Below are 72,089 nucleotides of genomic sequence, written 5' to 3'. Positions count from 1 at the left end.
TGTCCGACCCAGGACATAACCCTAACCCAGCCAGATGATAGCCTCTCACACTACAGGAATCAGGCCTCATTTTACAGGTGGCCTGCCCTGTCATAAAAATAAAACTTAATGCCATCTCAGGTAGGCCCAGACATTTTCCAGTGAAAGAGAGATCTGAGCAGATGAGGGTATCTGTCTTCAGTGCTGTAATGTACAGTACGAGAGCCCCATCCTTCAGTCAATGGAAAGTAATCCTCATCCACAGAGACCTCCTCACAAAACATTATCACACTCCACCAAGTTCAACTGGTTATGTATTCACAGTTATACAAGAGCTAGAGTCTATCAGGTGACGGGCATGTTTTGTGGATAAGGATTTCCTATCTGCAGGCAGGTGCTTGCAGTGAGTGCGTTCTGTGTAAGGGTATACAGTTGAAGTCGGACGTTTACATACACCTTAGCCAAATACATTTAGTCTCAGTTTTTCACAATTCCTGACATTTAATCCTAGTAAAACTTCCCTGTCTTAGGTCAGTTAGGATCACCACTTTATATTAAGAATGTGAAATGTCAGAATAATAGTAGAGAGAATGATTTATTTTAGTTTTTATTTATTTCATCACATTCCCAGTGGGTGAGAAGTTTACATACACTCAATTAGTATTTGGTAGCATTGCCAATAAATTGTTTATCTTGGGTCAAATGTTTCAGGTAGCCTTCCACAAGCTTCCCACAATAAGTTAGGTGAATTTTGGCCCATTTCTCCTGACAGAGCTGGTGTAACTGAGTCAGGTTTTATAGGCCTCCTTGCTCGCACAAGCTTTTTCAGTTCTGCCCACAACTTTCTATGGGATTAAGAGTACCGGTACCAAGTCAATGTGCAGGGGTACGAGGTAGTAATGAGACTATATACAAGGAGTACCGGTACCGAGTCAATGTGCAGGGGTACGAGGTAGTGATGAGACTATATATAAGGACTACTGGTATCGAGTCAATGTGCAGGGGTACGAGGTAGTTGAGATAATATGTACAGCGCCTTCAGAAAGTATCCACACCCTTTGACTTTTTCCACATTTAGTTTTGTTCCAAATTGGGATAAAAATTGATTTAGTCATTTGTGTGATTTATTAAGCAAATGTTTTACTCCTGAACTAATTGAAAAACATAACTCTACTTTGTCATTATGGAGTATTGTGTGTAGGCCAGAGACAAAAAAAAAAATCTACATTGAATTTAAAAAAATGTAGGAAATGACTGCATTTATCTTTTGAGCTTCTGGTCATGAAATCTATGTAGTCTACTCAATCACTTTTTACAGTTACTGTTTACAATCTTCCTGGTCTGTATACAGCATTCCTCACTGAGTTCCCTGAATTCCTATCGGAACTTATAGTCATGGCAGATATTAACATTTTTTGTGACGTTAATATTCACATGGAAAAGTCCACAGACCCACTCCAAAAGGCTTTCGGAGTCATCATCGACTAAGTGGGGTTTTGTCCAACATTTCTCCAGACCTACTCATTGCCACAGTCATACCCTGGATCTAGTTTTGTCCCATGTAATAATTATTGTGGATATAAATGTTTTTCCTCATATTCCTGGACTATCAGACCACCATCTTATTACGTCTGCAATCGCAACAAATAATCTACTCAGACCCCAACCAAGGATCATCTAAAGCTCTGCTATAAATTCTCGGACAACCCAGACTCCTAGATGCCCTTCCAGACTCCCTCCACCTACCCAAGGACGTCAGAGTACAAAAATTGGTTAACCACCTAACTGAGGATCTAAATGTAACCTTGTGGAATACCCTAGATGCAGTCTCACCCCTAAAAAAAAAAATCATTTGTCACAATAAATTTGCTCCCTGGTATACAGAAAATACCCGATCCCTGAAGCAAGCTTCCAGAAAAATGGAACTGAAATGGCGCTCCACCAAACTGGAAGTCTTCCGACTAGCTTTGAAATACAGTACCGTGCAACAGCCCTAGGACCATGCCTCAGGACTAACCAGCCTGATGACTCCTGGCTGTCCCCAGTCCACCTGGTCGTGCTGCTGCTCCAGTTTCAACTGTTCTGCCTGCGGCTATGGAACCCTGACCTGTTCATCGGATGTGCTACCTTGTCTCGGACATGCTGTTTTCGTCTCGTTCTCTCTGTACCGCACCTGCTGTCTCGACCTCTGAATGCTCGGCTAATTACAGAGGAGGAACTTCTTGATGTAATTAAGGCATTTAAGTCCAGGAAAACTCCACGTCTGGATGGCATGTTTAAACCACTACTATATATAAATGGTAGATTATCGGACACGCAACAAGAACGTCTGATTTAATTATTACTGAAACAGGATCCAAGTGGTATATATAAAGATCCAGTCCATTAAAAAAATTGGAGGCCTCTTACACTTCAGTGTTGTGATGCAAAAATTCTAGCTAGATGCTTGGCGCATAGAATTAAAAAGGTTGTGTCAGATATTATTCATCCTAATCAGACAGGTTTTTTACATGGATGATACATTGGAGATACTATAAGACAAGTACTGGAAACAATAGAACACTATGAAATATCAGGGAAACCAGGCCAGGTTCATAGCTGACCTTGAAAAGGCTTTTGATAAAGTATTACATTTTAGTCATTTAGCAGACGCTCTTATCCAGAGCGACTAACAGTAGTGAATGCATACATTTCATACATTTTTTTTACATTTATTTGTATTTATTTTTTCGTACTGGTCCCCGTGGGAATCAAACCCACAACCCTGGCATTGCAAACACCATGCTCTACCAACTGAGCCACACGGGACCACAAGTATGACTGGAGTTTATATAAATGCCTGGGCAGGGGCGAAAATCTGATATCAACTTTGGAGGGGACAATTACATTAAATTTTCTCAAGAGCAATTCCTGAGGGGGACACCAAAAGTAGTGCTGTAACACATAGCCTACATTGTAATATGGTAAATGTATATTGAGGAACCAAAGAAATAAGGTGTTTGCCGTACTCCTAACTACCGGTACCCAAAACTACACAACTAATCACAACAGCAATACCATTGCCTTTAACAAATCTTAGTTCAGTCACCAGTTTAAGTTGAGAGTGGAGGTATCCATGGCATTTTCCAATTATGTTCCTATTTTACAAGTCAAAAAAATTGAGAACCTTTCATGTTGCCAAACAAAGACTCAACAAACTTACCTGAGACTCCCTGTCTCTGCAAGTCTGTCCCTACCTCTGCTGTCTGTGTGCCATCTGTTGCCTGCTTTGCCTAATGACATCATTGTGAAACATTTCCATTAGAATTTTATTTATTTCTTATGAACATTTTATCAACTAGTCTTTGAGATATTAGGCTACTAGGGTTCTTACTATGCGTTTTGGTGTACTGAAAAATACTCTGATGTCCGTCTTTTATTTTTCTGCCATTTTTCTACCTGGCTGGCTGGCTGGCTACACACACACTGAAAAAGTCCCTGTGATAAGGTTAGCGATAAACTGAAGTCCAAACTGAACAGAACTACACTCTCTTCTACCATTGTCTTAAATATATTTAATGGTCTCGTTGCAAAAGCTAAAGCGTGTAGGTTATTTACAGTAGGAGATGGGCTTCTATCATCTTCTATCATTCTATTTGGGCTTCGATCTAAAAGGTAGCTAGCAAATGTGAAATGGATTAAAAGGACAAGAGTTGACAGCTGTATTAGTTCACCATTTACACAACATATGCTGCAACCTTTTGTAATTTTAATAGTTTGTTTCATATTGGCTGGCTTCCAACAATAGCTGAATTTGCAAAGCTAGCGAGCACCAATTCAGTTTCAGTGGTGTTTGCTATAATCTTTGCTACCCGGGTTAAATAAAGGTGAAATAAAATAAATAAATAAAAGTTCCCTTGCGACAATTTAGCTTTTGCAACGAGACCATTAAATATATTTAAGACAATGGTAGAAGAGAGTGTAGTTCTGTTCAGTTTGGACTTCAGTTTATCGCTAACCTTATCACAGGGACTTTGAAGCACTAACTTACATCATCTGCATGCTGATCTTGGAATAAATTGACGATAGCAAAGATTCCATCTTTGACGACGCCATATAAATGGAATAGGTACTAGCTAGCTTAATAGTTAATATTTGCACGCTAGCTCTGCATATTCAGCTAGTGTTGACTGGATGTCTGACTGGATGACTTTTGGAATCCCAAATGTTGATATGAATTGAGTTAACGCTTAACTGCTGATTTTGAAGTTATGGTACGCAAGGGAAAAGCTGCCGGATATCTAGTTGCTTGACACAACAGTTAATAAGTAGCTATGACCTGACTTGGACTGTGGTAAAGGCCCAACACAATCGATAATAAGATGCTCAAAAGGTTTTCCTACGGCTGGTATTGGATACAAAGGTGCTGGCTTTACAACCTGGTTTGGCTTGCTTGTGCGCTGACACGTATCACAAGTTTTAATAAACTGAGATACATCCCGCTTTAAACGTGGCCAGAAAAAATAACGGAGTATGCGATCATCATTTTTACAAACACCCATATCACCATGTGACGTCTGCAACACTTTATTTCGCAAAGTAGTAGGTACAACTATTTGAAAGACTGGTTCTCCTAGACCCTGATCATAGTGTGGAACCCATTTCCTAACCAACAGCCCATCAAGAAGAAAATAACACTGAGCACTATTCCTCACCACTGAATCAGGAACAACTTTATCAAACAGATCAGCCAAGGTAGTATCGGCCTTTTGCTCAGCCATCAATGAATCTCTAGAACTAGTCAACTGTTCTGTCTGGAGTTTGACTGGCAACTCAAGACTCTGGCTTACTCTCAACCTTATTACGAGAGGCAGCGCAGGTAACAGCACAAACTGGAAATACCTCAGGAGACACACAGTTGCAATCTGAAGATACCCTTGCTGGGGGCACTGAAGGTTGCTTCGTAAAGATGTTTAGTTTTCCATCTGCCCACACCTTATTACCTGCCAAGTCATTTCCCAAAATCATGTGGACTCCCTCTACTGGCAACTGGGGTCTAACCCCAACATCACCCTCTACCAGACCACATTTTAGGGTAACTTCATGTAAAGGAGAAGAGAATGGAACTAAACCCATACCACGTACCATTACACATCTGCCAGTATCAGACTCTTTAGAGAACGGCAAAACAGATTCCAGCATAAAATAATCTAAAGCGCCAGTGTCTCTTAAGATCTTGATTGAAACATTTTGGTTGCCATCTTTCAGGGAAACTACACCATCTGAAATAAAGACTGAAAAATCAGTTGGAAGACAGAATCAAACTCAACTAGTGGCTGAAAAAGCTCAGCCTAGTGGTCAGAGGCTGAAACAGGAGCTGCCATCATCACAGCAGGTTCAACTTGACCTGACTTTTTTGATTTAAGTAGAGGACAATCTTTCTTCCAATGTCCTTCAACTAAACAGTAGCGACAGGTATTAGCATTAACCGATGCTTTAAGACCTCCAGACCCAAACTTCTGCTGAGGCCTATGGAAAGAAGCTCCAGAAAAAGTTGACCTACTATTCCTAGAAGTAAAGTTATTTTTATGGTACATGTCACTGTTTGACTCAAAATGGTTTTTATGTGCTAGCCTGTACTCATCTGCAAGGACTGCTGCATCACTTGGAGACTTATTAACTTTACTTTCATTCATGTATGTAGCAACCTGGTCAGACAATTTTTGAACTGTTCTAACACAATCAAATTAGACAGACCCTCAAAAGTACTAACTTCCGAAGCTGTACACCAAAGATTAAATGCAGAAGTCAAATCACGAACAAACTCAGAATAGGTTTGTGAATCTAACTTTTTCCTGTAACGAAAACGTTGACGATATGCCTCTGGCACAAGCTCGTAGACCTTCAGAACTGCTGATTTAACTTTAGCATACACTTTACTATCAGCTACACTCAGTGCTGCAAAAGCCTCACGTGCTTTACCTGTAAGTACACATTGCAACAACATAGTCATGTCCAAATCTGACCAAGCTCTAGCTTCCGCAATACGCTCAAATAAAGCAAAGTATGTGTTTGGATCTGACTCATCAAATTTTGGCAACAAACGAAGATTCTGTGAAACATCAAACTGTGGTAGTCCTTTTGGTCTATTAGCATGTTGCAATCGCTCTAGCTCCCGCTGCTGCTCAAAAGCTAATGAAGGGCTAGACTGAACTTCTACCTTCACTACTAGCAGACTGACCCTGAAAAAACAACCATTTCCATAAGACCCTGCTTTAATTTAACTTTAACAGTCTAATTTATCAACAATCTCAATCTGATCATGTTCAGCAATTTCAATTAACTGCTCCTTAGTACACAACTCTAAAGCTACCTCTGAAGGAGCTTGAACAAAACTACTCAGAATGGAAGACATTCTCCTCAACCAATACAACTATTACAAATGCTCTAAAAAAAAACTCACCTGCTGTCAGTCTGGGTTCAAGGACAGGAGCCACACCCCACTATCCTCCAAAAACAACTACCTAACTGGCCCTGGTCTTCGTGCAGTCACATGTGGTGGGGTTTTATGCACACAAAACCAGTGGAGTGGAAAAGACAACCAGAAACTGGCGGCCCCCCCATAACCACGGAGGTGCTCCCGAGCTGATGTAGGGGAAAAGGAAAAGGGAAGCTCTACCCACGTTCACTGCCACCTAAAACAAAAACACCATGAGCCTCCTATTGACACTCGCTGATAAGCCTGAACAGGAGAGTACTCCAACTTGAACAAAAACCCAGAAAAACCCAGAGTGAATTGCTAACCAAATTTAGCTACCAAGCTAACTGAACCAAAAGAACACATGGCTCTCAACGCTCTCCAACAATATTGGCCCAACCAAACATCCCCTCAAACAAAAATATTTTGGCAATCTGAACTAAACTAACCCAACTTTAAAACAATAGTCAAATAAGCCAAATTACAAATAAACAAACATATCAATAAAGCAAAGACAATCTAGACAAAACCTTAACCAACTATGACAAAATGTTAAAGTAAACTAAAATACTAAAGTAAGACTAAAGTACAATCAACTTTAACTTACGGACAAGCCCCCACTTGTCACAGGCTGGCTCATAGCCTGTGGCAAAAATGAGGGGACATCAACAGGTATAGGCCAATCAAAAAGGAGGTTATTTATTGTAAACAAAACTATTAACTCTAAACAAAGAAAAAGGAATGAGGTGTGGAAATGTCATAATGTAGGGTGTATGTAAAGTGCATTCATGCGTGAATATGTGCGTGTGAACATGACTGAGTGGAAACTATGTAAAACTACAAAGGAACAAACAAAACAGGATCATAACTGGAGGAGCAGGGAGAGCGAGAGAGAGGAGTGGAGCAGTTTTATACCCTGAGCCCAGGTGGCTCCAATCACGCCAGCTCCAATCACTAATGACCCTCCTCTGCCTGAAGGAGGAACCGCCCCTGCACTGCAGAGGAGCCGTGACGTCTTATAAAATGGGTTAAAGTTATGTATAGTAACCCTAGGTGTGAAATAGTAAATAATGGCTACATCTCAGAAAGTACTAAACTGTCAAGAGGAGTAAAACAAGGTTGTCCACTATCGGCATATCTATTTATTGTTGCCATCGAAATGTTACCTGTTAAATTAGATCCAACAATAATATTAATGGATTAGAAATCTGTCACGCTTGTGTGTAGTGGGTGAGGAGGAATCAAGTGCAGGAAGCAGCGATTCAGGGTATTGGCTTTAATAGGCACAATGGCTAAACGACAAGCCAACCCAAACAGCGCACAGAGCGCACTACAAAACAAAGTGCCCCAAAAACAAGGGACAAAACACAGCTTGCGCAAAACACACGCACCACTGAAAATGTACAACAAACAGCGTGTCACTACGCACAGCATACAATGAAATACAATCACGTACAAAAAACCATACATTCTACGCTAACCTAAATAACCCCCCCACTAATGACTAACCCAAAACAGGTGCGTGCCTACCTAGACCTAACCAAACGAAAGTGAAACAAAACAAGGATCGATGGCAGCTAGTAGTTCGGCGACGACGACCGCCGAGCCCCGCCCGGCCGAGGAGGGGCGCCACCATCCGTCACAGTCGTGACAGTACTCCCCCCCTGACGCGCGGCTCCCGCAGCGCGCCGTCGCCGAACTCGAGGACGCCCCGGAGGTCGAGGCGCAGGGCGATCCGGATGGAGGCTGTGGAACTCCCGGGTGAGCGCTGGGTCCAGTATGTCCTCCACCGGTACCCAGCACCTCTCCTCCGGGCCGTACCCCTCCCAGTCCACGAGGTACTGCAGGCCCCTCGCCCGGCGTCTGGAGTCCAAGATGGATCGAACTGTGTACGCCGGGGCCCCCCCGATGTCCAGGGGGGGTGGAGGGACCTCCCGTACCTCATTTTCCTGCAGCGGACCAGCTACCACCGGCCTGAGGAGAGACACATGAAACGAGGGGTTAATACGATAATAAGAAGGAAGTTGTAATCTGTAACACACCTCGTTTATTCTCCTCAGGACTTTAAATGGCCCCACAAACCGCGGACCCAGCTTCCGGCAGGGCAGGCGGAGGGGCAGGTTCCGGGTCGAGAGCCAGACTCTCTCCCCTGGGGTGAACACGGGGGCCTCGCTGCGGTGCCGGTCAGCGCTCGCTTTCTGTCGCTCCCTGGCTCGTCCCAGGGATTCCTGCACAGCGTTCCAGGTCTCCCTTGAGCGCTGCACCCATTCCTCCACCGCAGGGGCCTCCGTCTGGCTCTGATGCCATGGCCCCAGGACCGGCTGATAACCCAACACACATTTGAATGGTGACATGTTGGTGGAGGAGTGGCGCAAAGAGTTCTGAGCCATTTCGGCCCATGGCACGAACCTTGCCCACTCCCCTGGCCGGTCCTGGCAATAGGACCGCAGGAACCTGCCCACTTCCTGGTTTACCCTTTCCACCTGCCCATTACTTTCGGGGTGAAACCCCGAGGTCAGACTGACCGAAACCCCCAGCCGCTCCATAAACGCCCGCCACACTCGGGACGTGAACTGGGGGCCTCGATCTGAGACGATATCCTCGGGCACCCCGTAGTGCCGGAAGACGTGGGTGAATAAGGCTTCCGCGGTCTGCAGGGCCGTAGGAAGACCGGGTAACGGAATCAGACGGCAGGACTTAGAAAACCGGTCCACAACGACCAGGATTGTAGTGTTGCCCTGAGACGGCGGGAGATCGGTCAAGAAATCCACCGCCAGGTGGGACCATGGTCGTTGCGGAACCGGGAGGGGTTGTAATTTCCCTCTAGGCAGGTGCCTGGGAGCCTTACTCTGAGCGCACACCGAACAGGAGGAGACATAGTGCCTCACGTCCTTCACCAAGGTGGGCCACCAGTATCTCCCACTAAGACCACGCACCGTCCGCTCAACCCCTGGGTGACCCGCGGAGGGAAGCGTGTGAGCCCACCGAATCAGCCGATCGCGAACACCGAGCGGAACGTACTTACGACCCACTGGACACTGCGGAGGAGTAGGCTCCGTCCGTAACGCCCGCTCGATGTCCGCGTCCACCTCCCAGACCACCGGTGCCACCAGACAGGAGGCTGGAAGGATAGGCGTGGGCTCGGTGGACCGTTCCTCGGCGTCATGGAGACGAGACAGTGCGTCGGCCTTAGTGTTCCGGGAACCTGGGATATACGAGATGTTAAACCGAAATCTCGTAAAGAACATCGCCCACCTGGCTTGACGCGGGTTCAGTCTCCTCGCCGCCCGGATGTACTCCAGATTGCGGTGGTCAGTCCAGATGAGAAAAGGGTGGCGCGCCCCCTCAAGCCAATGTCTCCACACCTTCAGGGCTCTGACCACAGCCAACAGCTCCCTGTCCCCCACATCATAGTTACGCTCCGCCGGACTCAACTTCCTAGAGAAGAAGGCGCAGGGGCGGAGCTTGGGGGGGGCGCCCGAGCGCTGGGACAACACGGCTCCTACCCCAGCCTCGGACGCGTCCACCTCCACTATGAAGGGCAAAGAGGGGTCCGGGTGCGCCAGCACCGGGGCGTCGGTGAACAAAACCTTCAGACGACTAAAGGCCCTGTCCGCCTCCGCGGACCACTGCAACCGCACCGGGCCCCCCTTCAACAGTGAGGTAATGGGAGCCGCCACCTGCCCAAAGCCCCGGATAAACCTCCGGTAGTAATTGGCAAATCCCAAAAACCGCTGCACCTCCTTCACCGTGGTGGGAGTCGGCCAATTACGCACGGCTGAGACGCGGTCACATTCCATCACTACCCCTGATGAGGAAATGCGATACCCCAAGAAAGAGACGGCTGGTTTGGAAAACTCACATTTCTCAGCCTTGACGTATAGGTCATGCTCCACCAGTCGCCCAAGCACTTTACGCACCAGAGACACATGCTCGGCGCGTGTAGCGGAGTAGACCAGAATGTCATCGATGTACACCACTACACCCTGACCGAGCAGGTCCCGGAGAATCTCGTCCACAAAAGATTGAAAGACTGCGGGAGCATTCTTTAACCCATACGGCATGACGAGGTACTCATAATGGCCAGATGTGGTACTAAATGCAGTTTTCCACTCGTCCCCTCCTCTGATACGCACCAGATTATATGCGCTCCTGAGATCCAATTTCGTGAAGAAGCGCGCCCCGTGAAATGACTCCATCGCCGAGGCGATGAGAGGTAGTGGGTAACTGAAACCCACTGTGATGGCATTTAGACCTCTATAGTCAATGCACGGGCGCAAACCTCCCTCCTTCTTCTTCACGAAAAAGAAGCTCGAGGAGACGGGTGAGTGAGATGGCCGAATGTATCCCTGCCTCAAGGATTCAGTGACGTATGTCTCCATAGCCGCTGTCTCCTCCTGAGACAGGGGATAAACGTGACTACGAGGGAGGGCAGCGCCCACCTGGAGGTTTATCGCACAGTCTCCTCGTCGATGAGGTGGTAATTGGGTCGCCTTCGTTTTACTGAAGGCGATAGCCAAATCGGCATATTCTGAGGGAATGTGCACGGTGGAGACTTGGTCTGGACTCTCCACCGTAGTCGCACCGATGGAAACTCCTATGCACCTGCCCGAGCACTCATTTGACCACCCCTTAAGAGCCCTCTGTCCCCACGAAATCTTAGGGTTGTGAGTGGCTAGCCAGGGAATCCCTAGAACCACTGGAAACGCTGGGGAATCGATGAGGAAAAGACTAATTTGCTCCTCATGACCCCCCCGCATTACCATGACCAGAGGTACAGTGACCTCCCTGACCAGCCCCGACCCTAGTGGTCGACTGTCTAGGGCGTGTATGGGGAAGGGTTGGTCCAACTGGACCAAGGGAATCCCTAACCTAGCCGCGACCCCACGGTCCATAAAACTCCCTGCTGCGCCTGAATCGACTAGCGCCTTAAACCGGGAGTGAGGGGAGAAACAAGGGAAAGACACTGACACATACATGTGACGTACAGGGGGCTCTGGGTGAGGCTGGTGCTGACTCACCTGAGGTGTCAAAGGAGCGCTCTGCCTGCCGTCTGGACTCCTAGGGGAGTCTCCCCAGCACCGGTCCACAGTGTGCCCTCTGCGACCACATGAGGTGCAGGAGCGACCCCCCCCTCCAGTCTTCCTGGCTGCTGCCCCCCCTATCTCCATAGGCGTGGGAGCAGGAGGGCTGGAGGGTGGAATGAGCAGGGCCCGGGTCGGACGTCCGCGGGCGGCCAGCAGATTGTCCAGTCGGATGGACAGATCCACCAGTTGGTCCAGTGTGTGAGTCGTGTCCCGACAGGCTAATTCCCGGCGGACGTCCTCCCTCAAACTACAACGGTAGTGGTCTATAAGGGCCCTCTCATTCCACCCTGCTCCCGCGGCCAGGGTCCGGAACTCGAGAGCGAAATCCTGCGCGCTCCTCGTCTCCTGCCTCAGGTGAAACAGCCGCTCACCCGCCGCTCTCCCCTCCGGGGGATGATCGAATACTGCCCGAAAGCGGCGGGTGAACTCTGGGTAGTTGTCCCTGGCTGAGTCCGGACTGTCCCACACGGCGTTTGCCCATTCCAGGGCCTTACCCGTGAGACAGGAGACGAGGACGCTGACGCTCTCCTCCCCCGAGGGAGGGGGACGAACGGTCGCCAGGTATAACTCCAGCTGGAGTAAGAAGCCCTTACACCCAGCGGCCGTTCCATCGTACTCCCTGGGGGGGGCGAGCTTCACCCCACTGGTACTGGGAGCTGTGGGTGCTGGGGGGGGCGCAGGCTGTTGGACTGCCGCGTTCGAGGGGCCGAGAGCGCGTCGGTCCCAGCTCTCCAGGCGCGCCAACACCTGATCCATGGCGTTACCCAGCCGGTGGAGCAGGGTAGAGTGTTGATCCACGGTTTCCTCCATGGACATGGCTGGCGCTGAAGCTCCTGCTGACTCCATTACGTTTTGGGTACGTGATTTCTGTCACGCTTGTGTGTAGTGGGTGAGGAGGAATCAAGTGCAGGAAGCAGCGATTCAGGGTATTGGCTTTAATAGGCACAATGGCTAAACGACAAGCCAACCCAAACAGCGCACAGAGCGCACTACAAAACAAAGTGCCCCAAAAACAAGGGACAAAACACAGCTTGCGCAAAACACACGCACCACTGAAAATGTACAACAAACAGCGTGTCACTACGCACAGCATACAATGAAATACAATCACGTACAAAAAACCATACATTCTACGCTAACCTAAATAACCCCCCCACTAATGACTAACCCAAAACAGGTGCGTGCCTACCTAGACCTAACCAAACGAAAGTGAAACAAAACAAGGATCGATGGCAGCTAGTAGTTCGGCGACGACGACCGCCGAGCCCCGCCCGGCCGAGGAGGGGCGCCACCATCCGTCACAGTCGTGACAAAATCCATGGTTTAAAAACAAAGGTGTCATTATACGCTGATGATTCATGTTTTCTTTTAAAACCACAGTTAGAATCCCTCCACGGCCTCATAGATGATCTAGATATTTTTTCTAACCTCTCTGGATTAAAACCAAATTATGATTATTACGTATTGGATCACAAAAAATGGCAACTTTTACATTACCGTGTAGTTTACCAATAAAATGGTCTGATGGGGATGTGGATATACTCGGTATACATATCCCAAAAGAAAGAAATGATCTTACTCCAATACATTTTTATAGAAAGTTACCATGGAAAGGAAAATACCTGTCTATTTGTGGAAAAATCACCCTGATTAACTCTTTAGTCATATCACAGTTTATCTATTTGCTTATGTCTCACGTACTGACCAGTAGAAGGGGTTATTTGTTATTGTAGGTTGGTCAGGACGTGGCAGGGGTGTGTTTGTTTTGTGTTGTCGGGGTTTTTGGGTAGTGTTCTATGTTTTGTATTTCTATGTTTTATTTTCTAGTTATTCTATATCTATGTTTAGTTTATTGTTTTGACCTTCAATTGGAGGCAGCTGTTCCTCGTTGCCTCTAATTGAAGGTCCTATTTAGTAGGGGTGTTTTTCTATGGGTTTTGTGGGTAGTTTCTTGTTTAGCTGTGTGCCTGACAGGACTGTTTTCGGTGGTCTTGTTTGCGCATTTATTTAATAAAGAAGAAAATTAGCATTCACATCCCCGCTGCATTTTGGTCCAATCACTACGACGCCTGTGACATTATGGTTTTGCCTACACCTAGTGCCCTGCTTTTTAAATTATATGAACAAAAAATATTCAATTTTATTTGGAATGGAAAGCCAGAACAAATTAAAAGGGCCTATTTATATAATGAATATGATTTCAGAGGGCAGAAATGATTAAATATTAAAGCATTAGACCTCTCACTAAAGGCATCAGTCATACAAAAGTTATACTTACCTGTAAATCCAAAATGGTTCTCTAGTAAATTAGTAAGAACGTCTCACCCCATGTTCAAAAATGGCCTTTTTCCCTTTATTCAGACTACAACTGCTCACTTTCGGTTATTTGAAAATGAAATCATCTCCAAAATATTGTTATTTTTTTAAACAAGCCTTAGAAAGTTGGTTGCAATTTCAGTTTAATCCACCTGAAAAGAGAGAACAAATAATACAACAAATATTGTGGTTAAACTCAAATATACTAATTGATTAAAAATAACTGGTGGAGTTATGTCACACATGCAGCTAACACAGACATATGGAAATGTCTGCTCCACCCAAAATTACAACCAACTAATTGCAGCATTACCACATAAAATGGAAGGGGGAAAAAGTAAGGAACTTGTCTGTCAACCCTGAATTAACCTGTTGGGGATAGGGGGCAGTATTTGCACGGCCGGATAAAAAATGTACCCGATTTAATCTGGTTACTACTTCTGCCCAGTAACTAGAATATGCATATAATTGTTTGATTTGGATAGAAAACACCCTAAAGTTTCTAAAACTGTTTGAATGGTGTCTGTGAGTATATAACAGAACTCATTTGGCAGGCCAAAACCTGAGAAGATTCCAAACAGGAAGCGCTCTCTCTGACCATTTCATGGCCTTCTTGATCATCTCTAACCAAAACAGGGGATCTCTGGCATAACGTAACATTTTCTAACGCTCCCATAGGCTCTCAGAAGGCGCCAGAACGATGAATGGTGGCTTTGCAGGCCATGGCTGAAAAACAGCGCATTTGGATAATGGTCGATCAGAGGACAATGAGACTGGAGGCGCGTGCCACACCATGTTTACTTTCTCTCTCTTTGAACGAAAACAACAACTCCCGGTCGGAATATTATCGCTATTTTACGAGAAAAATAGCATAAAAATTTATTTTAAACAGCGTTTGACATGCTTCGAAGTACGGTAATGGAATATTTTGAATTTTTTTGTCACAAAACGCGTCGGGCGCGTCACCCTTCTTTACCCTTCAGATAGTGTCTTGAACATACGAACAAAACGCCGCTATTTGGATATAACTATGGATTATTTGGAACCAAACCAACATTTGTTATTGAAGTAGAAGTCCTGGGAGTGCATTCTGATGAAGAACAGCAAAGGTAATCAAACTTTTGTAATAGTAAATCGGAGTTTGGTGAGTACCACACTTGGTTGGTGTCAAAATAGCTAGCCTGTGATGGCCGGGCTATCTACTCAGAATATTGCAAAATGTGCTTTCACCGAAAAGCTATTTTAAAATCGGACATAGCGAGTGCATAAAGGAGTTCGGTATCTATAATTCTTTAAATAATTGTTATGTTTTTTGTGAACGTTTATCGTGAGTAATTTAGTAAATTCACCGGAAGTGTTCGGTGGGAATGCTAGTCACATGCTAGTCACATGCTAATGTAAAAAGCTGGTTTTTGATATAAATATGAACTTGATTGAACAAAACATGCATTTATTGTATAACATAATGTCCTAGGATTGTCATCTGATGAAGATCATCAAAGGTTAGTGCTGCATTTAGCTGTGGTTTGGGTTTATGTGACATTATATGCTAGCTTGAAAAATGGGTGTCTGATTATTTCTGGCTGGGTACTCTGCTGACATAATCTAATGTTTTGCTTTCGTTGTAAAGCCTTTTTGAAATCGGACAGTGTGGTTAGATTAACGAGAGTCTTGTCTTTAAAATGGTGTAAAATAGTCATATGTTTGAGAAATTGAAGTAATAGCATTTCTAAGGTATTTGAATATCACGCCACGGGATTACACTGGCTGTTGAGTAGGTGGGACGCAAGCGTCCCACTGGCCCAGAGTGGTTTTAAAGACCAAAAATGGTAAAAGAAAATTGTGATAAATAAAAATATATACCAGTTCCATTTAAGGACCAAAAAAATGTACAGCTGTGCCATATAAATTACTAAATAGTTGGGAAGAGATTTTCGATGTACCAATTCCATGGCACATTGTTTATGAATTGATACGCAAAACAATGCCAGATTCAAGACTTCTAATTTTTCAAATTCAATTATTATACAAAATTCTTGCAACCAATAGAATGTTATATATATGGGGGATACAATCTTCCCAGCTCTGCAGATTTTGCTGCAAGGAGGCAGAGCCATTAGATCATTTGTTTGGGGACTGTCCATATGTAGCTCGTTTTTGGTCACAGATCCAGGAATGGATGAAGAATTGCACAATTTACCTAGAACTAACGCGGCAGATAGCAACACTGGGTGATTTGAAAAGTCACAGTCAATTGATCAATATTATAATAATTATTTCAGCAAAAATGTTTATCTTTAATTTACAATCTGTATAAACTATGTGAATAGAAACGTTCAGTATGTTTGTGAAGCATCACAGCACAGTTAAAAAATATATGGCAAAAAGAAATCCAAAATGGATGGTGTTAAGAGATAGATGGGAGGGGTTGAATGGAGCTGCAGGGTGGGGCTAACAACAATAAGAGAACAAATGTAAAACATACGGTGTCTGTATAATCTATATAGGTTCAGAACTTTTGTGAAATAGCACAGTTACAAATAGAAATTAAACTGGATGGACATCAGAAATAGAAGAAGGCCAGGACTAAAAACAAACAGAAGATAACTATTGTAAAACAGATTGTGTCTGTAAAATGTGTATAGTATGTATAAACTGAAGCCTAAGTGTTATTGTTTATTAGTTTACTCCAATTGGGGGAGGGGTGGTAGGGTTTGCGGGGAATAATAAAGGTATATAAAAAAAGAAAGAAAAAAGACATTTGGTGGTTGTCATTGGGCCAGAATTTATGCCTCCACTGCTGTCCTCGCACATCTCGGTATCGGCCAATCATCTCTGCCTCGGAAAAATATCAGTTGGGAGTAGAAGCTGTTCAGGTGCCTTTTGGTCCCAGACTTGGCATGCTGGTATCGCTTGCCAGGAGGTACCAGAGTGAACAGTCTATGGCTTGGGTGGCTGGGGTGGCTGGGGTCTTTGACTATTTTTAGGGCCTTCCTCTGACACTGCCTGGTATAGAGGCCCTGGATGGCAGAGAGCTCGGCCCCAGTGATGTACTAGGCCATGCGCACCACCCTCTGTAGGGCCTTGTGATCGAGCGGGGTGCAATTGACATACTAAGCGGTGATGCAGCCAGTCAAGATGCTCTCAATGGTGCAGCTGTAGAACTTTTTGAGGATGTGAGGGGCCATGCCAAATATTTTCAGCCTCCTGAGGAGGAAGAGGCGTAGTCGTGTGTGTGTTTTGTGTGCAAGGTGTGTGTGCGTGCCTGTGAGCATTGGCGTGTTCTTACGATGTGTTCACCATCCCTCCTCCTCATCCTATCAATTCCACCTCAGAGATCAAAGGTTCCCTAATCGCTATGGTGATATGAAAGGATGGGCATCCATTCAGCACTTAGCCATATAAATGAGATAGGGTTGGTTTGCTTCAACGTTCCGCTTCATCATCATTTTTAAGCCTTTTGTCAAGAACATACTTGGTTTTTACATTAGGAATGGTTTGGGTGGGTTGTATTTGTGTGTATGGATGAGGCATTAACTTGAACTCTATTTTACAGTTCCTCAAACATTGATAACAGCATGTTAACCTTGTGGATATGGATTTACAAGTTATTAATCAGGGTGAGATAGATTCCAGGTGAGCGAGAAAGCAGACAACAGTTACTCCTTGACAGGCATCAATAAGAGGAAGACAGACAGTTTATTACCCGTTTTACCCTCCTTTCAGAGGGACAGTTTATTACCCATTTTACCCTCCTTTCAGAGGGACAGTTTAATCCCTGATACCCTCCTTTCAGAGGGACAGTTTATTACCCGTTTTACCCTCCTTTCAGAGGGACAGTTTATTACCCGTTTTACCTTCCTTTCAGAGGGACAGTTTATTACCCGTTTTACCCTCCTTTCAGAGGGACAGTTTAATCCCTGATACCCTCCTTTCAGAGGGACAGTTTAATCCCTGATACCCTCCTTTCAGAGGGACAGTTTAATCCCTGATACCCTCCTTTCAGAGGGACAGTTTAATCCCTGATACCCTCCTTTCAGAGGGACAATTTAATACCTGTGATACCCTACTTTAATTGCTTAACTGACTATCAGATAGCTGCAGTATTTTTTTATTTTTTATTTTTATTTCATCTTTATTTAACCAGGTAGGCCAGTTGAGAACAAGTTCTCATTTACAACTGCGACCTGGCCAAGATAAAGCAAAGCAGTGCGACAAAAACAACAACACAGAGTTACAGTAGGAGTTATTATTCATTAGAAACCGGGTAGTTTGGGTCCTGGATGCCTATTGGCTTAAAGCCTTGGTCTATCAGACTATATACCACAGGTATGACGCAAACTACAGTGGCTTGCGAAAGTCTTCACCCCCGTTGGAATTTTTCCTATTTTGTTGCCTTACAATCTGGAATTAAAATAGATTTTTTGGGGGGGGTTCATATCATTTGATTTACAAACACGCCTACCACTTTGAAGATGCAAAATATTTTTTTCTTGTGAAACAAACAAGAAATTAGACATAAAAAACTGAAAACTTGAGCACACATAACTATTCACCCCTCCAAAGCCAATACTTTGTAGAGCCACCTTTTGCAGCAAGTACAGCTATAAGTCTCTTGGGGTATGTCTCTATAAGCTTAGCACATCTAGCCACTGGGATTTTTGCCCATTCTTCAAGGCAAACTGCTCCAGCTCCTTCAAGTTGGATAGGTTCCGCTGGTGTACAGCAATCTTTAAGTTATACCACAGATTCTCAATTGGATTGAGGTCTGGCATTTGACTAGGCCATTCCAAGACATTTAAATGTTTCCCCTTAAACCACTTGAGTGTTGCTTTAGCAGTATGCTTAGGGTCATTGTCCTGCTTGAAGGTGAACCTCTGTCCTAGTCTCAAATTTCTGGAAGACTGAAACAGGTTTCCCTCAAGGATTTCCCTGTATTTAGCGCCATCCATCATTTCCTCAATTCTGACCAGATTCCCAGTCCCTGCCGATGAAAAATATCCCCACAGCATGATGCTGCCACCATCACCATAGACGAGCACATCGCGCACCGCTCCCGAGCATACTACTCGCCAATGTCCAGTCTCTTGACAACAAGGTAGATGAAATCCGAGCAAGGGTAGCATTCCAGAGAGACATCCGAGACTGTAACGTTCTCTGCTTCACGGAAACATGGCTCACTCGAGACACGCTATCTGAGTCGGTACAGCCACCTGGTTTCTTCACGCATCGCGCCGACAGAAACAAGCATCTCTCTGGTAAGAAGAAGGGTGGGGGTGTATGCCTTACGATTAACGAGACGTGGTGTGATCATAACAACATACAGGAACTCAAGTCATTTTGTTCACATGACTTAGAATTCCTCACTATCAAATGCCGACCGCATTATCTACCAAGAGAATTCTCTTCGATCATAATCACAGTCGTGTATATCCCCCCAAGCAGACACATCGACGGCCCTGAAAGAACTTCATTGGACTCTATGTAAACTGGAAAACACATATCCCCGGCTGCATTTATTGTAGCCGGGGATTTTAACAAGGCTAATCTGAAAACAAGGCTCTCCAAATTCTATCTGCATATCGGTTGTGCTACCAGGGCGGGCAAAACCCTAGACCACTGTTATTCTAACTTCCGCGACACATATAAGGCCCTCCCCCGCCCTCCCTTTGGAAAAGCTGACCACGACTCCATTTTGTTGCTCCCAGCCTATAGACAGAAGCTAAAACAGGAAGCTCCCACCCTCAGGTCTGTTCAACGCTGATCCGACCAATCGGATTCCACGCTTCAAGACTGCTTCGATCACGTGGACTGGGATATGTTCCGCAATGCTGCAAACAACAACATTGATGAATACGCTGACTTGGTGTGCAAGTTCATTAACAAGTGCATCGGTGATGTCGTACCAACAGCGTCTATTAAAACATTCCCCAACCAGAAACCGTGGAATGATGGCAGCATTCGCGTAAAACTGAATATACGAACCACTGCTTTTAATCAGGGCAAAGTGACCGGAAACATGACCGAATACAAACAGAGTAGCTATTCCCTCCGCAAGGCAATCAAACAAGCTAAGCGTCAGTACAGAGACAAAGTGGAGTCGCAATTCAACGGCTCAGACACGAGAGGTATGTGGCAGGGTCTACAGTCAATCACGGACAACAAAAGAAAACTCAGCCCCGTCGCCGATCACGATGCCTTGCTCCCAGACAGACTAAACAACTTTTTTGCTCGCTTTGAGGACAATACAGTGCCACTAACACGGCCCGCTACCAAAACCTGCGGGCTCTCCTTCACTGCAGCCAACGTGAGTAAAACATTTAAACTTGTTAACCCTCGCAAGGCTGCCGGCCCAGACGGCATCCCCGGCAGCGTCCTCAGAGCATGCGCAGACCAGCTGGCTGGTGTGTTTACAGACATATTCAATCAATCCTTATCCCAGTCTGCTGTCCCCACATGCTTCAAGAGGGCCACCATTGTTCCTGATCCCAAGAAAGCTAAGGTAACTGAGCAAAATGACTACTGCCTTGTAGCACTCACTTCCGTCATCATGAAGTGCTTTGAGAGACTAGTCAAGGACCATATCACCTCCACCCTACTTGACACCCTAGACCTACTCCAATTTGCTTACCGACCCAATAGGTCCACAGACGACGCAATCGCCATCACACTGCACACTGCCCTAACCCATCTGGACAAGAGGAATACCTATGTAAGAATGCTGTTCATCGATTACAGCTCAGTATTTAACACCATAGTACCCTCCAAACTCGTCATTAAGCTCGAGACCCTGGGTCTCGACCCCGCCCTGTGCAACTGCGTCCTGGACTTCCTGACGGGCCGCCTCCCAGGTGGTGAGGGTAGGAAACAACATCTCCACCCCGCTGATCCTCAACACTGGGTCCCCACCAGGGTGCGTTCTCAGCCCTCTCCTGTACTCTCTGTTCACCCACTACGGAGTGGCCATGCGCGCATCCAACTCAATCATCAAGTTTGCAGACGACACTACAGTGGTAGGCTTGATTACCAACAACGACGAGACGGCCTACAGGGAGGAGGTGAGGGCCCTCGGAGTGTGGTGTCAGGAAAATAACCACCAAGACTCTTCCTAGAGCTGGCCACCCGGCCAAACTGAGCAATCGGGGAGAGGGCCTTGATCAGGGAGGTGACCAAGAGCCTGATGGTCTCTCTGACAGAGTTCTAAAGTTCCTCTGTGGAGATGGGAGAACATTCCAGTACTCCACCAATCAGGCCTTTATGGTAGGGTGGCCAGACGGAAGCCAATCCTCAGTGAAAGGCACATGACAGCCTGCTTGGAGTTTGCCAAAAGGCACCTAAAGGACTCTCAGACCATGAGAAACAAGATTCTTGGGTCTGATGAAACCAAGATTGAACTCTTTGGACTGAATGCCAAGTGTCACATCTGGAGGAAACCTGACACCATCCCTACGGTGAAGCACGGTGGTGGCAGCATCATGCTGTGGGGATGTTTTTCAGTGGCAGGGACTGGGAGACTGGTCAGGATTGAGAGAAAGATGAACGGAGCAAAGTACAGAGAGGTCCTTGACAAAAACCTTCTCCAGACCTCTCAGGACCTCAGACTGGGGAGAAGGTTCACCTTCCAACAGGACATCGACCCCAAGCACACAGCCAAGACAACAGAGGAGTGGCTTCGGGACAAGTCTTTGACAAGCCCAGCCAGAGCCCTTGCAAATAGCTTTGCATCAACGCTCCCCATCCAACCTGATAGAGCTTGAGAGGATCTGCAGAGAAGAATGGGAGACCTCCCTAAATACAGGTGTGCCAAGCTTGTAGAGTCATACCCAAGAAGACTCAAGGCTGTCAAAGGTGCTTCAACAAAGTACTGAGTAAAGGGTCTGAATACTTATGTAAATGTGATATTTCAGTTTTTTCCAAAAACCTGTTTGTTTGCTTTGTCATTATGGGGCATTGTGTGTAGATTGATGAGGGAAAAAACGATCTAATCAATATTAAAATAAGGCTGTAATGTAACAAAATGTGGAAAAATGGGTCTGAATACTTTCCAAATGCACCGTAAACTGGTTAGCCTAGCTAGCCTGTAGACTCGAATGGAGGATGCTAATAAACATTTTCAAAGCTGCAGGAGCTGTGTTTATTTTGCTCTATTTCGGGACAATGTGGACCAACCGGACTTTCAACGTTGCAACTGTGTGCTTGCAGAGGACCACAGGGGCAAAGTGGCTACTCCTAACAAACAAGTATTGAACTTACACAAGCTACTGTGGAATCCACGCCCGCCTACCTTTTCTTTCTACTCTACCCCAGTAGCCGGATGCCACTCTGGCCTGGTGGAAGTGTCACCGCCGTGTTGGCTCTCCACAGCAGGCTAGCCGGTGCTCTGCAGCCGACTGGCCGGTGCTCTGCAGGGATCCCTCCCCGAAGTGGTTTCCCCCTTCCTTGGATAACGGAGTTAGTAGGTTGCTTCTGGATGACTTGGTGGATGTTCCTGTTCTCAATCCTGTAAACCAGCCATGGAGATTTGCCACTCGCCGTGGAAGTCGAAAGCAGCGACCTCTGGCAATGGGGGCCTCCTTAGCAATGGTAAGCCCGGAATGGACACAGACTAAAAACAGCTTTGCAGCCCTGGATCCAGAGGTTCCAACGCCTTCTACACTGAGTGCTTCCAATTCGAGATCAGATCGGGAGTTACATGCGCCTTCGATCTTTGTTCTGTCTTCCTCTCCGGTGGCTTCAACCTCGGGTTCATATCCTCTGAGCTCCCTCTCATCGGACCATGAGGCTGTCTGAGACTCATTCAGCATCCACGATAGATACTACAGCTGGCTCGTGTCCATTGGGTCTGACCGCCCTTAGGTCCTCAAAAAGTTTGCAAAACCACTCGAGGCGAAAGAACGGCCGGACCTCCTCAGCCATTGCACCAGCTGTCGTTATCGGCAGCTCTATGGTAAGAAAGATCTCGGTTCACGGGGCAAAAACCCTGTGCTATCCTGGAGCATGAGTACAGAACATTACAAAGCTGCTTCAGACCATTCTATGATAGCTGCTGGGAGCTAATGCTGTCATAGTCCACGTGGGGTCAAACGCCATTAGGAGGGCTAGCTTGGAACAGCTGAAAATGAACTTTAAAGAACAGATTCTAGCTTTGAAAGATTCCAAAAAGCAGCCAATTATTTCAGGTCCGGTACCATCATTTGGCCGTGGGTGTGAAAGATTCAGCAGGCTACTGGCATTGCACACCTGCCTAGAATATTACTGTAGCTCTGTTGGAATAACTTTTACAGATAACTTTGACACCTTCTGGAAACAGAAGAAGCTCTACAGGAATGACGGAGCCCATCCAAATAATCTTGGCTACTGAAGTCTGTCCATGCGTTTCAAGGCTGCGTTGAGACAATGACTTATCAATGACCCAAGCCCAGGTCAGATAATCCCTGCTACCATTGTGTCGCTGAGCTGTCGTAATACTGCAGAACATGTACATTATCCCAGGGGTGTTGGCAGTTACAATGTACAGTTGAAGTCGGAAGTTTACATACACTTAGGTTGGAATCATTAAAAGTCATTTTTCAACCACTCCACAAATTTCTTGTTAACAAACTGTAGTTTTGGCAAGTCGGTTAGGATATCTACTTCATGCATAACACAAGTAATTTTTCCAACAATTGTTTACAGTGAGATTATTTCACTTGTGATACAGTGAGATTAATTCACTGTATCACAATTCCAGTGGGTCAGAAGTTTTAGCCAAGACCTCAGAAACAAAATTGTAGACTTCCTTAAGGCTGGTTCATCCTTGAGAGCAATTTCCAAATGCCTGAAGGTACCACGTTCATCTGTACAAACAATAGTATGCAAGTATAAACAGCATGGAACCACGCAGCCGTCATACCGCTCAGGAAGGAGACGCGTTCTGTACTTCGTTGCGAAAAGAGCAAATCAATCGCAGAACAACAGCAAAGGACCTTGTGAAGATGCTGGAGGAAACAGGTACCAAAGCATCTGTAACCACAGTAAAACAAGTCCTATATCAACATAACCTGAAAGGACGCTCAGCAAGGAAGAAGCCACTGCTCCAAAACCGCCATAAAAAAGCCAGACTACGATTTGCAACTGCACATGGGGACAAAGATCGTACTTTTTGGAGACATGTCCTCAGGTCTGATACAACAAAAATAGAACTGTTTGGCCATAATAACCATCGTTATGTTCAGAGGAAAAAGGGGGAGGCTTGCAAGCCGAAGAACACCATCCCAACCATGAAGGACGGGGGTGGCAGCATCATGCTGTGAGGGTGCTTTACTGCAGGAGGGACTGGGCCACTTCACAAAATAGATGGCATCACAAGGATGGAAAATTATGTGAATATATTGAAGCAACATCTCAAGACATCAGTCAGGAAGTTAAAGCTTGGTCACAAATGGGTCTTCCAAATGAACAATGAACCCAAGCATAGTTCCAAAGTTGTGGCAAAATGACTTAAGGACAACAAAGTCAAGGTATTGGAGTGGCCATCACAAAGCCCGGACCTCAATCCTATAGAACATTTGTGGGCAGAACTGAAAAGCGTGTGCAAGCAAGGAGGCCTACAAACCTGACTCAGTTACACCAGCTCTGCCATGAGGATTGGGACAGAATTCACCCAACTTATTGTGGGAAGCTTGTGGAAGCGGAATGTTTGACCCCAGATAAATAATTTATAGGCAATGCTACCAAATACGAATTCAGTGTATGTAAACTTCTGACCCGTTGAGAATGTGATGAAATAAATAAATAATTCTCTCTACTATTATTCTGACATTTCACATTCTTAAAATAAAGTGGTGATCCTAGCTGACCTAAGACAGGGAATTTTTACTAGAATTAAATGTCAGGAATTGTGAAAAACTGAGTTTAAATGTATTTGGCTAAGGTGTATGTAAACTTCCAACTTCAACTGTAACTGCCTTAATATTGCTGGACCCAAGGAAGAGTAGTTGTTGCCTTGGCAATAAATACAAATACAAATAACAACATAATTGGAACAGTAAACAAGTACAATGTATTGTAAAAGTATTCATCCCCCTTGGCGTTTTTCCAATTTTGTTGCATTACAACCTGTAATTAAAATTGATTTTTATTTGGATTTCATGTATTGGACATACACAAAATAGTCCAAATTGGTGAAGTGAAATTAAAAAAATAACGGAAAAGTGGTGCGTGCAAATGTATTCACCCCTTTGCTATGAAGCCCCTAAATAAGATCTGGTGCAACCAATTACCTGCAGAAGTCGCATAATTAGTTAAATAAAGTCCACCTGTGTGCGTTCTAAGTGTCACATGTATACACCGGTTCTGAAAGGCCCCAGAGTCTGCAACACCACTAACTGGTCCTGTGTGGCTCAGTTGGTAGACCATGGTGTTTGCAACGCCAGGGTTGTGGGTTCGATTCCCACGGGGGACCAGTATGGAGAAAAAAAAAATGTATGAAATGTATGCATTCACTACTGTAATTTGCTCTGGATAAGAGCGTCTACTAAAATGCAAATGTAATTAAGGGGCACCACCAAGCAAGTGGCACCATGGAGAACAAGGAGCTCTCCAAACAGGTCAGTGACATTGTTGTGGGGAAGTACAGATCAGGGTTGGGTTATAAAAAAGATCAGAAACTTTGAACATCCCATGGAGTACCATTAAATCCATTATGAAAGAATATGGCACTACAACAAACCTACCAAGAGAGGGCTGCCCACCAAAACTCATGGACCAGGCAAGGAGAGCATTAATCAGAGAGGCAACAAAGAGACAAATGATAACCCTGACGGAGCTGCAAAGCTCCACAGTGGAGATTGGAGTATCTGTCTATATGACCACTTTAAGCTGTACACTCCACAGAGCTGGGCTTTATGGAAGAGTGGCCAGAAAAAAAGCCATTGCTTAAAGAAACAAATAGGCAAACACATTTGGTGTTCCCCAAAAGGCATGTGGGAGACTCCCCAAACATATGGAATAAGGTACTCTGGTCAGATGAGACTAAAATGTAGCTTTTTGGCCATCAAGAAAAACATTTTGTCTGGCGCAAACCCAACACCTCTCATCACCCCAAGAACACCATCCCCACAGAGAAGCATGGTCAAATCAAATTTATTTGTCACATACACATGGGTAGCAGGTGTTAATGCAAGTGTAGCGAAATGCTTGTGCTTCTAGTTCCGACCATGCAGTAATATCTAACAAGTAATCTACCAATTCCACAACAACTACCTTGTACACACAAGTGTAAAGGAATGAATACGAATATGTACATAAAAATATATAAATGAGTGATGGCCGAACGGCATAGGCAAGATGTAATAGATGGTATGGAGTACAGTATATACATATGAGATGAGTATTGTAGGGTATGAAAACATATAAAGCAGCATTGTTTAAGGTGGCTAGTAATACATTACATCAGGATGGCAAGATGCAGTAGATGGTATAGAGTACAGTATATACATATGAGATGAGTAATGTAGGTTATGAAAACATTATATAAAGTGGCATTGTTTAAAGTGGCTAATGGTACATCTAATTACATCAAGATGGCAAGATGCAGTAGATGGTATGGCGTACAGTATATACATATGAGATGAATAATGTAGGTTATGTAAACATTATCTAATATAAATAATATAAAGTGGCAAGTGATAAATTGATTACATCAATTTTCCCATTATAAAAGTGGCTTGAGTTGAGTCAGTATGTTGGCAGCAGCCACTCCATGTTAGCGATGGCTGTTTAACAGTCTGATGGCCTTGAGATAGAAGCTGTTTTTCAGTCTCTCGGTTCCAGCTTTGATGCACCTGTACTGACCTCGCCTTTTGGATGTTAGCGAGGTGAACAGGCAGTGGCTCGGGTGGTTGCTGTCCTTGATGATCTTTTTGGCCTTCCTGTGACATTGGGTGCTGTAGGTGTCCTGGAGGGCAGGTAGTTTGCACCCGGTGATGCGTTGTGCAGACCTCACTACCCTCTGGAGAGCCTTCCGGTTATGGGCGGAGCAGCTGCCGTACCAGGCGGTGATACTGCCCGACAGGATGCTCTCGATTGTGCATCTGTAAAAGTTTGTGAGTGTTTTTGGTGACAAGACAAATTTCTTCAGCCTCCTGAGGTTGAAGAGGCGCTGCTGTGCTGCTGCGCCTTCTTCAGCACGCTGTCTGTGTGGGTGGACCATTTCAGTTTGTCCGTGATGTGTACGCCGAGGAACTTAAGTCTCCACCCTCTCCACTCCTCCCGTCAATGTAGATAGGGGGCTGCTCCCTCTGCTGTTTCCTGAAGTCCACGATCATCTCTTTTGTTTTGTTGACAGTGAGGAGTAAATGTGGTTATAAAAATAACCTTATGGAATAAATGTGTAAATGTGATATTTCAGTATTTTATTTTTAATAAATTTGTCCCCCCCACACACATTTCTAAAAAACTGTTTTTGCTTTGTCATTATGGGGTATTGTGTGTAGATTGTTGAGACGGGAAAAAAAAGAAAAAGAGAATAAGTCTGTAATGTAACAAAATGTGGAAAAAGTGAAGGTGTCTGAATACTTTCCGAATTCCCTGTACATGCACATCCATACACACATACAACCACTGGATTTGAACAGGAGTTCCTGATGGAGTTCCTCTGGATTGGTTTCAAAAAAGTTTTCATTCCACAGTTAAAAAGGGCAACCCTTCTATCCCTAACTCAGTGCCCCTCTCAGTGTAGCATAACCCTCCCCTCAGGGGACAGGGTCACCTCCAGGCTCCAAGCCAGGCTGCCTGAATCACACACAGATGTGGCTATGAAGTCACAGATCACACCACGCACACTTCTCCACATTACACCACCCCCTAACACATGTTAAACCAGCCCTCTTGTCAACCAGCGTCACTAGTTGTTTTTGCAAGTGTGTAAAAATGATTGCCTTTCTCTATGACTATCACTAGTTGTTTCTGCAAATAAGTGTCACCTTTGGTTGGTTCCTGTGAATGAGTGCCAACTTGATTGGTTCCTGTGAATGAGTGCCAACTTTGATTGGTTCCTGTGAATGATTTCCACCTTTGATTGGTTCCTGTGGATGAGTGGCACCTTTGATTGGTTCCTGTGAATGGTTGCAACCTTTGATTGGTTCCTTTGAATTAGTGCCATTTTTGTATTGTTTTTTTGTGAATGAGATTCACCTTTAATTGGTTCTTGTGAATGAGTGCCACCTTTGATTGGTTCTTGTGAATGAGTGTCACCTTCGATTGGTTCCTGTGAAACATCAGTACTGTCATTTTTAGTATTTTGGTTGGTTTTCAATAAAACAATTCTCAAAGCAGGCTCAAGTGCCATAAATGGTCTTCTGTATGTGGACTACTGTATGTGGACTAATGTATGTGGACTACTGTATGTAGACTACTCTATGTGGACTACTGTATGTGGACTACTCTATGTAGACTATTGTATATGGACTACTGGTGTAGACCTTACCGTGAAATGCTTACTTAAACAACAATTCAGTTTTCAGAAAATAAGAGTTAAGAAACTATTTACTAAATAAACTAGCATTATGGCTAATGAATCCAGGTAACATCTCCAGCCCTCTCCAATAGGGCATTATTTAAGCAATAAGGCCAAGGGGGTGTGGTAGCTGACCAATATACCACTGCTAAGGGCTGCTCTTAGGCACAACGTGAAATTGAGTGTTATGTTATACAGCGTCTTCGGAGAGTATTCAGACCCTTTTACTTATTCCTTTTCACCTTACAGCCTTACTCTAAAATGGATTAAATAAATATGAATACTCAGCAATCTACACACAATACCCCATAATGACAAAGCAAAAACATGTTTTTAGAAATGTTTGCAAATTTATTACAAATTAAAAACAGAAATACCTTATTGTCACGGCTGTCTGTAAGAGGGAACCAAGGTGCAGCAGAGGATGTGCTCATCATTAGAATTTTAATTCTAAACAAACAAGAGAACACTACAAAATGAACAAAACGACAGCAAACAGTCCTGTTAGGCAAATACTCAAACAGAAACAATTACCCACAAAACCCAAAGGAAAAACATGCTCCTTATGTGTGACTCCCAATCAGCAGCAACGAGCTTCAGCTGTGCCTGATTGGGAGCCACACACACACGGCCCAAAACAAAGAAATACCAAAACATAGAAAAAGGAACATAGAACGCCCACCCAATGTAACACCCTGGCCTAACCAAAATAAAGAACAAAAAACCCCTCTCTATGGCCAGGGCGTTACAGTACCCCCCCCCCCCAAAGGTGCGGACTCCGGCCGCAAAACCTGACTCTGAAGGGGAGGGTCCGGGTGGGCCTTCTTACGGCGGCGGCTCAGGTGCGGGACGTGGCCTCTGCTCCACCCTTGACGTCGCCCTCTTAGGTGGCGCACCTGGCCGCGCCGAAGGTCTGGAGGGCGACGCTGACTGCGCCCGGCTGGCGGGCGGCGATGGTTGCGCCCGGCTGGCGGCCGGCGATGGTTGCGCCCGGCTGGCGGGCGGCGATGGTTGCGCCCGGCTGGCGGGCGGCGATGGTTGCGCCCGGCTGGCGGGCGGCGATGGTTGCGCCCGGCTGGCGGGCGGCCCTTGTTGCGCCCGGCGGGCGGCCGGCGATGATTGCGCCCGGCTGGCGGGCGACCCTGGCTGCGCCCGGCTGGCGGGCGACCCTGGCTGCGCCCGGCTGGCGGGCGGCGATGGTTGCGCCCGGCTGGCGGGCGACCCTGGCTGCTCCGACGGCACTGACCCAGGATTCACCAGGCTGGGGAGACATGACAGAGGCCTGGCCCTAGGCGTAGGCACAGGACTCACCGGGCTGGCGGGCGTCCCTGGCCACTCTGGCAGTTCAGGACAGTTGAGACCCACTGGAGGCCTAGTCCTGGGAGGTGGCACAGGACGGACCAGGATGGGGAGACCCACTGGAGGCCTAGTCCTGGGAGGTGGCACAGGACGGACCAGGATGGGGAGACCCACTGGAGGCCTGGTCCTGGGAGGTGGCACAGGATGGACCAGGATGGGGAGACCCACTGGAGGCCTGGTCCGAGGAGGAGGCACAGGATAAACCGGGCTGTGGGGGAGCACTGGAGTTCTGGTACGGACACTCTTTACCCACACTCCAGGCTGAAAGCCCACTTTGGCCCGGCACAGGCGGAGAGCAGGCATTGGGCGAACTGGACCCTCCCAGCGCTCTGGAGACACAGTGCGCAACGCCGGCGCAGGATAACCTGGACCGAGGAGGCGCACTGGAGACCAGACGCGCTGAGCTGGCACCATCCGCCCTGGCTCGATGCCTACACTCGCATGGCACTTGCGGGGGGCTGGTATGTAGCGCACCGGGCTTTGAACGCGCACTGGGGACACCGTGCGCTCTACAGCATAACACGGTGTCCTACCAGTACCACGCTGCTTCCGGTAAGCACGGGGAGTTGGCTTAGGTCTACCACCTGACTCTGCCAATCTCCCCGTGTGCCCCCCCCCCAAAAAAATTGTGGGGCTGCCTCCCGTGTCCGTTGAGCTCCCTCGCCTCGTACCAGCGCCTCTCAGCTCTCGCCGCCTCGATCTCCCACTGCGGGCGGCGATACTCCCCAGCTTGAGCCCATGGTCCTTTCCCATCCAGGATTTCCTCCCAAGTCCATGACTCCAGATAGCTTTTCTCCTGGTGCCTCTCCTTGTGCTGCTCCTTCCTCTGCTGCTTGGTCCGTTGTTGGTGGGTAATTCTGTCACGGCTGTCTGTAAGAGGGAACCAAGGTGCAGCAGAGGATGTGCTCATCATTAGAATTTTAATTCTAAACAAACAAGAGAACACTACAAAATGAACAAAACGACAGCAAACAGTCCTGTTAGGCAAATACTCAAACAGAAACAATTACCCACAAAACCCAAAGGAAAAACATGCTCCTTATGTGTGACTCCCAATCAGCAGCAACGAGCTTCAGCTGTGCCTGATTGGGAGCCACACACACACGGCCCAAAACAAAGAAATACCAAAACATAGAAAAAGGAACATAGAACGCCCACCCAATGTAACACCCTGGCCTAACCAAAATAAAGAACAAAAAACCCCTCTCTATGGCCAGGGCGTTACACTTATTTACATGAGTATTCAGACCCTTTGCTATGAGACTCGAAATTGAGCTCAGGTGCATCCTGTTTCCATTGATCATCCTTGAGATGTTTCTACAACTTGATTGGAGTCCACCTGTGCTAAATTCAGTTGATTGGATATGACTTGGAAAGGCACACACCTGTCTATATAAGGTCCCACAGTTGACAGTGCCTGTCAGAGTAAAAACCAAGCCATGAGGTCGAAGTAATTGTCCGTAGAGCACCGAGACAGGATTGTGTCGAGAAACAGATCTGGGGAAGGGTACCAAAAAATGTCTGCAGGATTGAAGGTCCCCAAGAACACAGTGGCCTCCATTATTCTTAAATAGAAGAAGTTTGGAACCACCAAGACTCTTTCTAGAGTTGGCCACCCGGCCAAACTGAGCAATCTGTGGAGAATGGCTTTGATCAGGGAGGTGATCAATAACCCGATTGTCACTCTGACAGAGCTCTGGAGTTCCTTTGTGGAGATGGGAGAACATTCCAGCACTCCACCAATCAGGCCTTTATGGTAGAGTGGCCAGACAGATGCCACTCCTTAGTAAAAGATGCATGACAGCCCGCTTGGCGTTTGCCTAAAGGCACCTAAAGACTCTCAGACCATGAGAAACAAGATTCTCTGGTCTGATGAAACCAAGATTGAACTCTTTGGCCTGAATGCCAAGCGTCACATCTGGAGGAAACCTGGCACCATCCTTTCGGTGAAGTATGGTGGTGGCAGAATCATGCTGTTGGAATGTTTTTCAGTGGCAGGGACTGGGAGACTAGTCAGGATCGAGGCAAAGATGAACAGAGCAAAGTACAGAGAGATCCTTGATGAAAACCTTCTCCAGAGCTCTCAGGACCTCAGACTGGGGCGAAGGTTCACCTTCCAACACGACAACGACCCTAAGCACACAGCCAAGACAACGCAGGAGTGGCTTTGGTACAAGTCTCTGAATGTCCTTGTGTGGCCCAGCCAGAAACCGGACTTGAACCCGATCGAACATCTCTGGAGAGACAGCAACGCTCCCCATCCAACCTGACAGAGCTTGAGAGAATCTGCAGAGTAGAATGGGAGAAGCTGTGCCAAGCTTGAAGCATCATACCCGAGAAGACTCAAGGCTGTAATCGCTGTCAAAGGTGCTTCAACAAAGTACTGATTGAATGCAAATGTTATATTTAAGTTTTTTTATTATTTAGCAAAAATGTCACATTTCTCGTTTTGCATTGTCATTATTGGATATTGTGTGTAGATTAATGAGTGGGAAAAAGCTATTTAATCAATTTTAGAATAAGGCTGTAACCTAACAAATTGTAGAAAAGGTCAAGGCGTCTGAATTCTTTCCGAAGGCACTGTATGTTAATAACAGCCTTATGACTTTTGTTTTGTCATATGCCGTGGTATATCAAGAACAGCGTAGTACTACTTCAGCTAGAACCGTAAACAAGTATTTTTGCGTCATACCCATGGTTGCCTATAGTCTGACATACACACGGCTGGAATGCTGTTTCAGGTAATCAGCATCCAGGATCCAAACCACTCAGTTTGTAAACAGAGATGGATGCCTGTGGAGAGACATTGCTCTTTCATCTCCTCTGAACTCTCTGACACAAATGTGGTTGGACAAGTTACTCCGTCTTTTAAAATAATGCATAGTTGAGATGTCATCCATGGGGTGCTGTCTGAGTTAGGCTGGATTTAAATGGTTTTGTTGTTGTGTGCTGCGGCCTTATGGTTTTGGCCTTCACACATCTGTGTGGACCACAATGCGTGGAATAGGCAGAACGTACTGTTGGAGAAAACAAAAGGCTGTATTATGTCATGGTTGTCCTGGACTGGGACCCCACCTCTCTTTCTCTTTCTGCTCTCTTTGAATGTCTCTCTCTCTCTCTCTGCTCTCTCTCTCTGCTATCTTTGAATTTCTCTCTCTCTATTTGAATTTATCTGTCTCTGTCCTATGTCTTTCTCTCTCTTTTTCTTTTTCTCCTTCTCCCTCACCTTCTCTTTGGCCTGTATTTCTTTGCCTTAGCCTGCTGATAGTGTGGGTTTAATGTTACTGAAGTAACTAAGGGAATCCATCGGTGGTTATAGGCTGAGGCCCCAGCTAATTCTCAGCTGGATGGATTTGTTTTCCTCCAGTGTTGTGGCATCCGCCTGTTTCCCCCAGTAACCTGACGAGTGACAGGAGAGGCCTAAAGCTTGCTGCCTCCAGCAACTCTCAGCTCCACCACATCCCCATGGTATGGGGTGCACAGTGTGTGTGTGTGTTTGTATGTCAAGTGCGTGCATGCTTGTTAGTGTGTGAGAGTTGAGTGTATGTGTATGCATGTGTGCTTGTGTGTGTGTGTGTGCAGACGTGTCATGTCCATAGGGGGCACAAGGGCACGTGCCCCCTCAGATTTGTCCTGTTTTATATTTATTCAGATGTTAAATTAAATACTAAACTTAATTTTTAAGCCCAAACTTTATCATCATTATTTATAAAAAAATATCTGTCATTGGTATTTTGCGGATGGGGCACACTGACGGGACTTGGCAAAGAGTGCCCCTCCCTACATTCTCCCTAGTAAGTAATTCCTTCCAAGGTGCATAACGGAACAAAGGCAGGACATTAGATACTCTAGTGCATGCAGACAGTATCGTCAGTGGAGGAGGAGAGAGAGTGTCGAGTGACACACACAGCATATTCCAATATTCAAATTTTTGGTGACTTTAATATTCACATGGAAAAGTCCACAGACCCACTCCAAAAGGCTTTCGGAGCCACCATCGACTCAGTGGGTTTTGCCCAACATGTCTCTGGACCTACTCACTGCCACAGATATACTCTGGACCTAGTTTTGTCCCATGGAATAAATGTTGTGGATCTTAATGTTTTTCCTCATAATCCTGGACTATCGGACCACCATTTTATTACGTTCGCAATTGCAACAAATAATCTGCTCAGACCCCAACCAAGAAGCATTAAAAGTCGTGCTATAAATTCTCAGACAACCCAAAGATTCCTTGATGCCCTTCCAGACTCCCTCTGCCTACCCAAGGACGTCAGAGGACAAAAATCAGTTAACCACCTAACCGAGGAACTCAATTTAACCTTGCGCAATACCCTAGAGGCAGTTGCACCCCTAAAAACTAAAAACATTTGTCATAAGCAACTAGCTCCCTGGTATACAGAAAATACACGAGCTCTGAAGCAAGCTTCCAGAAAATTGGAACGGAAATTCTTCCGACTAGCTTGGAAAGACAGTACCGTGCAGTATCGAAGAGCCCTCACTGCTGCTCTATCATCCTATTTTTCCAACTTAATTGAGGAAAATAAGAACAATCCAAAAATTTTTTTTGATACTGTCGCAAAGTTAACTAAAAAGCAGTATTCCCCAGGAGAGGATGGCTCTCACTTCAGCAGTGATGAATTCATGAACGTCTTTGAGGAAAAGATCATGATCATTAGAAAGCAAATTATGGACTCCTCTTTAAATCTGCGTATTCCTCCAAAGCTCCGTTGTCCTGAGTCTGCACAACCCTGCCAGGACCTAGGATCAAGGGAGACACTAAAGTGTTTCAGTACTATATCTCTTGACACAATGATGAAAATAATCATGGCCTCTAAACCTTCAAGCTGCATACTGGACCCTATTCCAACTAAACTACTGAAAGAGCTGCTTTCTGTGCTTGGCCCTCCTATGTTGAACATAATAAACGGCTCTCTATCCACCGGATGTGTACCAAACTCACTAAAAGTGGCAGTAATAAAGCCTCTCTTGAAAAAGCCAAATCTTGACCCAGAAATTATAAAAAACTATCGGCCTATATCGAATCTTCCATTCCTTTCAAACATTTTAGGTAAAGCTGTTGCGCAGCAACTCACTGCCTTCCTGAAGACAAACAATGTACACGAAACGCTTCAGTCTGGTTTTAGACCCCATCATAGCACTGAGACTGCACTTGTGAAGCTGGTAAATGACCTTTAATTGACGTCAGACCGAGGTTCTGCGTCTGTCCTCGTGCTCCTAGATCTTAGTGCTGCTTTTGATACCATCGATCACCACATTCTTTTGGAGAGATTGGAAACCCAAATTGGTCTACATGGACAAGTTCTGGCCTGGTTTAGGTCTTATCTGTCGGAAAGATATCAGTTTGTCTCTGTGAATGGTTTGTCCTCTGACAAATCAACTGTAAATTTCGGTGTTCCTCAAGGTTCCGTTTTAGGACCACTATTGTTTTCACTATATATTTTACCTCTTGGGGATGTCATTCGAAAACATAATGTTAAATTTCACTGCTATGCAGATGACACACAGCTGTACATTTCAATGAAACATGGTGAAGCCCCAAAATTGTCCTCGCTAGAAGCCTGTGTCTTAGACATAAGGAAGTGGATGGCTGCAAACTTTCTACTCTTAAACTCAGACAAAACAGAGATGCTTGTTCTAGGTCCCAAGAAACAAAGAGATCTTCTGTTGAATCTGACAATTAATCTGGATGGTTGTACAGTCGTCTCAAATAAAACTGTGAAGGACCTCGGCGTTACTCTGGACCCTGATCTCTCTTTTGAAGAACATATCAAGACTGTTTCAAGGACAGCTTTTTTCCATCTACGTAACATTGCAAAAATCAGAAACTTTCTGTCCAAAAATGACGCAGAAAAATTAATCCATGCCTTTGTTACTTCTAGGTTGGACAACTGCAATGCTCTACTTTCCGCACTAAATAAACTTCAGTTAGTGCTAAATACGGCTGCTAGAATCCTGACTAGAACCCAAAAATGTGATCATATTACTCAAGTGCTAGCCTACCTACACTGGCTTCCTGTTAAGGCAAGGGCTGATTTCAAGGTTTTACTGCTAACCTACAAAGCATTATATGGGCTTGCTCCTACCTATCTTTCCGATTTGGTCCTGCCGTACATACCTACACGTACGCTACGGTCACAAGACGCGGGCTTCCTAATTGTTCCTAGAATTTCTAAGCAAACAGCTGGAGGCAGGGCTTTCTCCTATAGAGCTCCATTTTTATGGAATAGTCTGCCTGCCCATGTGAGAGACGCAGACGCAGACTCAGTCTCAACCTTTAAGTCTTTACTGAAGACATATCTCTTCAGTAGGTCCTATGATTAAGTGTAGTCTGGCCCAGGGGTGTGAAGGTGAACGGAAAGACTGGAGCAACGAACCACCCTTGCTGTCTCTGCCTGGCCGGTTTCCCCTCTTTCCACTGGGATTCTCTGCCTCTACCCCTATTACGGGGGCTGAGTCACTGGCTTACTGGTGTTCTTCCATGCCGTCCCTGGGAGGGGTGCGTCACTTGAGTGGGTTGAGTCACTGACGTGGTCTTCCGCCCCCCCTTGGGCTGTGCCGTGGTGGAGATCTTTGTGGGCTATACTCGGCCTTGTCTCGGGATGGTATGTTGGTGGTTGGAGATATCCCTCAAGTGGTGTGGAGGCTGTGCTTTGGCAAAGTGGGTGGGGTTATATCCTACCTGTTTGGCCCTGTCTGTTTCATCAGATGGGGCCACAGTGTCTCCTGACCCCTCCTGTCTCAGCCTCCAGTATTTATGCTGCAGTAGTTTATGTGTCGGGGGGCTTGGGTCAGTCTGTCACATCTGGAGTATTTCTCTTGTCTTTTCCGGTGTCCTGTGTGAATTGAAATATGCTCTCTCTAATTCTCTCTTTCTCTTTCTTTCTTTCTCTCTCTCGGAGGACCTGAGCCCTAGGACCATGCCTCAGGACTACCTGGCTTGATGACTCCTTGCTGTCCCCAGTTCACCTGGCCGTGCTGCTGCTCCAGTTCCAACTGTTCTGCCTGCAGCTATGGAACCCTGACCTGTTCACCGGACGTGCTACCTGTCCCAGACCTGTTGTCCCAGACCTGCTGGAACCCTGACCTATTCACCGGACGTGCTACCTGTCCTAGACCTGCTGTTTTCAACTCTCTAGAGACAGCAGGAGCGGTAGAGATACTCTCAAAGATCGGCTATGAAAAAGCCAACTGACACTTATTCTTGTGATACTGACTTGTTGCACCCTCGACAACTACTATGATTATTATTATTTGACAATGCTGGTCATTTATGAACATTTGAACATCTATGTCATGTGCTGTTATAATCTCCACCCGGCACAGCCAGAAGAGGACTGGCCACCCCTCATAGCCTGGTTCCTCTCTTGGTTTCTTCCTAGGTTTTGGCCTTTCTAGGGAGTTTTTCCTAGCCACCGTGCTTCTACACCTGCATTGCTTGCTGTTTGGGGTTTTAGGCTGGGTTTCTGTACAGCACTTTGTGATATCAGCTGATGTAAGAAGGGCTATATAAATAAATTTGATTTGATTTGATTTTAGCTGCCGGTGATGGGCAGAACTCGCAGCAGGTATGTTTTTAAATTAAGTTCATAAAGCTATTTACCCTATTGATTCTTTCTTAATGAATAAATACAACTAAAATGTTTTTGTTGTTTCTCTGTAACACTAACACCTAGACATTTTAAGAAGTTGGCTTTAGCTAGCCAACTAGATCTATTCGCAATCTCCTAACCTCATAACTAGCTACCAAGCTACTTCAGGCTATCAATCAAGGTAGATTAGCTAGCTTGTTGAATTATCTTAGCTGGCATACCTCCTGGCAAGGTTGGTAGACTTTAGAAAACACTAAAATGGCTTTAATTATTGGGTTATGATACTATATACCAGTGTGGCATTTGTACTAAACTCCTAAGGCTTAAAGGTTCTTAAAGAATCAATTAAAATCACAATTGAACAGGTAAAGAGGTACGCTTAGATAACCTATGCAGAAAAATACACATTTTTTTACATAGAATTAGGCATTATGATTATGGCTAAAGATTGCAGGAAAAATCTGTTTCAGGTGTTTGAAAAATGCTATATTCTCCATCCCCCTCCATCATCACGTACTTTGTGCCCCTTCTACAGTACTTTGACGTGTGTGTGTGTGTGTGTGTGTGTGCGCGCGCGTGCAGTCGTCTACTCTGCTGTTTAAAGCCAACAATAAATTAATCTCGTCTGCTGCTCTCCTTCTGTCATCACTTCACTCTCCCTTTCTCGGTTCCTCCTCCCTCTCTCCTGGTCCTCCATTTAGGCCTTTCACTAAACACTGCAAACCTCTGGACCTAAGATTGTAACTCATTCCTGTACATACCTGGTCCATTTGATGTCTGCCCTCTCACTCTCTGCACCACCTGAACATCAGATCTGGATGCCCTGAAAGACTGTAATCAGGCCAAACCAGAGCCATATATTTAGAGAGTTAGGCCAACTTTGAGAATTTGAAAATTGTTCTAATTCTAGAAATTCTGTTACATAGCATTGTTTAAATATTCCCAATGTAATGTTAATGGAGAGCTAACATGGCTGCCATAGAACATTGTAGTGTCATGTAAATGCATCATAATGCAGAAACTGCATTGGCCCAACTCTCTAAATGCATGGCTTTTGGCCAAACTATAAGTGGAGGGGATTAGGAAGCTACCTCCAAGACAAGGGCATTGTCCACTTCCAAACCAGTAAGGGTCATAGATGAAAGTTTTGCAGGTTGGCATTTATTGTCATGAATCTTGCCCTGAAGGCAGCTCTGCAGAGTAGTCACTAGCTGGCACAGCCACACAGTCATTCAATCTGATTTTAAACCTAACCTTAAAGTGGCTATCAGCATTTCAAAAACTAGCAAAGCATTTTGGTAAAAAGTTGAGGGATAGGGCTGAAGAAATGTAACACTCTCAAATTCATAGACAGAGCTATAGATACATTAGGTGGGGTTTTGAGGCTTAACAGTCTTTGCTTACATTGACATTGTTTACAAACATTCCAGTAAAACAAGCTTATATTTTGGGTTCTGATAGGGTATGACAGTTGAACTGAGCTCATGAGGAATTTATAGTCTTCTTCAAGAATCAATGGATAAATATCATTCATAAGTCCAAAAATGGATGCAGCAACTGCAGATTTAGCCTTTGACACTATCCTTAATCACACTGCTAACCCTAATGCCTAACACTAACCTTAAATTTAGACCTAAAAGCAAATTTTAGTTTACATTCAATTTGGTCTTTGCAGTTGGCCCAAATAATAGAAATCGCTCAGTTCTGTCTCCAGGTCAAGATTCATGACAAGAAACATCATCCTGCAAAAGTTGCTGGGAAAGTAGCGCTGTTTCTGCCCCAGTCATGACTGTACTATACATGCTGTAATCTACAAAGGGAGAAGCCAAATTCTGAACCACACCCTTCTCAAGTACGTACTTTGATGTTGTTTACCCCGTTCTTTCCCCCATTTGACCATATCTCAGCTATTACCGATGTTATCACTAATTATTAGCAATTGATTTATCATAAGCAGTTGATATGCTATGACAATAAGTCAGAGTCAGTAGAAAGGCCTCTTTAGTGTCCTAAGTTTTCATAACTGTGACCTTAATTGCCGACCGTCTGTAAGCTGTTAGTGTCTTAACGACCATTCCACAAGTGCATGTTCATTAATTGTTTATGGTTCATTGAACAAGCATGGGAATCCGTGTTTAAACCCTTTACAATGAAGATCTGTGAAGTTATTTGGATTTTTATGTATTATCTTTGAAAGATAGGGTCCTGAAAAAGGGACGTTTCTTTTTTTGCTGAGTTTACAACCCAGGGGTCCTAGTACCCCTTGTTGGGAACCATTGCTATAGCCTGTCTTACAGGGGTGTTTCTGCCTCAATGAGCAAGCTTCAATTATTACTGTTGACACACAGAGCCTGTCAGTAACTGAGTAACTGGTGAGAGATTGATCAGGATTGTAGACATAGAATAGCTCATGTCAGTCAGGCCGAGGAAGAAATGGAATCTGCCCTTTATCACCAGGAAACAGACTAAGGGAAGGTGTGCCCCTGTCAGACTGGTGCATTGGCACACTTTGAATCACCATTGCAGGTGTCATATTCGTGTATGTAAGTGGCAGGGAAGTCAGGCGCAGGAGAAACCAAATTGGTTAATCTGGAGTCTTTAATTAAAAAAACAAACTCCACAACCAAAGTACTAAATAACCTGGGTAACATATACCCGTCGCACATGATATAAAACAAACGTAACATAACAAAAACAATCACCGACAAGGACATGAGGAGAAACAGAGGGTTAAATACACAACATGTAATTAATGGGATTGGAAACAGGTGTGTAGGAAAACAAGACAAGACCAATGGAAAATGAAAAACTGATTAATGATGGCTAGAAGACCGGTGACGTCGACCGCCGAACACCACCCGAGCAAGGAGGGGCATCGACTTCGTGGCTCCAGCAGCGCATCGACACCGGCCTCGGGGACGACCCGGAGGACGAGGTGCAGGGCGTTCCGGATGGAGACGATGGAACTCTCGAAGCAGGGAAGGATCTAACACATCCTCCACCGAAACCCAGCATCTCTCCTACCGGACCGTACCCCTCCCAGTCCACAAGGTACTGAAGACCCCTCGCCCGACGTCTCGAATCCAGGATGGATCGAACAGAGTACGCCGAGGCCCCCTCAATGTCCAGAAGGGGCGGAGGAACCTCCCGCACCTCAGCCTCCTGGAGTGGGCCAGCCACCACCGGCCTGAGGAGAGACACATGGAACGAGGGGAGCTTTAACTTATAACATACCTCGTTCACTCTCCTCAGGACTTTAAACGGCCCCACAAACCGCGGACCCAGCTTCCGGCAGGGCAGGCGAAGGGGCAGGTTTCTGGTCGAGAGCCAGACCCTGTCCCCCGGTGCGAACACTGGGGCCTCTGGCGCCGCACGGCGCGCTGAAGGCGGACATGAGTGGCGTCCCAGGTTTCCTCTGCACGCCGGAACCAGTCGTCCACCGCAGGAGCCTCGGTCTGACTGATGCCAAGGGGCCAGAACCGGCTGATAACCCAACACACACTGAAAGGGAGAGAGGTTAGTGGAGGAGTGGCGGAGCGAGTTCTGAGCCATCTCTGCCCAGGGCACAAACTCCGCCCACTTCCCCGGCCGGTCCTGGCAATAAGACCTCAGAAACCTACCCACATCCTGGTTAACTCTCTCCACCTGCCCGTTACTCTCAGGGTGAAAACCCGAGGTAAGGCTGACGGAGACCCCCAGATGTTCCATGAACGCCTTCCAGACCCTAGAAGTGAACTGGGGACCTCGATCAGACACTATATCCTCAGGAACCCCGTAGTGCCAAAAGACATGCGTAAACAGAGCATCCGCCGTTTGTAGGGCCGTAGGGAGACCGGGCAAAGGGAGGAGACGACAGATCCACAACAACCAGGATCGTCCAGGACCTTGTGAAGGTGGAAGATTGGTTATGAAATCCACCGACAAGTGTGACTACAGCCGTTGTGGAACGGGTAAGGGTTGTAACTTACCTCTGGGTAGGTGTCTCGAAGCCTTGCACTGGGCGCACACTGAGCAGGAGGAAACATAAACCCTCATGTCCTTAGCTAAGGTGGGCCACCAGTACCTCCCACTAAGACAGCGCATCGTCTGCCCAATCCCAGGATGACCAGAGGAGGGTGACGTGTGAGCCCAGTAGATCAATCGGTCGTGGACAGCAGACGGAACGTAAAGACGCCCAGATGGACACTGAGGGGGAGCGGGCTCTGCACGTGACGCCCGCTCAATGTCCGCGTCCAGCTCCCATACTACCGGTGCCACCAAACACGAGGCTGGGATTATGGGAGTGGGATCCATGGACCGTTCCTCTGTGTCATACAGCCGGGACAGTGCATCTGCCTTAACGTTCTGGGAACCTGGTCTGTAAGAGAGGGTAAACACAAAACGGATGAAAAACATGGCCCACCTTGCCTGGCGTGGATTCAGTCTCCTTGCCTCCCGTATGTACTCCAGATTGCGGTGGTCAGTCCAGATGAGAAAAAGGTGTTTAGCCCCCTCAAGCCAATGTCTCCACACCTTCAAAGCCTTGACGACAGCCAACAACTCCCGGTCCCCCACATCATAGTTTCGCTCCGCCGGGCTGAGCTTCTTAGAAAAGAAGGCACGGGGCGGAGCTTAGATGGCGTACCCGAGCGCTGAGAGAGCACAGCTCCTATCCCATCCTCAGATGCATCCACATCCACTATGAATTGCAGAGAAGGATCCGGATGAGCCAACACAGGAACCAAGGTAAACAGAGCCTTCAGTTTCCTAAAAGCCCTGTCCGCCCCAGCCGACCACTGCAAACGCACCGGACCCCCCTTCAATAGTGAGGTAATGGGAGCCGCTACCTGACCAAAACCCCGGATAAACCTCCGGTAGTAATTGGCAAACCCTAAAAATCACTGCACCTCCTTTACCGTGGTTGGAGTCGGCCAATTACGCACGGCTGCAATGCGGTCACTCTCCATCTCCACTCCTGACGTAGATATGCGATACCCTAACAACAGGCGACCAAGTACTCTGCGCACCAGGGACACATGCTCAGCGCGTGTAGCGGAGTATATCAGAATGTCATCGATTTACACCACTACACCCTGCCCGTGCAGGTCCCTGAAAATCTCGTCTACAAAAGATTGGAAGACTGATGGAGCAATCTTTAACCCGTACAGCATGACGAGGTATTCATAGTGCCTTGAGGTGGTACTAAATGCTGTCTTCCACTCGTCCCCCTCTCGGATACGCACCAGATTGTACGCACTCCTGAGATCCAGTTTAGTGAAGAAGCCTGCCCCGTGCATTAACTCAATCACCGTGGTGATCAGAGGTAGTGGGTAACTGTACCGGGATTTTATTTAGACCTCGATAATCAATGCACGGGCGCAGACCTCCATCCTTCTTCTTCACAAAAAAGAAACTCAAAGAGACGAGTGAAATGGAGGACCTAATGTACCCCTGACGTAGGGATTCGGAGATATATGTCTCCGTAGCCACCGTCTCCGCTTGCAACAGGGGTTACACGTGACTCTTGGGAAGTGCAGCGTCTACCATGAGATTTATCGCACAATCCCCCTGTCGATGGGGTGGTAATTGAGTCGCCTTCCTTTTACAGAAGACAAGAGCCAAATCGGCATATTCAGGGGGAATGCGCACGGTGGAGACCTGGTCTGGACTTTCAACCGTAGTAGCACCAACGGAAACCCCTACACACCTACCTGAGAACTCTCACGACCACCCCGTGAGAGCCTTCTGTGGCCAAGAAAAAGTGGGGTTATGACTAGTTAACCAAGGTAGACCCAGCACCACGGGATACGCAGGAGTGTCAATAAGGAAAATACACATTTTTTCCTTGTGACTCCCCTGCGTCACCATACTCAAAGGAGCTGTGGCTTCCCTGTTTAACCCTGACCCTAATGGTCGACTATCTAAGGTGTGAACGGGGAATGGAACATCCACGGGTACAAATGGGATCCCTAAGCTACGAGCAAGAGCTTGATCAATGAAATTTCCAGCCGCGGCTGAATCTACTAGCGCCTTATGCTGGGACCACTGGAAAAAAATCAGGAAAAGTAACAGACACAAATATATGTGCAACAGAGGGCTCTGGATGAGACTGGTGCCTACTCACCTGGGGTGGCGCCAGTGCGCCCTGCCTGTTACCTCGATTCCCAGAGGAACCCACCCGGCACCGACCAGCAAGTGTGACCTTTGCGGCCACCAATGGTGCACGAGTGGGAACCCCCTCCAGTCTCCCTGTGCACCCTCCCTCCCAGTTCCATGGGAATAGGAGAGGGGGTGCGGGAGGATGGAACCACCAGACCCCGATCTGGACATCCGCGAGCAGCCAGCAGGTTGTCCAGCCGGATGGACAGATCCACCAGCTGGTCAAAGGTGGTGGTGTCTCTGCAGGCCAGCTCCCGACGGACGTCCTCACGCAGATTGCAGCGGTAATGGTCAATCAGGGCCCTGTGATTCCATCTCGTACCAGCTGCCAGGGTTCTGAATTCCAGGGTGAAATCCTGGACGCTCTTCATCTCCTGCCTCAGATGGTAGAGGCGCTCACCCACCGCTCTGCCCTCGGGTGGGTGGTCGAAAACTGAACTCCCCATAATGGTCCAACGTCGCTTCTCCACACACAGCGCTGGCCCATTCCAGGGCTCTCCCGGTGAGGCACGAGACGAGGGCGAAACTCTTCTCACGGTCAGTTGGAACTGGGTGAACCGTGGCCAGATAAAGTTCTACTTGGAGTAAGAAACCCCGGCAGTTGGCAGCACTCCCGTCGTAACCCTGAGGCAAGGCTAGACTGATGCCACCCGGTTCCGGTTGGCACGGGGTGCTTCGGATAGACCCCGGTTGGGCTGGTGGAGGCGCTGGATGAATTCCCTGTCTCTCCCAGCGGTCCAGATTCTGGACAACTTGATCCATGGCGGCGCATAAATGGTGTAACTTCTCCGCATTCTTCTGGATGCGCTCCTCCACCTCTCTGACCGGAGTATCTTCTCCTGCTGACTTCAATATACGGGTCGGTGATTCTGTCATATTTGTGTATATAGGTGGCAGGGAAGTCAGGCACAGGAGAAACCAAATTGGTTCATCTGGAGTCTTTAATTAAAAAAAAAAAACTCCACAACCAAAGTACAAAATAACCTGGGTAACATATACCCGTCGCACACCGATATAAAACACACATAACATAACAAAAACAATCACGACAAGGACATGAGGGGAAACAGAGGGTTAAATACACATGTAATTAATGGGATTGGAAACAGATGTGTAGGAAAACAAGACAAGACCAATGGAAAATGAAAAACTGATCAATGATCGCTAGAAGACCGGTGACGTCAACCGCCGTACACCACCCGAGCAAGGAGGGGCATCAATGGGTGTCCGAGTAGTTTAAACAGACAGCTCGGTGCATTCAGCTTGTCAAACCCTCTTACAAAGACAAGCAGTGATGAAGTCAATCTCTCCTCCACTTTGAGTCCTGATAGACTGACATGTCTATTATTAATGTTGGCTCTCAGTGTACATTTAAGGGCCAGCCGTGCTGGATCAACAACATTGTAGTTACTCCACAATACTAACCTAATTGTCCTGTAGGTTTTCGCTCCAACCCTAATCTAGCACACCCGATTCTAATAATTAGTTTGTTGAAGGTAAATCTCAGGGTTGAAGAACTCGGCTGTACAGAATACATTTTTTCCAAAACATGCATTTTGTTTGCAACAAGGCACTAAAGTAATAGAGCAAAAAATGTGGTAAAGGAATTCACTTTTTGCCCTGAATACAAAGCGTATTGTTTATGGAAAATACAATACATTACTGAGCACCACTCTCCATACTTTCAAGCATAGTGGTGGCCTGCATCATGTTATGGGTATGCTTTTAATCATTAAGCACTGGGGAGCTTTTCAGGATAAAAAAAATAACTAAATGGAGCCAACTAGAGAAAAACCTGGTTGTCTGCTTTCCACCAAATACAAGGTCAAATCTATACTGGAGTTGCTTACCAAGAAGACAGTGAATGTTCTGAGTGGCCAAGTTACAGGTCTGACTTAAATCTACGGCAAGATCTGAAAATGGATGTCTAGCAATGATTAAAAACCTATTCAGAGCTTGAAGAATTTTGAAAATAAAAATAATGGGCAAATGTGCCACAATCCAGGTGTGGAAAGCTCTTTAGACACTTATCCAGAAAGACTCAGTTGTAATTAATCACTGCCAAAGGTGCTTCTACAAAGTATTGATTCAGGGCTGTGAATACATATGGAGGCACTGTAGATCTTTGCACTACATATAATTTCACTCTGAGCCTTGTGCCATCTAGCGTCCATGAGATGCAACTGTCAAATCAGCAAAAGTTTCACAACTTAAATATTTAACCTAACAGTGCACCCTAATGGAGGATTTTAAGACTGTGGGATGTTAGACAATCATGCAACATAAAATACACTAGTTAGCAACCCCATTCCCCCCCAAAATGTTAGTCTTTAAATCGACTGAAGCTGTTTCATAAACAAAGTCTGCCCTGTCCTTTTATATGGTGGGGTGGGGGTCTTCCCAGCCCTTTAGAGTTAACCTTTAAGAGAAATAACATTCAGACCAGAAACATTGGGAGTAATTTTGTTTGTGTTGAGTTTATTTACAGCTGAATTCAGTGGGAAAAGCTATCCCTTGTGCAACGAACTATTGGAATTCATAAACATCTTGCAAAATCAGTATTGATTCTAAAATAATAGTTAATATAAAAAACATTTCAAATGACTACTTCAATGCATAGGCCTTCATATCAATATATTCTTAAAGCATTACAGACTTGTATATGGAAATATCATCATAACACACCATTTAATACCAATAACATAATATCTGGATTTTATATTATTTATTTTTTTAAATTCCAGGTTAGCAGTAGCCACGCTCTCATCCAATAACTAACTTAAGTAATAGTACTAAGACTGTCAAATAAAAAGTCAACTGATATTGCAGATGTCAGAAGCAAGCTTAGGCACAACATCAGTAAGACCACACTCACTGCCCCCCACAAAATAACTATACAAAACTATCAAACTACAAAAGCATAAGACTGTCAGAGGTGATAGAGTCTAGTTGAGTGAAATTGCATTGGCTGGGGGCTGTACAGTGCTTTTAGCGAGAGGGAGTTCAATATAATGAACCATGGCGGTTTTTGTTAGTCAGAGCAGAAGACAGATTGAACCAGTACCTGGGCTTAAGGAGACAATATGACAAGATATCCTCTGACGCACAGGATCCTTCAATTCAAAGTCCCATTAACCGGCTCTGTTAATGTTGTCAAAATACATTCAGCACTCACCACAATATCACGTTTCACAGAGCAACAATCTTCATACTGCCGTTACGCACAGTATGTACTTTCAAAAAAAATAAAATCATATTTTTTTTAACCAAATGCGCATGCGTCAAATCCAATGACTCATTACTGCCACGCACAGGTCGGCTGATCCAGCAGCAGTACAGTATCCCGAAACACATTTTTAGGAGGTAAACGCCATGTGTAACGGCAGTAACGACAATAGTTGCTTTGCGAAACGCCATATTGTGGTGAGTACCGAATGGATTTTGACATAACATTTGCAGAGCCGATTAATGGGACATTGACTTGAAGGATCCTGAGCGTCAGAGAAGATCTCGTCATATTCACAGTCTCCTCAAGCCCAGGTACTGGTTCAGTGACTCATGAGACATCAAAACCACCATTTCAATCTCTTGACATCGCAGATGACAATGGCAACCGGGCTCCATATGCCAAAGTACCCAGAAACTGAAGAAGTGACCCTCTTGAGGCGAGGTGGTTGGAAATACTTTGTTTGGTGCTTTAATTGGACCAAGGAGGGTTAGCACTAAAGAGGGAGATGTCTATAATAGGTTCACCATTAGCAGGAATAGGATCAGGTAGAAGAGTAAGGTTTAGGGAATAGGGGGATAGTTCTGTAGCTTCTTCATTTTCTCCGTCTCAGGGCTTCCATAGAGGCCGAGAAGACAGAGGGTAGTAGACCAGCTACTGGCCGACAGGGGGCGAGGGTTGGTAGAATTCAGGAGAAGGGGCTCCTGGGGGTATCAGAATCCTGATGGCGTCAGGACGTTCATGTCCCGGGGTTTGAGTTTGTGTGGGCGAGTCTGGGGGGGTCTCTTGCCCTCGATGCCGCTGATCTCGATCTTGGGGGGGTTGAACTTGGCGGGGTCATCCACCATGAGGTTGACCTGGGTCTTAATGCCTTCCGTGGTGTTGGACTTTGGCACGCCAAAGTACGACTGTAGTGTCAAGCCTGAGGGACAGCAGAGACAAGGATGTTACTCAACTGACAGAAAGGTATATAATCAATATAGCAAAAAACAGCAACATCCATTACATTCCAAGTTATTTTTAAAAGCATTCTCTCTCGGGAACACAAAGTCCACAATGACAGCTCAGCCAACAGTCATAATAATAGAGACTCCTGAGGGACTGATTTCTCACCTGTGTTGGTTTCTGAACCAGGGTCAGTAGAGGACTTCTGTACTACTGGGCGAGAAGTTCCAAAGAAGCTCCACCTCTCCCCTCCTGCTCCTCCTCCCTCATTACCTCCCATTTCTGGGCTGAAGTTAGGACTGCCGAGCTCCGGTGTGGTGCGAAACGGTGCTGGACTCAGGCTGTTGAACCAGCTCCTGTGCCCCCACACACATTAACCATATTAGAGACATGGAACAGTTGTACACAAAAGTGCCATCTGAAATTAATCTTTGCATCTATTGCTTATTCTGAGGAAAGTGAAGAAGTTCTATTCTACTACATACCTGGGGTTGAGTATCAGTGAAGTTCTATTCTACTACATACCTGCGGTTGAGTATCAGTGAAGTTCTATTCTACTACATACCTGGGGTTGAGTATCAGTGAAGTTCTATTCAACTACATACCTGGGGTTGAGTATCAGTGAAGTTCTATTCAACTACATACCTGGGGTTGAGTATCAGTGAAGTTCTATTCTACTACATACCTGGGGTTGAGTATCAGTGAAGTTCTATTCTACTACATACCTGGGGTTGAGTATCAGTGAAGTTCTATTCAACTACATACCTGCGGTTGAGTATCAGTGAAGTTCTATTCAACTACATACCTGCGGTTGAGTATCAGTGAAGTTCTATTCTACTACATACCTGCGGTTGAGTATCAGTGAAGTTCTATTCTACTACATACCTGGGGTTGAGTATCAGTGAAGTTCTATTCAACTACATACCTGCGGTTGAGTATCGGTGAGGCGTGGGGACTGACGCTGGGGGTAACGGAGGGGGTCCCGGAAGGGGTGGATTGCGCTGATGTCGAAAGCCTGTCCTCCTTGAAGTCCCCGCTTGGCATTCTCAGCTTCTGCAGAGACAAAGAGGTAGAAAGATGCAGCTTAGAGATGTTGTTCAGTAGCTCCCTGTCTGCAGCCCATGAGGGAGAGAGAGGTGTGTGTTTTGCAAGACATTTACAGACAACACACATGACAAGAAGACACAGCAGGATTGTGACATTGAGGCGAGTCAAATGATGGCTGGCCACAAACACACAAACCAAAGCCCAGTTTGGGCTGCCCCCCCCCCCCCATTTGTTTCTGTGTCAAACTAAGGGTTATTGGAAACCGTTGACCGCCCTTAACCTCAGTCAATGGGAGAGATAGCCACTCAGGGGGCACTGAACAGAAGGGTTGAAGATTCTCTGGCGGGCCAACAGGCTACAAAGTCCACTGGACCGGCACAAGGACAAATGGCCTTCTAATACCCCCCTCTATGCAGGGATCCCATTCCCATCAGTCCAAAATTAGAAGCTCACTGCATATCAAGTATTTTTATTATGTGTATAACTCAAACACATCAAGCAAGGGAGTGTTCTTCCTAGGTCAAACAAGACAGGCAAACCACCTGTCCTGCACCCACCCAGAAAGAAACCAAACCACCATCAAGACCTGTCACCAAACATCCCTATTAACCATATTATCCATAGCAGGATAACCCTGCCCATATGGTTCCCCAGCTAGGTAGCAATATTCACAGAAGATTAGGCAATCTAGAGAGAGTTTCCCAGCTAATTCCACTCCAATCTTACCATTTTGAGTCTGTGGATTTTGGTTACTACCATCTCTGGAACGATATTCTCAATGTTCATCATCCTCCATTCTGTCGAGGAATATTGGGATGAATATCCCGTACCTCTGTGTGTACTATGCTTCTGCATTCTCTCTGTCTGTTCTCCAGTTTGCAATCCTTGCTCTTGTGTTCTGCTCAGCATTCAAATGTGGCTGATGCACTGTCTGTCCCCTCTTGGTTTGCTCTGCTCCTAACATTCTATCTTGGGGTTTCCTCTAGGGTTTCAGCACCTGACCGAAACATAACCTTTTGAAACCCTGCCTGTTGAATCCAAATCTGGTGTCAACCACGGCTCCAGCCGGTTGGTCAGGGACCACATGTTTATGTCACACCCATGTACCTGTCAAAGACCCAGGAGGGGGGGTAAATCCCTGACCATGTGACATTGATAGAGCACACCGTTTTAGTAGGAAGGGCAAACTCGATTGTGATTTTTGGTATATCATCAAAATAAATAAATTGCAGCACAATTTCAGACTCATTCCACAGTTTTTACATGATTAAGTACAATACCATTGGAAAGATCAATTTATAATACTAAAACTTAAGTTGAAAATGATGCTGTCACTGCTTCCTGTTGACAAGATATTTTGATAAATAGCCAAATGTCAAAACACAGCTTTAACTTGTCCTAATCAAAAACCAATACGGAGAAACAGTTTGTGATATACTGTAAATGTTTTCTACGCTGAGTATACAAAATACAAAACATTAAGAATACTCCATAACAGACTGACTATGTGAATGCAGGTGAACGCCATGATCCCTTATTGATGTCACCTGTTAAATCCACTTCAAAATCGGTGTAGATGGGTTAAAAACAGTTTCCCGTGTGTATCAAGAATTGTACACCACCCAAAACTGTGGGAAGCATTGTAGTCTACATGGGCCGACATCACTGTGAAATGCTTTATACACCTTGTAGAGTCCATGCCCCGACGAATTAGGGCTGTTCTTAAACTTATTACGAAGGTGTTCATAATGTTTTGTATAGTCAGGGTACACATACATGTGCAGCAAAAGTAACAATTTTAAAACGTTACTTGTTACAAGTAGCAATCTATCAATCACTCATTGATTAGGAGAAAATATGGTTGTACGTGCTGTTGAAACCAACAACAAAAACGTCGTATATATTGTATCGATGTGCTACGGAGTCGAAGGTTCGTCAACACACGCTAAGGCCAGACTGGCAGAAACTGGCTCTAGCCTGAGCAACTGTTTGTTTATGCCGGACCTCACCAAACAACGTTAGATAGCAAGCTACAGTAGTTTTGTTAGCTAACGTTAGTTCGCAAGCACAAAGTGTCCCCGTTTCTGTTGCCGGTATAACGTCAGCCAGAAGTTAATAATTATTACCCAATCAGCTATATGACTAGTCATTGTGTATATACTGTATGTTAAATTACCTTAGTTTCAGCTTTTTTTGTTGCTAACGTACGGTAGGACTCCGTTTATTTTACTGTTAGGTTAATTTAGCGAACGTTAGGCCTCGACATACAGGATATTGTCAAGGAAGAATTAAACATAAATCTAATGAAATACCTTTTCATGAGAAGATTCCTTTGACTTTCCAGTACGATCCACTCTGTCATTTTATCCATTATTCGTATTTTGTATTCAAGTTTAATTGACAAATAAAGGACGGAGACGGAGGTACAATGATGTGTAGCTAGCTAAATTTGCTACAAACCGGAAAAAAATTCCCTTTGTAACAGGCTTTCTGATTGGCTGTTTCAGGAAAATATGGGCTTTCTTGTCATTTTAAGGGTGTTGCCTGGCAACATGCAAAGCACAGAGAAATAAATTCTAGAACAGACTCATTCTTATTATACCTCAGTGGAACATACGGCATTAGCTTTGGTTTACTACAAGTGTCAAAAGAACATAGAACCCCAATATCGAATCGAGAACCTGGCAACAAATCAGATGATCTAAAAACAAATACACCACACAAGGAAATAGCCCTGCTTTATTGTCTGTGACAATTTCTATATCCAGTAGCATTTTCATAAAATGTATTAGTGCTGTTTGTTTTACACAAAGGGTAAAATGTATATAAGCTATTGTCGAGCCATTATATGTGTTCATGAAAATGAGTCCACCATATATGTGGATACCATTCATCTATAAAATAACTGAATATAGATTATGATTATAGTACTAAAATGACTTGGTACTTGAGTGGATATTCATTGAATTCATATCTGTAACAGGGTTGGTTATAATTCTACTTGCTACTTTAGAAAAAAATATTTTCATGTTTTTGTATTCAGATTGATTGGATGACTTTACATGTCAATATAAACTGGGTAGTTTGGCTCCTGGATGCTGATTGGCTGACAGGGAAGGACAAAACATTTATTTTTACTGTTCTAATTACGTTGGTAACCAGTTTATAATAGCAATAAGGCACCTCGGGGGTTTGTGGTATATGGCTAATATACATGGCTACGGGCGGTATCCAGGCACACCGTGTTGCGTCGTGTGTAACAGCCCTTAGCCATGGTATACTGGCCATATACCACACCGCCTAGTGCCTTATTGCTTAAATGTACCAAGGGTATGACGCAAAACTACTTGTTTACTGTTCTAATTACATTGGTAACCGGTTTATAATACCAATATGGCACCTCAGGCATGTGTGATATATGACCAATATACTACGGCGTTGTGCATAAGAACAGCCCTTAGCCATAGTACAATATATTGGCCTCATACCCTCAGGCCTTATTTCATAATTATACCACAGCATTGTTAAATACTTGTTTCTGATTGGCTAGAAGAGCATTCTAGAATGGGCATTAAAACCAAATAATGGACAGTTGGAAAAGATATCTGGACACCTTGCAGTCATGATGATATACCAATGGCCACTGTTGGAGATTTTATCCAGTCAGATATTTACATGCAAACATGACCTACATGTTCTAAAGCAATGCACTCTATTTATGTACATGTGTACAAGTTCAGTACGTACTGTAAAAATGCATAGGTGCTGCATGCAATAGGGGAAGCTAAGCTTATATGTAACATACTATATGTGCATATTCAAGAATAGCATGCGATCGGTTGGCTCTATAGAGACATATTTTGTTTACAATCAAACGGCACATTCGAGCTATGCGCACCCATCCTCGCATCAAAGTTAACAGCGTGTGAGTGATGACTATGAAAATAAACCAGACTGGTGGCTATAGCTATGTTCAACAAGTATATTATTGTTCTGGCTTTATCTAGCGCTGTTTGTAATATTTTACCTTGCCTCGCTGGCTTGCTAGTTTGCTAGGTAATGAATTCCATGGTGACATCTGCAATGTTGTAGAAGACGATAACCATCTACATCTGAAATTGGATGTTGTCGTATTCACTTCAACATAAACAAGCCACTTTGATGATGCAGCCTGGAAATGGGTCTATGGAATCCAAACTGTTGACGCTTGTATGCAACACCTTTGGACAGTCTCATTGACCCCTGGCCCAAGCCTAATCATACACCACAGAGACAACAACTGCACAGGCAGGCAGACACACACATGAGGGTTACATTCAAGATTTATATTATACTGATCCAAGCACACTCTAGAGGAAGACAGCATGTTTCTAGTTCTTCAAGATTGATTGCTCTTATATAACACTATCTCCTGCTCCCATCCACCTATGGTATGTCAGGTAGCATGACTCAGATAGCATGAGTCTGCACTGATCAAAGGACTGGAATTACAGCAACTATTTACAAACATTACAGTTTTTCTCAATCGCGCACAAGCATTTTTTGGTTCTGCATTGAAACATACAGTAACAATAGCAGAACAGCTATGATCAAATTCTCAAATACATTTACAGAACTTCTGATCATTTTCTTGCCTTAGTACCTGACTTGCGTATCTTAGACCACCTTTTGCTAAACTTTAAATGCAAATGTCATCAGTGAATACAAAATGGTATGTCAGATAGCATGAGTCTGCACTGATATTAACTTATGCATTGATGGAAGGTTTAGCATTACACCCCCCCCCCCCCACCCACCCCTCCAATGGACAGGGTTATGCTTTTTCCAAGGGTAAGCTGATCTTGTATCAGTGCCAACAGTCAATCCTCTAGTCCCTGTCATACTCACAGGCATATGCCCCTCAGCCAGGCGGTGGAATCGTGTTTCCTCTGCAGAGAGGCCCTTGTGGGGGGTGTAGCCAGCTTCTGTTAGCCCTGCCTGGAGCTCAAACCTATGGAGGCTCTCCTGGCTGTGCTCTGAGGGACCAGAGATGGTTTCACAGTCAGCAGTAGGACATACAAATCTAGTGTGGGGTACTAGTCTAGCGCAACAATGTTGAATGCAATGATATTATGTCATCCATCCTATCCCATATATCTATCTATGTCATTCCTATCATCTAGAGCAGGGACGGGCAACTTTGATGGGGGTGGGGACAACAACAAAAACTGAACTCCCCCCACCCCCCCTGCGAGCAAATCATTTTAGCGGCCCCCATCGTGACAGTGAAGATAAACATTTTAAGTTTTCTTGTTAACAAACTATAATTTTGGCATGTCGGTTAGGACATCTACTTTGTGCATGACACAAGTAATATTTCCAACAATTGTTTACAGATAGATTATTTCACTTATAATTCACTGTATCACAATTCCAGTGGGTCAGAAGTTTACATACACTAAGTTGACTGTGCCTTTAAACAGCTTGGAAAATTCCGGAAAATTATGTCATGGCTTTAGAAGCTTCTGATAGGCTAATTGACATAATTTGAGTCAATTGGAGGGGTACCTGTGGATGTATTTCAAGGCCAACCTTCAAACTCAGTGCCTCTTTGCTTGACATCATGGGAAAATCAAAAGAAATCAGCCAAGAACTCAGGGGAAAAAATTGTAGAAATCCACAAGACTGGTTCATCATTGGGAGCAATTTCCAAATGCCTGAAGGTACCACGTTCATCTGTACAAACAATAGTATGCCTTGCTGCAGGTGGGACCTGGCCACTTCACAAAATAGATGGCATCACAAGGATGGAAAATGATGTGGATATATTGAAGCAACATCTCAAGACATCAGTCAAGAAGTTAAAGCTTGGTCACAAATGGGTCTTCCAAATGGACAATGACCCCAAGCATATTTCCAAAGTTGTGGCAAAATGGCTTAAGGACAACAAAGTCAAGTTTTGGAGTGGCCATCACAAAGCCCTGACCTCAATCCTATAGAAGATTTGTGGGCAGAACTGAAAAAGCATGTGCGAGCGAGGCCTACAAACCTGACTCAGTTACACCAGCTTTGTCAGGAGGATTGGGCCAAAATTCACCCAACTTATTGTGGGAAACTTGTGGAAGGCTACCCGAAACATTTGACCCAAGTTAAACATCTTAAAGGCAATGCTACCAAATACTAATTGAGTGTATGTAAACTTCTGAACCACTGGGAATGTAATAAAAGAAATTAAAGCTGAAATTAGTAATACTCTCTACTATTAATCTGACATTTCACATTCTTAAAATAAAGTGGTGATCCTAACTAAGACCTAAGACAGGGAATTTTTACTTGGATTAAATGTCAGTAATTGTGAAAAACTGAGTTTAAATGTATTTGGCAAAGGTGTATTCTAACTTCCGACTTCAACTGTATACCATCTATTCTGATATTTCTACAATATTCCATGTAGTATGATCAGAGTGAATCAGGATTTGGGATGTCTTACTGTGTTAGCATGTTGGATGTCTAGTTACTTTGTAAAGTTGACAGGTATCTCACTATGTTAACATGTTACCACACGGCAAGCGGTACCGGAGCACCAAGTCTAGGACCAAAAGTCTCCTTAGCAGCTTCTACCCCCAAGCCATAAGACTGCAGAACAATTAATCAAACGGCCACCGGACTAATGGCCACCGGAGTAGCAGCAGTGTTTTGAACACTACTCGCTGTTTATTATCTATGCATAGTCACTTCACCCCTACGTACATGTACAAATTACCTCTAACCTGTACCCCCGCACACTGACTCAGTACCGGTACCCCCTGTATACAGTATAGCCTCGTTAATATTATTGAGTAACTTTTATTATTTTTTACTTTAGCTTATTTGGTAAATATTTTCTTAACTCTTCTTGAACTGCATTGTTGGTCAGGGGCTTGTAAGTAAGCATTTCATGGTAAGCTCTACACTTGTTGTATTCGCCGCATGTGACAAATAAAGTTTGATTTGATGTTAAAGGTGTAGACACATTGTAAAGTTATCAAGTGTCTCACTGTGTTACGATGTTGGATGTGTAGATACATTGTAAAGTTGTCAAGTGTCTCACCGTGTTAGCATGTTGAATGTGTAGATACATTGTAAATTTGACCATGTGAGTTTGTTTGTTTTCCTACTTACTGATCATGAGTGTGTTCATGAGAGAGGAGGCTTTGGCCTTGACAACAGGGACAGGGGGCTTGACCGGTGCTGCTGCTGTTGCCACGTTAAACTGACTGGCAGAGAAGTTCAGTGTCTTCTCAGTGCCACTCTCGTCCTCCTGGACATAACAACAGGCCAATGGGTTTAATATGAACACAATACTACGTGCTTTATGGGTGGTCACTCTCCCAGCAACGGTTCATTAAACTCTACAGTGATAACCTCGGCCAGGTTGGACATTGAGCGTTACAGTTGCCGTTACACAACAAGTACTATTACACAACTTATACACTTCTATACTGTATGTAGTAACAGGATAGATAAAGTATATCTTATCTTAGTCAGGCCTAACTAGGAGATATTTAGGTTCTGTACCTCAACAATCCTCTTGAACTTCCTCTGTGGGAAGAGAGGGTCCTTCCATGGGTTGTTGACACACATGTCAGAGGGAGGGGAGTGCATGGGAGCGTCCAGGGCCTCGTCATAGCTAAAGGCTCGTCTGGACATACCAATGGGGGACGAGAACCCCCCAAAGAATCCCCCCGATACACCAGACTCCAGTGCTGGAATTGGAGACAACGATAAGAGAAACATTAGAGCAACATTTAATGCTCTTGCCTAATTTATTTGATCGCTAGTTGACCGTTTGTGTGTCAAATGAAGAAGCACACCATCACATTGACTATCTTATTGTGTTGGGAATCAACGAAATGGTACTAGTCATCAATTCCATTTGCTTTCATCTTTGATGATGTGTATCACACGTGATCAATGAAGGAGGATGTTCATAATGTATTACCTGGTATATCACCCTGTCTGGATCCCATTCTGCAGTGCGCTATGGAGGACCAGGTTATCTATGAGAATGAAGGTGAATGTGGAGATCTTGACCGGCTTCCTAACCTGCAGAGGTCAGCATAAAACCCAACATTAGTTAATTACGGGGCAGAGTTCCAGAGGCCTGGGCCCGTATCCACAAGGCATCTTCAGAGTAGGAGTGCTGATCTATGATCAGTATTGCCTTTTAGATCATAAAGAATCAAATGATATGGACAGATGGGGACCTGATCCTAGATCAGAACTCTGACACGCTTTGTGGATACAGGTCCTGATACAACAACAAAAAATGCTTTATGAATAATGTCATACAATAATACAATGTGATGTGAGAATCACTGAGGTTCAACACAATAATTAATAAAGGTTTGGTTTTATGTTTATTTTGGGAAGAGCACACTGTCCCGGGAGGGATTCTGACCCCCAAATAGACCTGAGTCTCGTTACCAGAAGCCTATGTTACAAAAGGTCACAACATCAGAGTCAGGTTGCGGAAAGACAGGAAGTCACACACGTCACACAACCATGTTACAGTGTCCACACCAGATGGTGAAGCAATGTTTCAATGTATATTTGTAGGCTTTTATGCAAGAATATTAATCAATTGACTTTGTTTTGTTATTGCAAGTTGCAACAGACCAATGCTGTTTGCACAACATGCACTCCTATAACAATTATCCCGGTACTTTGTGGCCTAAACTCTCCTTCATCTATCACCAATCTTATCAACAGATCAGTAACAAATGCAATTATTTTAACCCCATTCCCAAGATTCTATGAAATGAAATTCCTGAATCGTGGAGACACCATGGAGAAGACATATATAGCCTACCATAGCAGGCTGCTGTTTAAAAGGTCAGAAATAAAAAGGAAAAGCAGTAATAGGAGGTAAAAAGTATTTGCAGAACATGAGAAACATGCGATTGTCACGATTGTGAAAGTCAAGACAGCATAGTTTTAACCTATACTGAAAATGACAACGTCAGCAGCAGCACTTGCCAGCTGGACAGTGACTTGCACAAATACAATATTGATGTGAAGTTCGCAAACGATTCGTTCTTTTTGAACGAATCTTTTCACTGATTCGAGAGTCATAATTATTTTCTCCGAGTGACTCGTTCATTTTAGTCGTATGTTTGACCTGCTGGCCGGCCTGGCCGCAATTAATTCAAAGCAGGATTTATACGCGCTTCAGCGGCTCCAAGAAACGACAACCAACAGTCCATCATGTACACAGCAGAAAAATCTTGTTACAGGCATCATAGAGAAGGAAAATAACTGTCAAATTATTGCATTGTGAAATCATTTATTAATGCAATCATTTGATTATTGAATTTTATTGGACACAGCTTTGTAGAACCAAAACACACACAACCTTCTGCTCAACACTCGAACTCTAGAGCGAATCGTCTGTGTGGCTGCTGCAGTTCTCGAACGATAGCCTATTGCAGGGGTAGGCAACCCTGGTCCTGTTTTTGAGTTAACTGACCTGGAAGACCATGCAGGTGTGTTGAAATTAGGCAATCACCGAACAAATACATTAGCTCAGTTAGTCAGGTAGGACTGGGCGATATGGCCAAAATGTCATATCACAGTATTTTATGTTTTTGAAAAAAAAAAGTTTATATCGTAACAACCCTGGGTTTATAAACGCGGATATCGACTCTGCCGCTCGAGCTTGCTTTTACAGTCAATAGCGCGCTGGACTTCGGCCTAGAAGGTCGAGGGGTCTTTCTCCATTCTGATTGTTTTATACAATTCAACTTCAACCAAAAATAATTTTCAGCATTTACATCCATTTCTGCCACATAGATGATATGGACAAACAATCTAGGCCTTATTTTTAACCAAATGTTGCAATTGAAATTTGATTTGCGATTTAGAGCATAACACTTGTTAACTGTTGGAATCATGGATTATGATTATTGTGATTATATAGTTAGAATATATAGTGGCCACTTTAAAAAAGTGTTGTTTGACATGACAACTAATGAAAATACCAGGGAGGAGTTATTGTGACAAGGTAGGAACCAGTGTTGATAAGTGGGTCCTAGGGGACCCTATAATCTTTGGCTACATTGAATATTTTCTCTTAGCTACTTCATGTAGTGAACATATTCATGCTTCGCATATTAGTCTTTGATTTTGAAGATACTGTTACACTAACAACATGCTCATTTAGGTCTACACCATCACTGGTATTATCAGGCTGTATAGCTAACTACGTTTGCTCTGACTCAGTACATTTATTAGCTAGCTAGCTAACGTTAGCCAGCCCAGCCAGCCAGCTAACTAGCGATTACCATTAGCGGCTAACAAGATTTAGGACCAATTTGCTAATTAGCTGTTTGCAGGTGTAAGAAACACAAATTGACAGTGTCATTATAGAACACTAGTGAATTTATATTAAGAAGCAAAGTGAAAACAGCATCGTTGTTCATCAACATTGATACATGTGTTGCATTGACCATGCAGACCGAATGCAAGTGTCTAGTAGTGGTCGAGGAACAACCAATGCGGTCTGTGTGGAAAGCGGCATGGAGAGTGAGAGCGGAGAGAGATTACTCAAGTGAAGTAAACTAAATCGACGTTACACATATCGTATCACATTTAACAAACCAAACATTCAAATACCGTTATCGAAGGTAAAGTAATAACTTAAACCGCTCCTTGCATCAATACTGGTATATCGGAAAATACAGTATACCGCCCAGAGGTGTGCACCACACCTGACCAACTGAGTTAATTGATCAGTTGGAGCAAAATCTTGCAGTATACAAACCCATGCAGTGTGACAAATGTAAATTACTTGATCATGTGTCAAGTGTATGTAGACGGGAGGAGTATTATATGCCTGCTGAGCCTAAATGCTGCAATTGTGGTTTGTGAACATGCACCCGAATTTCTGAAGTGTCCTGTTAGGCAGGGTGAAGGAAACAGATGCGGCAAGAATAAGGGCTGACCAGAATGTGTCCTGTCCAGAGGCGGTGAGAAGAGTGGCAGAAAAAAGTGAAGAAGTAATGTTTGTAGGAGTAAAGACACGAGATGATGTCCCTCGTCAACAGAGGGATCCTGACATGTTGTATGTTAAGAAGGTTTATTGCTTTATCAACTGCACAGCGCAGCGGAGAAAATAGGCATTGTGAATGCGGCTGAGCATTTTTTGGGGGGACTCGTGGATTTTTCTGCAGAGGCATTACAATGAATTATGTCGTTGAATGCTCGGTCCTCCCAGGCACCCGAGGCTGTGTATGGATGTGATTTGAACCGTGACGGAAGGAGTGGGCAGGTTGTTTGATTTATCGTCCCCCCAATGGAATATTTTTTGTTACATTACCCAGTAGGTGTAGTCTGCCATAAAACTTTCAAGAAGAAGACGGACATTGGCTAATCTCCCCCGCGGCTGTCAAGCAGTTATATTCTGCCAAGGGTCGTTCTTAATCTAGTCCGGTTGCGGCCGCAACTAGACCTCGTTTCAAAGGTATCAATAAATAATCGTATTCATATGCCTAGCAATCACAAATGTACATTGTTTGCAGCTGTCACATATTTCTGTCACATATGACAGCTCCAATAAGCCCCCTATGGTGAACGAGATGTCTTGTAGAATCGTGATTCATTCGAGTTTTTAGTTCATCGTTCGCCGATAGGGGTTCCTGCGTGCGCAGGGCATTAGGCCTACTGTCTCAAATGAACGAAATGAGTCGAAAGATTTGTTCATTTGACTGAACGAGTCGAAAAGATCCGAGTCAGTAAAAAGAGTCAACTCCCAATCACTAAAAGATTACGTGAAAGGCAGGCAGAATACTGGAATTAAATTCATACGATCGGCTACATGCGCCTTAAAAATATTTATATTGATAAACCATGAATATTATAGGCCTACTTATAATACAACTATATAATTATCTTGATATTAAGGTAGGCTACTATTGCTGTAGGCTATTAAAATATAATTACACATAGGCTATAACCCAACCACCGACGCAATAAAAAAACATTTATTGATCATATTGGTTATTACAAAAACAGAAACATGACAAGATGCAGTTATAAATTATAGAGATTTCTCACCTATGATGACGATGTACCTGCTATATCTCAATAAAGTCCACTCACTGTCGTAACTGCGCTGTCTTTGAACCAATTTTGGTGAACAAACAGACAACGGCCTAATCCATGACTTTACGATGGGCACGCAAATTAACAAGTGCAGTGACAAGCGGTCAAGCACCGGACCAATGAATGAGCATTCTGAAAAATAACGGAAGTGATCATGCTGGAATGGGAATTCTAAAAATGAAAGTCTTGACTCCTCCCTGGTGCATGGGTTTGTCTGTCTTGATTCTAGACATGATGCAGAGACCAGAGAGACGTTTTGAAATGCATTTTATTTTGTACAATGGTCACACCTCACAGCAACATCCCAATTATTACAATAATATGTATATATTTAAATGCATAGTAAACATGTTATTATACACATTACAACTTGCTTTGTTGTATCCATCCATACATTTACCCATACATTCACCCATACATTCACACATACAATGCATTGACTAGAAAACCAACTTACTTCCTCTTGAGTGTGCACATCATGTGGTTGAAGTTCTGTAAAGTTACTTTAGACTCTCTACCACTATTACATAACTTTAATGATGGCAGCACACACAGTCACACAATAGCATAGTTTCCCCAATGCAAATAGGGGTTTAGACATATAGGGGGCCAGCCAGATGCCTGACGACGAACAAGATCGACGACCACCACATCCTCATATATTCTCGAATAGAATAATCATAATATGATTAGGCTGCTTAATTACTTACACATAACTTAAAACGTTCTGAAGTAAAGGTCTACATGTTTTTTTTCCCCATTGATCTATGTATCAGATGTCAGGACACAGAATTATAGGCCTCGGGAACTGACAATCCAATCTTGAACTTGCTAGACTGTTGAATTTCACTCTGTACCCAAAGTAGCCGATGCCTCACTGTTCTCATTGTTCACTTGAAAGTTGTCTCAGGTTCATATGGACAAATGTCTGTGATGATGCATGTATAGGTAATTCAGAATGACTATGTAATGTTGAGATTCAGTAGAATAATTTGTGCCTTTGAGCCATGCCTTTTAAAGACATGCTCTAACAACAAGCTATTGGCCTTGGCTTTTTTAGCTACAGTGAGGGGAAAAAGTATTTGATCCCCTGCTGATTTTGTACGTTTGCCCATTGAGAAAGAAATGATCAGTCTATAATTTTAATGGTAGGTTTATTTGAACAGTGAGAGACAGAATAACAACAAAGAAATCCAGAAAAACGCATGTCAAAAATGTTATAAATTGATTTGCATTTTAAGGAGGGAAATAAGTATTTGACCCCCTTTCAATCAGAAAGATTTCTGGCTCCCAGGTGTCTTTTATACAGGTAACGAGCTGAGATTAGGAGCACACTCTTAAAGGGAGTGTTTCTAATCTCAGCTTGTTACCTGTATAAAAGATACCAGTCCACAGAAGCAATCAATCAATCAGATTCCAAACTCTCCACCATGGCCAAGACCAAAGAGCTCTCCAAGGATGTCAGGGACAAGATTGTAGACCTACACAAGGCTGGAATGGGCTACAAGACCATCGCCAAGCAGCTTGGTGAGAAGGTGACAACAGTTGGTGCAATTATTCGCAAATGGCAGAAACACAAAAGAGCTGTCAATCTCCCTTGGCCTGGGGCTCCATGCAAGATCTCACCTCGTGGAGTTGCAATGATCATGAGAACGGTGTGGAATCAGCCCAGAACTACACGGGAGGATCTTGTCAATGATCTCAAGGCAGCTGGGACCATAGTCACCAAGAAAACAATTGGTAACACACTACGCCGTGAAGGACTGAAATCCTGCAGCGCCCGCAATGTCCCCCTGCTCAAGAAAGCACATATACATGCCGTCTGAAGTTTGCCAATGAACATCTGAATGATTCAGAGGACAACTGGTGAAAGTGTTGTGGTCAGATGAGACCAAAATGGAGCTCTTTGGCATCAACTCAACTCTCCGTGTTTGGAGGAGGAGGAATGCTGCCTATGACCCCAAGAACACCATCCTCACCGTCAAACATGGAGGTGGAAACATGCTTTGGGGGTGTTTTTCCGCTAAGGGGACAGGACAACTTCACCGCATCAAAGGGACGATGGACGGGGCCATGTACCGTCAAATCTTGGGTGAGAACCTCCTTCCCTCAGCCAGGGCATTGAAAATGGGTCGTGGATGGGTATTCCAGCATGACAATGACCCAAAACACACGGCCAAGGCAACAAAGGAGTGGCTCAAGAAGAAGCACATTAATGTCCTGGAGTGGCCTAGCCGGTCTCCAGACCTTAATCCCATAGAAAATCTGTGGAGGGAGCTGAAGGTTGCCGAACGTCAGCCTCGAAACCTTAATGACTTGGAGAAGATCTGCAAAGAGGAGTGGGACAAAATCCCTCCTGAGATGTGTGCAAACCTGGTGGCCAACTACAAAAAAACGTCTGACCTCTGTGATTGCCAACAAGGGTTTTGCCACCAAAACTAAGTCATGTACTAAGTCATGTTTTGCAGAGGGGGTCAAATACTTATTTCCCTCATTAAAATGCAAATCAATTTATAACATTTTTGACATGTGTTTTTCTGGATTTTTTGTTGTTGTTATTCTGTCTCTCACTGTTCAAATAAACCTACCATTAAAATTATAGACTGATCATTTCTTTGTCAGTGGGCAAACGTACAAAATCAGCAGGGGATCAAATACTTTTTTCCCTCACTGTACTTGCCTTTTTACCATCAGGCCTTTAGCATTTTCACATGACCACTTGAACCTCAAAGCTCTGTATTAGAACTATTACTGGATCCTGAAAGTCAAATCTCCTCTTTTACCTTTTCAAAGTCAACTTGCTACTACAAAATTACTGCTTCTACATAATTAAATGATGAACACCCTCCTCTTAGTTTACTGCAAGGAATCCAGGTGACATTATAACCCAGGGTTTCCCAAACTCGGTCCTCGGGACACCAAGGGGAGCGCGTTTTGGTTTTAGCTCTCGCGCTACACAGCTGATTCATATAATTAACTCATCATCAAGCTTTGATCATTTGAATCAACTGTGTAGTGCTAGGGCAAAAAACAAAACATTCACCCCTTGGGGTCCTGAGGACAGAGTTTGGGAAACGCTGTTATAACCTGTCAAAACTTTGATTGAACCCCACAGTACACATTACAAAAAGGTGCTATTGGGTTCCATGTAGGAACCTTTCCACAGAGGGTTCTACATGGAACCCAAAATTGTTCTATGTGGAACCAAAAATGCTTCTCCCTGGAACCAAAAAATGTTCTCCTATGGGGATAGCCAAAGAACCCTTTTTTTCTAAAGGTGTAGGGTGTACAGTAGCAATAAATTCAGCTCTAGCTTTGGAGGATGCAATGAAAGTTATTTTCCATTATGCATGATATCAGTGTGGAATGGACAAGATAACTTCAGTCTCTAAGATTGTAACCGATTTGCACCAGAAAGTGAGGTGACTGCATTAAAAAGTGAGGAGACTACATTGGAAAGTGAGGAGACTACATTAGAATGTGAGGAGACTACATTAGAGACTACATTAGAAAGAGAGGAGACCACATTAGAGACTACATTAGAAAGCGAGAAGACTACATTAGAAAGTGAGGAGACTACATTAGAGACTACATTAGAAAGCGAGGAGACTACATTAGAAAGCGAGGAGACTACATTAGAGACTACATTAGAAAGAGAGGAGACTACATTAGAAAGCGAGGAGACTACATTAGAGACTACATTAGAAAGTGAGGAGACTACATTAGAAAGCGAGGAGACTACATTAGAGACTACATTAGAAAGTGAGGAGACTACATTAGTCTATTAGTGTATTGTCTGTATCTGAGGGCCATGGGGTGTAAAGTCAACTCAGAGTTCCTAACCCTTACACCATGGAATGGGAACACATTCTCAACATGGTTAATATCAAATCCAAAATAACCACAGCACTCCAATGGTCGGTCCTTCTCACTGGATCAGGTTCCCTGTGATATTTGTGAGCATGGGTAGGAGCGTCTACGACCATGGCATGTGATAGTCCTCAGGCAGAGGAACGTCTGTACAAGACGGAGAGAACACAGATTTATTGGATATTGGAAAGGGCATCTGCATTCTGTATAATCGTGTCTGCGTTCCAAATGAAACCCTATACCTTTGACGAGAGACTCAATGGGTCCTGGTCAAAAGTAGTGTACTAAATAGGGAATGGGGTACAATTTGGTACACAGCTTTACTGTATCTGCTAGACTTGCGTCAGAAGTAGTCACAAGATACAACTTCCCCAACCTCACCAACGTCATTTGCCTTTCTGAGATATACAGTGCATTCAGAAAGTATTCAGTTCCCTTGACTTTTTCCAAATATTTTTACATTACAGCCTTATTCTATAATTGATTAAATGTATTTTTTCTTCTCATCAGGCTACATACAATACCCCATAATGACAAAATAAAAACCGTTTTTTAGAAATGTGTGTACATTTATATTAAAACCCCCTCAGACCCTTTACTCAGCAGCAGCGATTACAGCCTCGAGTCTTATTGGTTATGTTGCTTCAAGCTTGGCACACCTGTATTTGGGGAGTTTCTCCCATTCTTCTCTGCAAATCCTCTCAAGCTCTGTCAGGTTGGATGGGGAGCAGTGCTGCACAGATATTTTCAGGTCTCTCCAGAGATGGTCGATCGGGTTCAAGTCTGTGCTCTGGCTGGGCCACTCAAGGACATTCAGAGACTTGTCCCAAAGCCTGCATTGTCTTGGCTGTATGCTTAGGGTTGTTGTCCTGTTGGAAGGTGAACCTTCGCCCCAGTCTGACGTCCTGAGAGCTCTGGAGCAGGTCTCATCAAGGACCTCTCTGTATTTTGCTCTGTTCATCTTTATCTAGATCCTGCCTAGTCTCCCAGTCCCTGCCACTGAAAAACATCCCCACAGCATGATTCTGCCACCACCATGCTTCACCATAGAAATGGTGCCAAGTTTCCTCCAGACGTGACGCTTGGCATTCAGGCCAAAGAGTTCAATCTTGGTTTCATCAGACCAGAGAATCTTGTTTCTCATGGAGAGTCCTTTAGGTGCCTTTTGGCAAACTCCAAGCGGGCTTTCATGTGCCTTTAACTGAGAGTGGCTTTTGTCTGGCCACTCTACCATAAAGGCTTGATTGGAGGAGTGCTGCAGAGACGATTGTCCTTCTGGAAGATTCTTTCATCTCCACAGAGGAGCTCTGGAGCTCTGTCAGAGGTCCCATCGGGTTCTTGGTCACCTCCCTGACCAAGGCCCTTCTCCCCCGATTTCTCAGTTTGGCCGGGCGGCCAGCTCTAGGAAGAGTCTTGCTTGTTCCAAACTTCTTTCATTTAAGAATGATGGAAGCCACTGTGTTCTTGGGGGACCTTCAATCCTGCAGACATTTTTTGGTACCTTTCCCCAGATCTGTGCCTCGACACAATCCTGTCTCGGAGATCTACGGACAATTCCTTCGACCTCATGGTTAAGATTTTGCTCTGACATGCACTGTCAACTGTGGGACCTTATATAGATACCTTTCCAAATCAGGACCAATCAAATCAAATAAAATGTTAGTCAACTGAGTCAAATACAACAGGTGTAGACTTTACTGTGAAATGCTTACTTACAAGCCCTTAACCAACAATGCAGTTCAAGAAATAGACAAAAATAAACAAGGCTATATACAGGTACCGAGTTAATGTGCGGGGGTACTTGTTAGCCAAGATCATTTGTAAAGCAACTATGCAAAGGAGAAGGGGGGGTAGCAGAGAGAACGGTCTATGACTTGGGTGACTGGAGGTTGACAATATTTTGGGCTTTCCTGTCAGGAATCTTGGCCCCAGTGATGTAGTGGGCTGTACGCATTACTCTGTAGCTCCTTACGGTCAGATGCCGAGCAGTTGCCAGGCGGTGATGCAACTGGTCAGGATGCGCTCGATGGTGCAGCTGTAGAATCTTTTCAGTCTCCTGGGGGAAAAGGTGTTGTCGTACCCCCTTCACATCGGTCTTGCTGTGTTTGGGCAATAGTTCGTTGATGTGGACACCAAGGAACATGCAACTCAACTCGCTCCACGTTAATGGGGGCCTGTTCAGCTCCTTTGTCTGCAATTGAATTTACCACAGGTGGACTCCATCAAGTTGTAGAAACAAAGGATGATCAATGGAAAAAAGATGCACCCAAGCGCAATTGAGACTCATAGCAAAGGATTTGAATACTTATGCAAATACATTCTCAATAAATTCTAAAACTGTTTTCACTTTGTCATTATGGGGTGTGTAGATTGATAAGGGAGTTTAATACATTTTAGAATAAGGCTGTAACAAAGTGAAAAGTCAAGGGGTCTGAATACTTTCCAAATGCACTGCAACTTCCTCAACCTTACCAAGTCCTAGTCATCTGCCTTTGAGGTGATTTCCTCAATGTTTTGGAAAGTGTAGGTTATGTTGTGGGATTTTAGCATGTGATGCCAGCTGCGTAGTATAGGCCAACATTTGTGCAAGCTTTTCTTCTGTAAGCTATACCAGTCTCAGGCCTCTGTGCTTACACTGCTCCTCTGCAGCCACAAGATGACGCTATTTAAACAATTCTCCAGTGAAACTCAAATCTTGAGAAAATAGCTTTATTCACTTTTTATTATTTGAGAACACAGAACAAAATGAAAGGTCAACAGCCCAAAATAGAAAAAGTACAAAATATAGTATAAAGTTAAACAGAAGTAGTAGCTTTCCACTGGTTACAGACGTCAATTCAACATCTATTCCACGTTGGTTCAACGTAATTTCATTGAAATGACATGGAAACATTGATTCAACCAGTGTGTGCCCTGTGGTTGTTCATTAGACTGCTTTGACATCGACTTGGTGTTTAACAATGAGTGAAGGGACATCAGACCTTATAACAGTGCATGAGTCCTGACTCCGAGCTGGTCCCATATGGACTCAGAGGGCGTCTGAGACAGGGAGTCAGATACCAGCAGAGATCGCGGTTCTCATCGGTGATGGCCTCATTCTGACTGGGGACAGCACGCCTCTTCCTGTGAATTAACCAATGGGACAATATGGTGAGATAAGTCCATGCACTTTTCACATTTACTTTGCAATGGTTTAAGCAGATTTGGTCATAAGCTTAACTGATCTTATCAGTTCTCACATGAACTCAAGCCTGTCACAAGAGGTAGTTGAACCTGGATGTCCTCAACAGTTGTGGTGCGGCCAAAGCTGTTCCGCACCTTCCCGACAAACAGCGCTGGCTCACAGAACCTATACATAGAATCATTTTACATTCAAGTTGAGTTAATTGAAGTGACTAAATAGCAATACAAACAATTAGCCTGCTCCCAAAATTGGTATATTCTATTCACATTTAGTAAACACAGTAATGGTAGTTATGATAAAGAGATATAGGCTCATGCTGGGCAACTGTGCTGCAGATGACAGCAAGGAGCGGGAGGATTCTGGTGGTCATGTGTTCAAGCTTTGGTCTTCTCTGCTGGTACAGTACAACTGTTGGTAGAGATGAGTCTGTCTGATGTGAAGAGTGAGTAGTTGAGAGAAGTGGCCTCATATACACATCTCAAAAGCCTTTGTGTTGAGGAAATTACCCTCTTTAATGGAAACTGTCATATCTGCTCCTGCCACGCCCCCTAATGCTCATTCGGTGTCTCCTTGGCCTGCCACCACTCCCCTGGTACTCTCTCCCTCTGTGTGTGTGTGATTGTGTGGGCGGAGACAGGTGTGCTGGAGTCAGAGCAGATCCCCACCAGCTGCAACCTGTTCCATAATCAAGACGGCTACAAATACTCAGTCCTGCCACTTCCACACAGCCAGATTGCAATCTCTGCTCAGTCAGTCTACTTTTCTAGCTGTTTTACTATTCAGATCCTGTGCTTATTTTCCTTGCCTGACACCTTCTCTCCGCTACAGTTCTGCCCACTGACTCTGGTCCCTGTCTCCAGTCCCACATATCGTCATCCTGCTACTGTCCTGGATTCCCCACTCTAATAGCCCCTTGGCTTCCCCGCTGGACCTGCTTACCCTGTCTCAACCCCTCTCGCTCCAGCCTCAGTCTCCGCACCTAGTTTCCAGCAACCCACCCAAGCTTCCCCTGACCTGCACTTCATCTCCCCCTGTGTGTCAATAAATACCTTGGTTACTTCAGCCCAGTCTGCTCTTGGGTTCCACTCCGCATAACAGTACGATCTGGCCATGTGGAAGTGGCAGGACTGAGTATTTGTAGAGGTCTTGATTATGGAACAGGTTGCAGCTGGTGGGGATCTGCTCTGACTCCAGCACACTTGTCTCCGCCCACACAATCTCTCACACACACACTCACACACACACACACACACACACACACACACACACACACACACACACACACACACACACACACACAGAGAGAGAGAGGGAGAGAGCACTGGGGGAGTGGCGGCAGGTCAAGGAGACACTGGATGAGCACTAGAGGGTGTGGCAGGAGCAGATGTGACAAACTGAAACTAGCAACAGCAAGAAAAGGCCCCCTTTCTTATACACCGACTTCACTCCTCTCTCTGCAACCTCACTTATTATCAAGTTTTAGGGTGGATAATAATAATGATTATTTTTTTTAGGATTTCTAGGAGTTAATTTGGCTTTGAGTCACTTTAAATCCTAGTTGAATATATTGTTTAGTTAGATGAAAGGAACTAATTGCCCTTGTTGATGTGGTTCATATCCCTAATATCAGTTACTGGGAAGTTACAAAACACTAGGAACACCTGCTCTTTCCATGACAAAGACTGACCAGGTGAATCCAGGTGAAAGCAAATGATCTCTTATTAATGTCACCTGTTAAATCCACTTCAATCAGTGTAGATGAAGGGGAGGAGACAGGTTAAAGAAGGATTTTTAATCCTTGAGACAATTGAGACATGGATTGTGTTTGTGTGCCGTTCAGAGGGTGAATGGGCAAGACAAAAGATTTAAATGCCTTTGAACAGGGTTTGGTAGTAGGTGCCAGGCGTACTGGTTTGTGTCAAGAACTGCAACGCTGCTGGGTTTTTCAACAGTTTCCCTTGTGTATCAAGAATGGTCCACCACCAAAAAGAGTCCATGCCCTAACTAATTGAGGCTGTTCTGAGGGCAAGAAGGGGTGCAACTCAATATTAGGATATTAATATTGTTCTTAATGTTTTGTCCACTCAGTGCATATACGTATATGTCTTTAATATATAATATTTGTATTGATTCTTTCTAATTTCTCAGTATTACAGTGATGTTAATTTAGTCTGTTAAGTGACTGAATAGAATAAATTAGGAACTTAATGAATAGAAATATAATCTCAACCGCTAGAACTACTATGTTTATGAATGGGATGTACAGTATTTTCAATTATCATATGCATTATACACTGCTCAAAAAAATAAAGGGAACACTTAAACAACACAATGTAACTCCAAGTCAATCACACTTCTGTGAAATCAAACTGTCCACTTAGGAAGCAACACTGATTGACAATACATTTCACATGCTGTTGTGCAAATGGAATAGACAACAGGTGGAAATTATAGGCAATTAGCAAGACACCCCCAATAAAGGAGTGGTTCTGCAGGTGGTAACCACAGACCACTTCTCAGTTCCTATGCTTCCTGGCTGATGTTTTGGTCACTTTTGAATGCTGGCGGTGCTTTCACTCTAGTGGTAGCATGAGACGGAGTCTACAACCCACACAAGTGGCTCAGGTAGTGCAGCTCATCCAGGATGCCACATCAATGCGAGCTGTGGCAAGAAGGTTTGCTGTGTCTGTCAGCGTAGTGTCCAGAGCATGGAGGCGCTACCAGGAGACAGGCCAGTACATCAGGAGACGTGGAGGAGGCCGTAGGAGAGCAACAACCCAGCAGCAGGACCGCTACCTCCGCCTTTGTGCTAGGAGGAGCACTGCCAGAGCCCTGCAAAATGACCTCCAGCAGGCCACAAATGTGCATGTGTCTGCTCAAACGGTCAGAAACAGACTCCATGAGGGTGGTATGAGGGCCCGACGTCCACAGGTGGGGGTTGTGCTTACAGCCCAACACCGTGCAGGACGTTTGGCATTTGCCAGAGAACACCAAGATTGGCAAATTCGCCACTGGTGCCCTGTGCTCTTCACAGATGAAAGCAGGTTCACACTGAGCACGTGACAGACGTGACAGAGTCTGGAGACGCCGTGGAGAACGTTCTGCTGCCTGCAACATCCTCCAGCATGACCGGTTTGGCGGTGGGTCAGTCATGGTGTGGGGTGGCATTTCTTTGGGAGGCCGCCCAGCCCTCCATGTGCTCGCCAGAGGTAGCCTGACTCCATTAGGTACCAAGATGAGATCCTCAGACCTCTTGTGAGACCATATGCTGGTGCGGTTGGCCCTGGGTTCCTCCTGATGCAAGACAATGCTAGACCTCATGTGGCTGGAGTGTGTCAGCAGTTCCTGCAAGAGGAAGGCATTGATGCTATGGACTGGCCCGCTCATTCCCCAGACCTGAATCCAATTGAGCACATCTGGGACATCATGTCTCGCTCCATCCACTAACGCCACATTGCACCACAGACTGTCCAGGAGTTGGCGGATGCTTTAGTCCAGGTCTGGGAGAAGATCCCTCAGGAGACCATCCGCCACCTCATCAGGAGCATGCCCAGGCGTTGTAGGGAGGTCATACAGGCACGTGGAGGCCACACACACTATTGAGCCTCATTTTGACTTGTTTTAAGGACATTACATCAAAGTTGGATCAGCCTGTAGTGTGGTTTTCCACTTTAATTTTGAGTGTGACTCCAAATCCAGACCTCCATGGGTTGATAAATTGGATTTCCATTGATTATTTTTGTGTGATTTTGTTGTCAGCACATTCAACTATGTAAAGAAAAAAGTATTTAATAAGATTATTTCTTTCATTCAGATCTAGGATGTGTTGTTTAAGTGTTCCCTTTATTTTTTTGAGCAGTATATTTAATGTCATACTTTTTTGTCTGGGATGTGGGTGTTAGAAAGTTTTGTGTTTGTTGCGTGCGTGCCTTGCATGTTTTCATGGCTGTGAGGAGGGGGTGTTTTAGACCGTTCCATTGTGATGGTGGTCTTAGCTAGCCTGGCTAACATGACCATACAGCGAGGAAGAGCTGTTACTCACTGGTCTGGAAAGGATTCCGTTTGTTAACTCAATATTCACAAAACAATTGAGCGGGTGCATAGTTCTCTCAAGTGTTTTTTTTATGATTATTTTTATCTGCTGGGTTGAGACGTCTTGTTGTTGTCCTCCACGGTGAAATTGGAGGGGGACTATGGATCCGTCTCGGTCGGTTCGTACGTCTCAGACGCCACTGGACAGATTTTGATGAA

The 72,089-nt window shown here is 44.8% G+C and overlaps 1 protein-coding gene and 1 long non-coding RNA gene across 2 annotated transcripts; both read right to left on the bottom strand.

Annotated features, from left to right (window-relative positions):
• Positions 1-45,904: 45,904 nt before the first annotated feature.
• Positions 45,905-60,905, bottom strand: LOC115205410 (putative monooxygenase p33MONOX). Its single transcript, XM_029771370.1, has 8 exons — positions 60,737-60,905; positions 56,625-56,728; positions 56,201-56,388; positions 55,805-55,943; positions 53,552-53,679; positions 48,543-48,670; positions 47,786-47,973; positions 45,905-47,594 (listed from the first exon to the last, which is right to left on the bottom strand). Exons 2-8 carry the CDS (start codon positions 56,650-56,652, stop codon positions 47,386-47,388), a joined length of 1,008 nt encoding a protein of 335 aa, XP_029627230.1. The 5' UTR covers positions 56,653-56,728; positions 60,737-60,905; the 3' UTR covers positions 45,905-47,385.
• A 6,477-nt stretch (positions 60,906-67,382) lies between these two features.
• Positions 67,383-68,940, bottom strand: LOC115204890 (uncharacterized). Its single transcript, XR_003880506.1, has 3 exons — positions 68,888-68,940; positions 67,894-68,003; positions 67,383-67,777 (listed from the first exon to the last, which is right to left on the bottom strand). It is a non-coding gene; the product is annotated as an uncharacterized LOC115204890 (long non-coding RNA).
• Positions 68,941-72,089: the final 3,149 nt, after the last annotated feature.

This window comes from Salmo trutta, chromosome 13 (genome assembly GCF_901001165.1).
Source record: "Salmo trutta chromosome 13, fSalTru1.1, whole genome shotgun sequence".
Classification (NCBI taxonomy): domain Eukaryota; kingdom Metazoa; phylum Chordata; class Actinopteri; order Salmoniformes; family Salmonidae; genus Salmo; species Salmo trutta.
The sequence above is the reverse complement of the archived record's forward strand: the minus strand, read 5'-3'. Positions and strand labels throughout refer to the sequence as shown.

Bases quoted from the DNA above. Each gene is read 5' to 3' on its own strand.
- LOC115205410 (XM_029771370.1), bottom strand. From the start codon at position 56,652: ATGGGATCCAGACAGGGTGATATACCAG. The intron at 56,389-56,624 runs GTAATACATTAT...CTCCAATTCCAG, and splicing joins CAGACAGGGTGATATACCAG to CACTGGAGTCTGGTGTATCG. The intron at 53,680-55,804 runs GTAAGTAGGAAA...CTGGTCCCTCAG, and splicing joins CATGAACACACTCATGATCA to AGCACAGCCAGGAGAGCCTC.